This window comes from Vigna angularis, chromosome 2 (genome assembly GCF_016808095.1).
Source record: "Vigna angularis cultivar LongXiaoDou No.4 chromosome 2, ASM1680809v1, whole genome shotgun sequence".
In the NCBI taxonomy this organism is placed as follows: domain Eukaryota; kingdom Viridiplantae; phylum Streptophyta; class Magnoliopsida; order Fabales; family Fabaceae; genus Vigna; species Vigna angularis.
The window spans coordinates 38,925,674-38,997,762 of NC_068971.1; the positions used below are offsets into that span (position 1 = coordinate 38,925,674).

Here is a 72,089-nt window from a genome sequence, read left to right on the forward strand (position 1 = left end):
CTAGAGTGTGGAGCAGCGTCAGTCCGTCACTGTACCGTCCGCCACACGTATGGCCCGGCCTTCTTCAGTTCGTGGGATTCAGCAACGACCGTCTGGTTTTCGTCAGCTTCTAGTGTCCCAGGTGCCAAAGCCGCTCGATCTGCTTCAGCTGGTGAGAAAGCGTCCGCCCGGTCCATAGCAGCTTCATCGTTCGTCCGCCAGCCTTTACCGTTCGTGATCGTCCGCCCGGTCTTCGACAAACTTGTGTGTTTTAAGAGGATCCCTCCGGATCCGGTCGAAACAAATATGTATTGTTATTTTTATAGTCTGTTGATAATTTTAATATGTCACTTATATATGTTTTGGTTGATGAATTTTATACTAGTGAAATCATTACTTACAAAAACATATTATAAAAATGAACATGATTAGTCATTTGTGTTGATTAAAGAAGAAGATCAACGTCTTATTCCCAATCTTCAATACTAGTAAAATTTTAATGATATACTAGTAAAATTTTAATGATGATAATAAATGAGAAAAAGTCAAAGTTCATGATAATGATTTATGGAAAACTATTAAATAATTAAAGAATGCTTACATTCAATAGTAATTTACGAAGAATTCTTAGATACTTAAAAAATGTTTAGATTCAAGAATTATATTAAAGACTACATGTTTAGATTCAAGAGTTCCATTAAAGATTATAAATTTAGTTATTGAAATCATATAATTTTTGTATATTAAGTAAGATGAGAAAATAGAATGTCACAAGCCAAAAGCTAGAACCAAGCAACAAAAGCACTAATAACGCTCACTAAACTAATTGATTATTGCACAGAAAAAATGTTTTTGAGAAACACTGCAAGAATAGTTTATTGTTGCTTACCATGTTAGTGACAATTGTAACTTAATTTTTCATATTCTAATTCTAATTTTGAAAATGGCATCTATAAATAGATAGGAAGTTCTCATCAGTAAAAGAGGTTAAATAAGTTTCAGAACTGAAAAGCTTTTTGTGAAAAACTTTAAAAGCTTAATGTGGGTAGTATAATATTAGATGACAAGGTATTCTGTTGTTGCTAAGTAAAACTGATAATACCTTGTGTGATTCAAATAAAGTGTTTATTTTTTTGGCTTCAATAAATGTGTTTTTTAATCTCAACGTGTAACTTAAAAGAGGTATCTTTATTTAATCTCTTGTAGATTTCAGGAAAGGTGTTTCTCATCTCTTATCAAAAGAGGTGTTTTATTTTCTAAATTTTTCTTACTCATAACCTCATTTTACTTTAATGTTTAATCTTTTTTAAGAGTGATTAACAATTCAGGATCTTCTAATCTAAACTAATATAAAATAATTTGTGTAATTTTTATTTTCTTATATTTTTATTTAAATGTTATTATTATAAAAGAATATTGTAACTCTAATTTGAAATTTTTTTAAAATATATGTTTTTATTAAGAAATCAATTCACCTACTCTTAATTTTTGTATGTTCTAAATATTGTACAACGTATTTAACCATTTGCACGTTGTTTGCTTGTGAAGGTTTTAAATATGTATATGTTATTTTTATTGATAATTTTCAAATTAACTAATAAAAGTACGAGTTTGTGTGGATAAATACAGGAGAAGTGAACATGGTAGTGCAATTTCTCTTATTGTTCTCTATATATGTATGGTAGGATATCTGAGTCAATCGACTGACAACCTAGACAGTCACTAAGGATAAATAAAGTGCACAATAGCGAGCTGTCTTATAACCATTCCCGAACGATCGTCCACCCATTAGGTAGAACGATCGTTCGGGAATGTCATATGCTCGTCATCGCCGCTTTTGGCATCAATCATTCAGCGATCGCCTTTTAGCGATCGTCTGTTGATTGAGCTAAACGGTTAGCATTAGCTCGTGAAGTCACGACAATCCAGTCAAAGGTCAGAGAGAAGACGTTCGGTCAATCTTAGTCAAAATGGACATATTAATCCTAATAAACTAAAGAACAAGCGGTTAGAAATATCTGGCCATAATACCGTAAATCACGAAATCAACTAAGTATCAAGCACGACCTAACGGTTGTGTCTTCCAGATAGTCAGGTTCTCCAACCAACCGGATTTTTAGGTAAACGGTTTATTTTATTGTTAGGTTAAATATGAAAAACCAGAAGGAAAAAAGGTACGTTTTTCCCTGAGAGAAATTAAGAAAAGAGAATATTGATTTTCTTCTACGTTTTGAACTAAAAAAGGTTCTATCAATCCCTTTTTCTGACTTGAGCGTCAGAGTACCTTTGCAGGTACCCAACCCATTTTTCCCCAAAGAGTTCTACGTAAGAGGAAGACGTGAAGATAATTGCACTACTGGAAGGAGCAGAAGTGACTCATCAGACCTACATCTCGGCCTCAACTATTCTACTGAAATATTTTTGGCGCCCACCGTGGGGCCGAGGTTTGATATCCCAAAGAAGACCACAGGAGCCATGGAAGACATTAACACCCGAGATTTGATCAAGCAACTGCAAACATAGATCGAGGCGCAGGCACAAACCATACGAGAACAACAGGAAATTCAGCGCAAACAAACCGAAGAGCTTGCAGCGCTTAGGGCGTAGCGTCCTCTGCCAAAAATATCGGCCTCCAACCGACAGGACGATAATGAAGGAAGCCATCATGGAGGACCGTCCGAACCTGTCGGCGGAGGAAGGAAGGGGTCCACCTCTATGCGCCTCACCAATCTGCTTCCATTTACGGAAGCCATCATGCAAGCTCATATGCCGGAAAAACCCCCTCCAACGTTAGAGCGATATGACGGCTCAGCAGACCCCGACAATTATCTCCGCAACTTTATAGACGCCATGGCATTCTACACGGACAATGACCTCGTCATTTGTAGAGCTTTTTCACTATCTCTGAAGGATGAGGCACTCGAGTGGTATCACACTCTTCCTCAAAATTCAGTGGATTGCTTCGCCACAGTAGAAGCCCTCTTCCGAAAACAGTACGCTACCAATAGAAGACCGGAGATGACTCCTGCTGAGCTCGTGAATACTAAGTAAGAGAAAGATGAAACCCTAAAGGCTTTCATGCAAAGATACAATGAGACGACCCGACGCGTGAAGGACGTGAACCACACGTTCATAATCAGCAATCTACCCTCGTGTTTGAGGCTGGGGTATTTCGCGGAACAGTTGTATGCAGATCCTCCAAAGTCTATGGAGGAACTCCAGTCAACAATCGCGAAATTCATACACATTGAAGACCTCAAAAACCCTGAAAGAGATACAACGTCTGGTCGGCAGCCTCACAGCCTTATCCCGTTTCATTCCAAAACTAACCAAACATATCAATATACATAATTGAATTTTTCTGTGAAATCACTTTTTGATTTAATCTAACTGCAGGAATTATTTTATTTAAATTTTTTAATTGAAAAAAGGTTAGTAAATCTTGAAAAGCTACTTGGAGATAACTTAATGTGATTTATCCATACAACAACTACACAAAGTGTCTCACCAAGAATGTTTTTTTCCCTGCAGCATCGTGAAAACAAATTCTGAATGGTACACCACGTGAAAACAATAAGTTAAGAAGGGAAGTTTCGTTCACACACACACACACACACACATATATATATATATATATATATATATATATATATATATATATATATATATATATATATATATATAAAAGTATGATAAAGTTGTAAAGTTTTTATATAACTAGAATAATTTAGGTTTAATTAATAATTTGATTATTGAATCTTTGTTTTTTTTTTTTAAAAACTCAATATGATTTTATATTTAAAAAAAATATCAATTTGATTTTTTTCATTAAAAAGATATTAATACGATTTAAAATGTGTTAATTATTAAAATCTAAATTATCATCTACTTTAATATTCCTATGGTTTTATATGTGTATCTAAATTTTGACCTGTTATACATTTTAAATCATTTGACATGATATACTTTTCAAATTTTGGTATAATCTGAATAATGTTAATTTTAAAAAAATCTTTATAATAAATATTGAATTTAATTGAAAAAAAATATAGATAAAAATGAATTATAAATTTAAATATAGGAAACAAATTATTAATTAAACCAATAATTAATATTTTAAAATAATAAATTTAATTTCTTTAATTTTAAAATCAAAACAATATTTAAAATTAAAAACATATTTAACCTGTTTAATATGTTATCTAATATATTTATACACCGAAATGAACTCTATTTGTATTAGGTCAGTAATTTCCAATGTAAAGTTTATTGAAATACGAAACATGGAATCATCTTCATTGAAAAAACTAAAGAGAAATATGATGACAACAAATATTTTTTATAGTTTGATGTTTAATAATTTCAATAAGAAAAATACTGTTGTTATTGTAATTAGAAGTTGTAATAGTTAAAATATTTTTAATTATTTATAAAAATAGGATAAGAGAGCGAACATTGAAAAAATAAGGACTTTCCAGATACGGAAATTAGAAAACGAGATTTCATATTTTCATATGAAAATCTAGCTAAATTTCAGTCACTGATATATCAAAATGTTATATATTTAAAAATATTTTGATCGAATTAAGCTGGCAAATTAATGACAGATTGTAAATTGTAGCAGAATACGTGATCAGGAAACAGGCCGAAACGAAGCCATTCGATTGATTCTAAACATGAAGGTATAATGTTCGAAGAAATGACATCGTGATCTAGACATTAAATAATGACATAACTACAAGACCATTGGGAACAAATCTAGCCTCATTTTCAAATTAGTATTCACATTCTTCTGCTATAAAACAGAACAAAATGGTGATTGAATAATACGTATAAAAAGAAAATTCATTAAAAAACTTGAATTTTCTATGCTCCAGAACCACCACCATGATCTCTCTCAACATGCTCCACTAGGGATACCGGGTCAACAAACCCTCCACTACACTTGGGGCATGCCTCAATCTTCTTAACCCCTACTGGTTTCCCATTGCTTTCATGAACTTGTTGCACATGATCCACCAAAGAAATCGCAGAGGAAAACTTTACACCACATTGAGGGCAAGATTCCTCTTGAAGGTCATTTTTATTTCCACTGCCACTGTTCGGTCCCGCACTATCCCTTGCTGCCAGCCAAACTTGGTTAATTTCATTGCTCAATTTTGACATGCTCGCTTCAGCTGAGGCACGAATGTTAGAAGCCACGCTGAGAAAGCTTGAAGTCCACTTAGATGATGCTGTCGAAGTTAAATTGGGCTTTGGCTCCTCTTTTTTAATCGTATTAAATAAACTCATGAATGAAAAACTTTTCTCTAACTTTTTGGGACCAGAACATTTGTGATCAGGGCCAAACCGGTGCTTCAAGCAATGGTCTTCCAGGCAATCCCTGCACTTGATTGTGTTGGAGAATACCAATACCTCTCTGCATCCAGGGGCAGGGCATTTTCTCTTCTTTGTCACCTTTTGGTAATTTGACGGATCACAATCAATGTTAACATGATGGTCCCAAGCTATGTTGGGATCTTGATCTGGAATGAGGCGAACTCCTTTTGCGCAAAGGGGACATATGACAACTTTGACATCTTCTTTGTTGGGCTTTGTGCACTTGTGCTCAATATAACCTCGGTGCTCCAAACAATATATCTGCAAGAAATTGTGTATGTGTTAGCTCAACCAAAGAGTTCATAAATTGTTATAAGTTTTATTGCATTCTTTTCAATTTTGCATTCTTTTCAAGTAACACAAAAAAATTTATCTGACAATAAAATTTTTATATTTATAAATCTCCTAATCAATGCCTTTACTCACCAAGACCCTCAGAGCGATAGGATCAAATACACACAAAAAAGAAACAAAGAAATTCACAAAAAATTGAGGAAATTGAAGAGAAGAAGTGAAAGTGTAATTGTAAACCAGAAGAATAGAAATCCACAATTCTACCAGTTGCTTGATTTTGAGTCACGATACAAAACAAAATCATCTTTATTAATGATAAGATAAATTTCTATAGAGAATAAGCATTAGAAACACCATTACTAGATCTTCTAATTATGTTCCTTTCATTCATGCGAAAATTTGAAACTGAAATTTGACAGGTAAAAACGCGGAAATATAAATGATTCAATGCAATCATATAACTATGCAATGTAATGATGAAATAGATAGAATATAAGCATATAAATTAATAAAAAATAAAAGAGAGAGAGAGAGAGAGAAATGAAAAACCTGATCACAGCGATCGCATGTGAAGGGCAAGAAATCAAGCTGCCTGCAATCGGAAACAGAACAATGGTTGCCGAGATTTGGAAATTCCGGAGTCCCCATCCAAATTAAGCTTTACCCAACGCAGAGGAGAGAAAACGAATTCTCTCCCTCTCTCCCTCTCTCCCCCTCTCTCCTTCCCTTCACAAATTGAAAATCGAATATGAATTTTGAGAGAGAATGTTTTTTTGGGTTGAATTGAGAGGATATAGCGTGGAAAGAAAGAGATGACAGAGTTAACCAGAAATCCAGGAAAAGGAGGGAATCGTCTCCTTCAAAAGTCATCTAATCTATTATTAAAATATAATTAGCAATAATATTAACTATTTTAATTAATTCCGATAATAATATAACACACTAATTGGTTCTTGTTCGGCCGTTTCCACTCCGTCACTCTTGTCACTTCAGTGTGTCCAAATATGAACATCACAATGTTACGAAATTGAACAAAACAACCATTGTAACTGAAATATTAAATCCTTGGTACTGTAAGCTTTTCTTTAATTTTCAATTAAATGAAAACCACACACAGGATCTTGAATTTTCATGATACTCACTATTTTCTCATACACAGTAAAGAAGAACTAACCTGGGTCCATTGTGCACTTCTTCCTGTCTCTTCCTGTCAAATGTTCTCTCTCCTCTTACTCCTCCTTAATGCCTTCTTGATGATATAGAAGTTGTAGGATGGTTTTCTCTGTCAGTTTCTCTTCTTTCCTGAGAACGTTACGTTCTCTATATATCTCTTCAGAAACTTAATGTGTCACAACAGAATTAAAACTTTTTCCTCTTTTATGATATTTTAATTAACTTTAATAAAATACCAAAATGCCCTTTTAGAGTGAGAAGAGAGGGATTAATTTTAATAACTCTAAAATAATCCCAATAACTTTAATACTTTAATATTCTAATAATCATCACATTAGAATCCTTACATTAAAATTATACTTTAAATTACATGAACCAATGTAAATTATTAATATAATTTAACATTCTCCCACTTGGTTCATGTGATGACTTGAAGATCTAAAATAAACTTTAAATGCGCACCATTCATTAGAATTATCAAGTCATCATCCTTATATGAATTGAAATAATCGGATCATGGCGGGCAAAAGTCATGATCGACAAGATTCCTTCCATGTATCACATAATCAAAACAACTCAACATAACTTTAATCAATCTTATAACTTTCATGTCTCTAAAGGAGACCTATCATGTCACCACAATCAATAATACATGTATATAATTTAATGTGGATAACAATAGAATAAAGAGAAACATAACTTTAATTGAATTCACAAGTGTCATGACAGTACAAGCATATAACTATACATATCTATATAGATAGATAACAACATCATGTTAACATTGACTTATCCATAATGCCCATACTTTCAACATGGCCAATAAAAGTTTTGGGCGGTAGTCCTTTAGTTAACGGATCTGCTATCATCAAATCCGTACCAATATGCTCAATCAACACTCTATGTTTCTGCACTTCTTCTTTGACTGACAAGTACTTCAAATCCATGTGTTTAGCACCCTTTGAGTACTTATCATTTTTAGAGAAGAAGACGGCTGCGGAATTATCACAATAAATCTTTATCGGCCTAGCTATACTGTCAATAATACCAAGCCTCGATACAAAGTTCCGCAACCACAAAGCATGAACTGTGGCCTCAAAGCATGCCACGAATTCAGCCTCCATGGTGGAAGTAGCAATAACTGATTGTTTTGCACTTTTCCAAGAAATTGCTCCTCCAGCCAAAAGATAGACATACCCAAATGTGGATTTTCTTGAATCCACACATCCAGCATAGTCTGAATCCGAATAGCCAATCACTTCGAGATGATCTGACTTTCTATAAGTGAGCATGTATTCTTTGGTACCTTGTAAGTACCTAAGAACTTTCTTTGCAGCTTTCCAGTGATCCATTCCGGGATTACTTTGATATCGGCCTAACATTCCAACAGCAAAACTGATATCTGGCCGAGTACAAGTTTGAGCATACATCAAACTCCCAACCACTGACGCATAAGGAATAGACTCCATGACCTTTCGTTCCAAATCATTCTTGGGACATTGCATTTGACTAAACTTGTCTCCTTTCTGAATTGGAACTATTCCAGGAGAACATTTTTCCATTCTGAATCTCTCTAACACTTTATTAATATAGCCTTTTTGAGACAAACTTAACAATCCTTGTGATCTATCACGAAATATTTCTATTCCTATCACATAAGATGCCTCATTCATATCTTTCATTTCAAAGTTGTTAGAGAGAAACTTCTTTACATCATGTAACATACCAATATCATTAGTAGCAAGAAGAATGTCATCAACATATAGAACCAATATTACAAACTTACTCCCACTGATCTTCATATATATACACCGGTCAACGGTGTTCTCTACAAAACCATATGAAGTTATGATATCATTAAATTTTAGATACCATTGACGGGAAGCTTGTTTTAGTCCATATATTGATTTCTTTAATTTACACACTAGATTTTCTTTTCCTGTTATGGTGAAACCTTCTGGTTGGCCCATATAAACTTCCTCTTCTAAGTCACCATTCAGAAAGGCGGTCTTTACATCCATTTGGTGAAGCTCTAAATCATAATGAGCCACCAAAGCCAAAACAATTCTCAAAGAGTCCTTCTTAGAAACAGGAGAGAAGGTCTCTTTGTAGTCAATGCCTTCCTTTTGAGTGAAACCTTTGGCGACTAATCTAGCTTTATACCTTTCAATATTGCCTTTTGAGTCATGTTTAGTCTTAAAGACCCATTTACAACCGACTCTTTTTGAACCCTTAGGCAATTCAACTAGATCCCATACTTTATTGTCATCCATTGATTTCAACTCTTCTTTCATAGCATTCAACCAATTCTCTGAATTATTACTTTCCATGGCTTGTCTGAAAGAGATTGGATCCTCATCAATGCTTAAGTCACATTCATGTTCAACAGAGTAAACCACATAATCATTCGAAATAGCAGGTCTTTTCTCCCTTACAGACCTTCTTAATGTTGCTTCTTGTGGTTCCTCTATCAATTGCTCATTTATGACTTGCTCATTGTCAACTGGCTCAACATTTATATGTTCATTTTGTGGGATTGGAACATTAATTTGTTGTCTCTGCTTGTTGTGTGACTGTGATACAACAAGAGGGATAACAACTTCAGAAGAAACACTATCAGTATGCTCTTGAATGTCCACTATTCGTGATTCCTCACTCCCACTAAATTGACCATTTTCAATGAACCGAGCATTTCCAGACTCAACTATTCTTGTACTATGGTTAGGGCAATAAAATCTATATCCCTTTGACTTTTCAGGATAACCGATAAAGTAACCACTAATGGTTCTTGCATCAAGTTTCTTTTCATGTGGATTGTATAACCTTACTTCTGCTGGACAACCCCAAACATGAAGATGTCTTAAACTGGGTTTCCTTCCGGTCCATAGTTCATAAGGAGTTTTAGAAACTGCTTTGCTAGGAACCCTGTTAACCAGATATACAGTAGTCTTTAATGAATACATCCACAAAGATAAAGGGATATTACTATGACTTAACATACTCCTAACCATATCCATAAGAGTACGATTCCGCCTTTCTGCTACACCATTTTGTTGTGGTGTACCGGGCATTGTATACTGTGCACATATACCCCGACTTTCAAGAAACTTTGCAAATGGACCTGGACATTGTCCACTCTCATCAGTTTTACCATAATATTCACCACCTCTATCAGATCTCACCACTTTTACTTTTCTATCTAATTGTCTTTCCACCTCATTTATGAACACCTCAAGGGCATTCACTGATTGAGATTTTTCATGCAATAGATATATATAACAATAACGTGAGAAATCATCAATAAAGGAGATAAAATATTTTTCACCACTCCAAGATTTAATGTCAAAAGGACCACAAATATCAGTGTGTATTAACTCAAGAAGTTGACTGCTTCTTGTGGCGGGATTCTTTGATATGTGTTTTGTTTGTTTACCCTTAATACAATCAATACATACATCCCAGTCATCAAAATCCAATTGAGGTAAAATTTCATTTTTTACTAACCTCAACATCCTTTCTTTGGATATGTGACCCAATCTTTTATGCCATAAGAAAGCAGAACATTCCTTTCCTGCACTAGAATTTCTATCAACAACATGTTCAACATTAAACAGGGATTCAGAAAAATTAACATCAAGATTTAAACGGTATAAACCATCCAATAATGTACCAGAACCATAATAGTACGAAAGTTTATACAAATGAAAAATACCATTTTCAATCCTAAAGTTAAAACCTAAACAATCCAACTTTGCAACAGAAATCAAATTCCTAGCACAACCAGGAACATAGAGACACTTTTCAAGATTCAGACAATAGCCAGTGTCTAGAATCAATCTATAAGTCCCAATTCCTTCTATTTGTGCCTTCATTCTGTTCCCCATATATAAATACTTTTCAGTTCCTTTTATGGGCTGGATTGAAAGGAATCCCTGCATAATATTAGAAACATGAGTAGTAGCTCCAGTATCCAACCACCAGGTATTATTAGGCACTTCAACTATATTTGCTTCAAAACTTACAGAAACATAAAAAGTACCTTTCTTTTCGAACCAAGATTTTCTTTTCGGACAATCTTTCTTGAAGTGACCTACTTTCTTGCAAAAGAAACATTTCTGGTCCTTCTGGATACCGCCCTTATTCACTTTCATTGGGGCTTTGTCCTTCTTGTTCTTCTTTCCTGATTTACCTTTACTGAAGCTAGCACCTTCATGAGTTGTGAGATGGATAGAATGATCTCTCATTTTCTTTAATCTCCCTTCCTCTTGAACCAACATGGCTTTGATTTCTTGGAAGTTCCACTTATCCTTAATAGTGTTATAATTCACTTGGAACTGGCCAAATTCAGGAGGAAGAGAGTTCATGATGAACTGTACTAGAAAAGACTCATTCACCTCCATTCCCATTGACTTCAATCTTGCTGCTATATTAGCCATTCCAGTTACATGTTCATGTATGGGCTGTGACCAGTCAAACTTTTTGGTAGTCAGCTCACTCATAAGAGTTCCCACAATAGACTTGTCAGTTATGTCTGATTGTGAATACTCCTTGATCATTTTCATGAATTCCTTTGCGTTTTCCGTTTTGGGCATGGAAGGCTTTACGTTCTCTGCTATAGTCATGCGCATCAAGTTTAATGACAACCTGTTAGACCTATGCCAAGTCTCATAAAGAGACTTTTCATCACTTGTACTGGTCTCTGTAATGGCTGCGGGCATTTCATCCATCACAATAGCCATATCCAAGTCTAGAACACCCAGTTGGAACTGGATTTGTTCTGACCAATCGGCATAATTGAGCCCATTAAACTTGACGACATTGTTGCTCAAACCTGCTAAATTCATGTAAGCTGGAAATAATACAGAAGCTCATACATTAATGCTTTGATAAAATTAATGGATTCAAACAAATTACTACACTAGTCATACATTCAAGTTCACCTTTGGGTGACACTTAAACTGATAGGTAGTCAATAAAGTCATTCATTTAATTTCACCTTTGGGTGATTCTTAAACTGACAAATTTCATATATATACTTTAATAAACAATCAATCATACTTAAGACTATATGTATGCTATCTTTGGATATACAAACATATACTAAGTACATGAAATGTTTCACTTTAATGTCATCAATTATAAACCATGGTTCACCTTTGGGTAATCCATAACATCCTTATATCAATGACTTTCAAATAATTATATTCATAATTTAACATCATCCTTTATATTATGAATAATTCATAAAACAAAACATTATATATGTCATGCACATTATGTCATGGACGTCATGCACTTTTCCAATTAAAAGCATAACCTTCAAACTTTTAATTCACATCTGCATTCCAATTACCTTACCTAACATTCACTTTCAATTCACAAAATAATTTCCATTTAATGCATAACAATGTTTAGTATTTAACATAAGCGCAACAGTAAAATATAAACTATGAGAACACTGTCGCAAGTAAAATATTTACTGCCGCAACAATAAAGTTGCTTCCAAATTTGAATTCCACTGCAACAATAAAGTTGCTTTACTGGATCCATGAATAAAAATTGCAATGAATAAAAAATTGCTTTTAAACTTTCCACTGGGTAAAATTCACATTAAAATTGAATTGAAGTTTCTTTCATGAATAAAAAAAAATTATATATCATAAAACCTTACGGCTTGGCTTTCATGCCAATAAAATTAATTAAACATATTCAAATTTAAAATCCCCAAATTTTACAATTCAAAAATTAGGGTTTCACAAAATTAGGGGTTTCAAAAATTGAGAAAATTATCATTCATGGAGAATCATAAAATTCAGAACCGTGCTCTGATACCACTTGTAAGCTTTTCTTTAATTTTCAATTAAATGAAAACCACACACAGGATCTTGAATTTTCATGATACTCACTATTTTCTCATACACAGTAAAGAAGAACTAACCTGGGTCCATTGTGCACTTCTTCCTGTCTCTTCCTGTCAAATGTTCTCTCTCCTCTTACTCCTCCTTAATGCCTTCTTGATGATATAGAAGTCGTAGGATGGTTTTCTCTGTCAATTTCTCTTCTTTCCTGAGAACGTTACGTTCTCTATATATCTCTTCAGAAAACTTAATGTGACACAACAGAATTAAAACTTTTTCCTCTTTTATGATATTTTAATTAACTTTAATAAAATACCAAAATGCCCTTTTAGAGTGAGAAGAGAGGGATTAATTTTAATAACTCTAAAATAATCCCAATAACTTTAATACTTTAATATTCTAATAATCATCACATTAGAATCCTTACATTAAAATTATACTTTAAATTACATGAACCAATGTAAATTATTAATATAATTTAACAGGTACATCAGGTAACTCTTAAAAGATTAAAATGATAATTTCCGTTATTACTGAATATTCAATTTAGCATAGTTGTCAACAAAATGACTCGAATCCTTTTAAAACAGTGGACATACTACGTTCCTTATTTCATGAGTAGTAGAGAAATATATATATATATATATATATATATATATATATATATATATATATATATATATATATATATATATATATATATGTGTGTGTGTTATGCACATGTTTTTACCCTTTTTTTTATGAAAATAAAAAATAATAAAATTATTATTATTGTGATAATTATAAAAAATATATAAATAATTGTTATAATTTATTATAGATAAATTTTATTTATTTTGTAGATAATTTTTATTATATATAGTTATTTCAGTTTAAAAAATGGTTAAATTTTTAAAAAACAATAAATTAAAAAAAATATGAAATTTAGAAAAATGTCCATTTAAAGAGTGAAATAGGTAAAATAAATATTTTAATTTAAAAGGATAATTAATTAAAGAATATAATTAGAAACAAAATTGTGGTTGAAAGTCGTGCCCGACCTTGTCGATCTAGGCAAAGCCTAAGTTAAGTTGGTTCAAGTTAAAGTTCAAGACAAGCTGAAGTTCAAGACAAGTTGACTTGGGTCAAAAGTAAGATGTGTTTGTCAAATCGAAAGTCGAGACAAATGAGTTTGAACTGAAGATTAAGTCGGGTCAACTCGGACCAAGGTCGGGATGAGTTTGTCAGACTAAATGTTAAGAATAGTTGTTCAAGATTAAAAGGTAGAATTAAGTTATTTAAGTATTTTTAAAATAGAAGTTTTCTTTAAAATAAAAATCAAATTGCTTTATCCAAATAAAAAACAAAGGAATATAAGATATTTTAATTACTCAATCCAAATAAAATATTTAAGAAATGAAGATAATTAAAAATTTTAAATAATTTAAATACCATGTATTTCAATTTCTTTTAATTGCTAAATTTTCTCATCCAAACACAATGTAGATGAATTGTATATGTTTTGATCCCAAGTCTACCGAGTGATATCATTAAAGTAAATTATTGTCTTTCCAAGATATTGTCTGGTTTGGAGATTAAAATTATGTCACGATTTTGTCCTTAAAAGACATCTCAGAGGATGAAAGGATGAATAAACACTAGTACAAAAACAACTTATAACGTCACACGTTCAGCGTCGAACCACTGGATAACTAACGTTAAAAATGAGTGGTGACACTTTTGTAAATAAATGCAATTATTAAACGTCGTTTAAAATTATAATTCGACGTAAAAGGATATAAAACGTCGAATGAGTTTTAAATTCGACGTCAAAAGGTTAGCGAATTCAATAAAAATTTGAGCCGGAGATTGAAAATTCATTCACTTTATCTTAGCGCGCGATACTCTCTTCTCTTCTCAAACTTTTCTCTGGGCACCACACGTAATCTTTCTTTCATTTGATACAAATGCATGTTAATTAATTACTTTATGTATGATTTTTGTTTGTTTTAACCGATTATTTTCGTGCTCTTATCCTTCATAGGCGCATTCTGCTTTCTCTCTCACTGTGACGAAACTTTATTTCGACAAACCAACCTTTTGAAGGTTAGTTTTCGTTTTCGTTTTCGTTTTGAAGAACTTATTTGTTGAACTTGTTTGTTGTTTTTTGTTGAACTTGTTTGTTGTTGTTGTTTAGTTGAACTTGTTTATTGTTGTTGTTTGATTCAACTTGTTTGTTTGTTGGTTATTATTGTTTGTTGTTGATACTACACTATGTAAAAAAGGATCACAATTAATTAAAAAAAACAAAAAAAATTTGATTAACGTGACAAAATTAGACGTTAAGTTAACGTCATATAATAACAAAATTCGACATATAATAACAAAATTCGACATTAATTTAACGTCGAATTTTTTAAACTCGACGTAAATTTAACGTCTCCTGATATGACATCGTTCGCGAATTCATCGTAAAAAACCCAAAATATTCGAAGTTGTACGCTATTTTTGTACTAGTGAAATATTTAAACTACCTTTGGTATCGACTCCTAAGCAATGTAAGACTATTGGACATAGTAGAACAATACCATATTGTATAAAACATTATTCAAGAACAATTTGTTTTATGATAAAACAAATAATCTACTTTAGATGAATGAACTCAGAGTATGTCACATTTCCTTTCATTTACATGTCATCTATCATTAGCAACATTTGGATTTATAAACGGATGTTTAAGCCTTGGAATGATTAGAAAATATCACATAACATTCATAGGAGGGTTATCATGTCATTATTATGATTTTCATTTTTGTTTTTCAATTTGTAATGTAAACATTTTTCAACCATTCAAAATTATTTCTTATATAATATACAATCATTAAAATATGTATGTGTCTTTTTATACTCTATACTCATAAGACAATATTTTTGTTTCTCATGAATAAAATTAGATAATATATTTCCTTTAACAAAAAAAAAAATATGAAACTTTTATCGATCAATTTGTCTTCAAATTTATCACTCTTAACATTACTGACAATTCTATAAATTATGAACTTAGTTGATTGAATATACAAGAGACTTTCCACGTTCCTAAACATAGTTTCATAATGAAAAGATTTTGCTCCAACAATACAAATCAAATCTTTCAATCAATTTCCCTCCACATAGTCATTCAAAGTGGAATCAACATAGAATTGAATGTAACACACCCTTGACAAATTGAATAATTTACCATGTCACGTTGAAGTTGTATAATTTCATAAAAAGCCTTCAAACAAAAAGAAATCTCTAATTTTTGTATCATAAAATCTTCTACTTAAACAATTAACCTAAACTTCACTCCACCAATACTATTGTACAAATTGTATAAATTCTTTTTTCTTATTTTTTATACATTTGTGTTATAAATTTTGAATCCATATGTTTTTAACCATCATTAGAAATATATGTTGTTTAAATTAATGTAAGTCCAACTTTTTTAAATGAATTTATGGTTGGTTTTGAATCATCTCCATATAATTTCAAAGATTTAAAAAATATCCCAGATTTCAAAGATGGATGATTTTAGAGGAATCGTCCTCATATGGGTCATAATTTTTAATTTGCACTACTGAATCAACATGCAAATACTAATGCCTGAAACAGTGACAGGTAAACTAACACCCACAAGTGTCATCTACCATATACCCCTTAGAGAAACATAACCAAATTTACCCAAAAAGAATGAAAATGAATATGGAAATTACAGAAAGCAAAATAGACTCTATTTTGTTTTTTGAAGAAAAAAATGGTGGTTTTTCTTATCTTGATAATAGAACAAATATATCTGAGTCAAGCAAATAACGATGGTCCATGCATGTAGAGGTGGCAGATGTGTCTGATGAGTCACATTGAAGGATGTCCCTTCTCTTCAATGCTCAGGTGATCGTACTCATTAAAGTTTCTACAACTTGACAAACCACCCAATTTGAGTCACAGAGGGGAATGCAGAGCTCATAACTCTCAAATTGCTAAAGACATATAAAAGACAAGGTTAGTAGCGAGGAAAAGCCTAGGGAAAATTTCAAGAGGAAAAACAAACAAAATCACTAGGTTCTTTGGGGGGTCACAGACTAAAAGATTGAACATTAACATGTGACATCACAAAGGACAAACTAGGGAAGAGAAATCAAATAATTTGAGGTTGAGGTTGCAAATTGCAATGCAATCCATTGAATCCAAGACCCCCACCCTCCTCTGACAAGCTATAAGTCCCATTTCAAACCATATATTATTAACGAGTTAATGTGGAGTCAGAAGCTTTTGGCCTTCATCTATGTTTTGCACCTCAAAAGTCACACCTTCTTTTATTTTACAAGGAAACCAGTCAAATAAAGCAGACCAACAAAAAAGAAATGCAACATAATAACATAAAAAGACCAAAGACAAAAAATGACATGTATTCATAACCACTGGAATCCTATTTTATAGCTACAACACATTTTCTCACTTATCAGTAGTAGTTAATGATACCCCACTCACTTTGACACCATTACTGTGTACTCTATGCTTGACATTCAGAAACCAGAATCCAACTTTGTGCTGTCTCATTTCCCCATTTTTCTCTTATTGCTTAACTTGCAATAAATATATGTCATTATAGGGTCACCATTTTCAACTGGGCCAATCAAGATTTCATCTTTATATTCAGGGCTGTGTTGGATTGAGCATTATCATTTTGTTCAAGATGGGGAGTGAAATGCAGCCCTTTGTTGAGACACCACCCAAAGTGGTGGAACCAAACCGTTATTCACATAGGTCAATTGAGACACTTGTGGTGGTCATAGCAGTGATCACAATAGTGGGTGTCATTGCAGGAATGATTGCTAGACTGTGTGGTGGAAGGCACTTTGGGGGCAATGGGGAGAACGACATTGAAGGATGGGTTGAAAAGAAGTGTAGAAGTTGCATTGATGGAGGACTTCCACCTCCATCTCCTCCACCAGAAGAACCAAAACCAGCACCAGCAGGGGATGCAAGTAAATGAATCAGACAGGCTCTTATCAGATGCATTCTATTCTAACACAAACATTGTAAGTCAGTATAGAAGTTGATAAATGCTTTGCTTTGGCTAGCCAAGTGATACAAATGTTGGGGAAAAGTTACATAGCTTTAACTGATGTATAGAGTAGCATTGTGTCAGTTGCAGAACCTATATTCATGTTAGATTCACCTAGTTGTGCTATTGGACTTTCTGTTTTGGTTTTATATTGTTGCTCATTCATTTCTTCTTCTTTAAACACCATCGTCCCAGTAAAAGAGAATATTTCAGTTTCTTCAAACAAAACATCTTCCAACATTTGCAGAGATGTATTATCCTAGTAATGCTACTTGAAGATTCACAGAGAACAGAAGGGGAAAATAAAGGATGCATGTATTTCAGTTTTTAATCAACCAAATTAAATCTGAAAATTTGTCTTTGTGCATTAAAGCCATTTTTTATTTGTCTGTAGCTTATCTTAGTTGAAAAACGGTTGATGGGATTGTTTTAAGAAAGGGAAACTACAGTTTTTCAGCATTACAAGAGATTTATTTTTCAAACATGACACTGTTGTTTATGAGAAGGTTAGTGGAAGCAGTCATGATGAGAAGGTTTAATTTGTGTCCCAGAAATTTTCAGGTGATTGCAACTTTGGCCCCTTAGATTTTACTTTTTTCATAGAATCTGAAATGTGTGTTTAAAGATGCCACCAGCATGATGGCAAGAAGTTGCTATTCAATAGTACAAAGCAAAAGTTCTCCATGCCGTTACACGATGCCATTAAAAAGCCAAACAGAGTTTCCAAGCTTTCTTTCATTCCCCTATTGGAATCTTACCGTTGCTTCAACAACTAGTTAAAAGGGAGAGTTTTGCATTTTATTCTGAGAACTAAACTTTTCTATTGGTAAAAAAAAATTAACACTTTCTCAACTTCTTAACCTATTTTGCACAAATATTGACAACAACAATGAAGCTTTATGATAGTAAGTTAGATGATTAAAAGTTAAAGTTTCCAAAATATTATTTCTAGAAGCTTTATGAAGTATAACTTCCATTTAACAAGTCATGCACTTTGATCCTTAAACCGAAAGAAAAAAAAAGTAGCGTGGTTTCTAAACTTTACAACGCGTGTTTTCTATTTTTCTTTTTAAACTCAAACAAAAATTGTGGCACTCAACTCAATGCATTGATTAGTTCTTTTTATCAAATCTTTGTTAGAAAAAATTCACTATGTCCTTTTCAGTTTAAAATTTGGATTTGAAACTAATCATGATTTTTATACAGAATTTTGGTCGCAGGATGATGAAAAAATAATATAAAAAACCTGTACGTTATCCTAGAGAAAATAATTTATTAGATTGGGCGAGGCTTTCGTCGCTCACTCCTTTGATTTAAAAAATAATTTTTATATTTTTTAATTATAAAACGTACTTTCCCTTTTATTTTTAAATATTCGGGTAGCAAAAACATTGTTTTTACTATACAAACTTTTAACAGTAAGAAACAAATTAAAAATATTTTTTTTTATAAATTACATGTATTATTCAACAGAGACAACCATATTCGAGTTGTCTAGAATTAGTGAGTGATACAATATTCTTTCCAAATACTTAACTGTCTATTAAAAAAATTCAATCTCAAATTACTGATTAAATTAAAGTAATTTCATTCTTTCTTTTTTCGCAAATCTCTCCAAATTCATAAAATAACTATTCTCGTTTAAGCCTCTTCAAACTTCTCTCAAAAGTTCATATGAATAAATTTAATGTTATTTAAAATTTTCACGATAAATAAAGGTTGACTAACAAATAAAAGTAATCTTTAATGAATCCATAGAGAATAAAGAATAAAAAATGAGAGAACAATTGTTTCTCTAAAATCTGACATGAATAGTAGGGCAAGACAATTTTTTACTAATCAGAGATGAAGCCATAAGCAATTTGGGTTTGATATTGTCAATCTGGATTTTACAATGGGCCTAAGAGAGCTTCTTTATGCACCTCTGTAATTGTTTTCCTCTACCTATATAAAATAATGTCTATTTTTTTAATTATCTAATTCAAAAGCCAATTTTTATTCTTAAAAATGAATTTTCAGATTGCAGAATTCAGAAGTTAAAAATAACTTCCAAATTGTGTCATCCAAAAATTAAATGACTTATATTTATTTATTTATGTACGTGTTGTATTATTCATATATACGAGAAGTATGTAAAAATTTCATTCTTTACTGCAACGAGGCTTAACGTGTCCTATATAAGATAACTTATCAACATTGTTACACAGAGCCTCAGCATCATCTCCTCCTTCACATGCAAGGTCTATGTTCTGCAATTTTATCTTCTGGCACGGAAATTTCTCACTGCAGTCAAACTTCACAGCTACTTCAGAAGCACTTGTACCACTGATGTTCTCGTACACCACATTCTTGATTTCTACAGCGGATTTCTCCGAGCCCTATGTATAATCATTCGTGAATAATAATGATATATGTCAATTTGTTTCAACATTAGCAAAAGTGTTGTTTATGTTTACCGCTTTTTGGCATGGCCTTTTTTTCTTGTCACAGTAATTCTGATTTATTATTATGGGGTTGGTCACATTGTTCATCTCAATGTTCTGAAACTTGATGTCACTAGCACTTCCTGAACCTCCCTGCATATAGGGTTGACCCAAAAGATTGTGATGACTTTCTTTTTTAGCACATATATACAAGTTCAAATTATTTTTTACCTGCCATGTCTTGATTCTAACTCCATTTTTGGTTCCAAAAATCTTGGCTCCGTTCACTTTTATTCCTGAAACAACGTCCTTGGATTTTCCTGCACCTAAGCTTCCGATACTGAAACAGCCCACCATTGCAAATAAAATAATTAATACAGAATAACATATGGAAAGTTTGTAATAGTATTTTAAGAGATACTTGTTGATGTGATGCTAATTACCTGATACCATGCCCCGGTCCACATGTAATGTTTGTAGCTTCTACATTTTTAGATCCATGTACAATAGATATACAATCATCACCTGAAATAATAATGATAATGATATCTATGAAAAAAGATATATACAAAATTTTACAGTCAACATTTAATGTGAAATGATTTATTCTGGTTTTACATTTGAGATTTTAATTGCCACCATTTGGTTTGAGAATGATAAGCATTTGTCGTTTATTTTATTTGTAATTATAAATATGTTATTTTATTTCTTACTTATATATTTTTGAGAAAAATTATAAAAGATCAGATATTGCTTTTTATATGAAAATAAAAAAGAAAACGTTTGCTCAAATGAAATATTTGTATCATCTGGGATACCAGTTCCAATGACAGAATCTGAGATTTGGATGTTTTTTGTTTTCGTGACATGAATCCCATCGGTGTTGGGGCTGTCCTCTGGTGCATTCACGTTAAGGCCAGAAACCTTAACATTCTCGGAGTCTTGGAATGAAACGTGGATTTGTTGAGCATTTTCTATGTTCAAGTTCTCAACTGTCAAGTCCTCACAACTATCGAAAGTCAGAGCCTACAAAAACAAAAATAATTAAATCATCGTTAATTTAGCTAACATAGTATATTATATGCTTTATATTAATTTCAATCCAATTTCCTTGATAGTCTTTGACAAAGCTACACATACTGTTGGAGCATCCTTGCAAGGCTGCAAAAGAAAGCAGAAAAATATATAAATCAATATTCTTTTGAATATAATATTAACACAACACATAGATAGTATTGTTATATAATAACTGAATAAAATAATATTGGACTTATCGTAATATCTTACTTGCTTTTTGTTCTTTTTGCATGAGTTTTCCCACCATACTTTGCCATTTCCATCGAGGGTTCCACCACCATAAACATACAGGTTCTTAATTTTGTCAAACACAAGCCAATGTCTGCTGTCTTCGTCGTAATCTGATGGATCATCTGCTGCTTCAAGTGTTCCAGAAATCTGAAAATTTACATCAGTAGTTCATTTTTGTTAAGAGAAGTCACTGATATAGATACTGACTAACTAATAAATTTTTTGGGTTTTTTCACGTGGACAAATTTGAAAAACATTTTACATAGGCAAAATTTTTAAAAGTTAAGTTTTTAGGCCGGTCGTAGAGTGTCCATATTCAAATGAAGAAATTGTGCTCCTTTCATGACTTCATCCTAAGATATGAGTCAAAGGTGAAATTGTACATCCTAAAATAATTTGAAGTCCTGGTAATCGATTACCAAGCCTTGTAATCAATTATAAAAGACTGAACTGGTGCAGAAAAGACACGAGTTTACCTATAATTGACAAAAAAATATCTGGTAATGTTACTAGAGGATTTTAGTGTTAAAACAAAGTTTTATTTATTTATTTTGTGGGTTATGTTTGTTAATTTGTATATAACTAATAATTATTACAATTTTCATTTAAATATAATAATAGAAATATTAATTTGTATATAATTAGTAATTATTACCATTTCGATTTAAATGTAATAATAGAAATGTTAATTTGTATATAATTAATAATTATTACAGTTTCCATTTAGATTTATATAAACTATTATATCGATAGAAATTTTATATTTTATATCATATTTGATTTTATTTCAAACATAACAATTTAACATAAGATAGTAAAAAGTAACTTTACAACAATTAGAGAGTCTTACACATTCTTAATATGAAACATTACGAATAATATAAAAATTAAAATATATATCTATTTCTTATTTTTTTTTTTTCGTCTATGTAACTTGAGGATTTGATATCTTGTATTGTTTAATAGAGATATTCGTCTCCCAACTCTTACTAAACAATACGAGGGTATCAAATCATGGAGTTACATAATCAAACAAAGAAAAATAAAAAATAGATGTATATTTAAATTTTTAAGTCATTTATAATGTTCCATGTTAAAAATGTTTAAGACTTCTCTAATTGTTGTAATGATACTTTTTTATCTTATGTTAAATTGTTATGTTTGAAATAAAATCAAATATTATATAAATATAAAATTTCTATTAATAATTGTTTATAGAAATTTAAATGAAAACTGTAATAATTACTAATTATATAAAAATTAACATTTCTATTATTACATTTAAATGAAAATTGTAATAATTACTAATTATATACAAATTAACATTTCTTTTATATTTAAATAAAAATTGTAATAATTACTAATTACATGCAATTTAACAACATAGCCCACATAACAAAAAAACTCCTTGTAATAACACTAAAACTCTTTGATAATCAATTATTAGAAAGCTTTGTCTATTTCAGATGAAGTCATGTCTTCTCTGTACGAGTTTAGCTTTCTGTAATCGATTACAAAACAAATCCTGAAATCGTTTTAGGGATGCGCGACTTCACTTCTCACTCATGTGTCAGAGTGAATTCATTTATAAATTTTTCCTATATCTGTAAAATTCTTTTCAAATTTGTCTACAATACAATTCTTTTTTTGCATTATAAACGAAGCATAAATGAGGAGAAAGCGTAATTTCAGTGTAAGTAACCTGGACTTCAATGTTAGGTTTGCAAGGGCCAGAGAATCTTATTGGTTTGAGAAGATAATTGTCCTTAGGCACCACAAGAATTGCTTCCCCAGAATCACATACCTCATCCCAAGCCTTTTTGAAAGCCTGAAATATCCCACATCCAATTATGAATAATAGACACTGTGCAAGCTAAAAGGAAGAAGAAGAAGAAGAAAAACTTTGTTTTGTTGAAGTACCTCTGAGTCATCAGTATCACCATTCCTCTTAGCTCCATAATCATTGACATTAACCTTTTTAAGGGAGCCACGCTTCTCAAACCTGTTTAAGCTCAAAACATTTGCGCTTTGCTTGTTGAAGTTCTTGAATAATGTCCCACCATCATCAACGGAAGGTGAATGATGAACATATATACTGGTGAGTGGGTCCTCTTGCAAGCTGCCATAACAAAAAACAAAAGAAATGATGAAAATGGTGAAGGAGAAGAGGAGGTGTTTGAGGAGGGCCATTATTGTCTATTATTATATCAGAAAAATAGAAGACAATAGATATATTGTTCTTTCAAAGGTTTTGAGACTGTTGTTTTGATGAGAATGGTTTTGGTAGCTTGGTGTGTGGAAGTACGAGTTAAGGGAGCTTGTGTATTTATAGACAAAAGAAATTAAAGAAATAAAATTAAGGAAAAAAAAGATGTTGATATGTTATGCATATATACCAGATTCATACGAAAGGATCAGTCCCTAACCTTTCACTTTTTCTCCATACTTGTATCGAAATGTTCACGTACGACTTTCACATTAATATACTATACACATGCCTTTATGCCCTAAAAATATAAATATTTCGTAAATATTACCGTATTCATACCAAAGGATTATCCGTAATCTTTGACTTTTTTCTCATACTCATAAAAAATGTTCATCTACGAGTTTCTCATTAATATATTATGCACATGTAATGTATATCATGTGTTTCTTTCTTTTTTTTTAGTCCTTCTTATTCTAATTTTAATGTAAATTTAAGAATTCTTTATAATGTGTTTAGAGAAAAAAGATTAATTAATCACTATAATCAGTTTAGATATTAATTTATAAATAAAAAATTATTGATATATAAATTGAGTTGTTGATTGATCACTAAATTGGTATTAATCAAAGAAATTAATGTCTACAAACATGTATATGAAGTACATAATTTAATAAAATAAGATTGAATGAAGTAAATAAATTGAAATAATTATAAAAAAAAAAGTTTCAAATTAATAATGCAACAGCTTCATATAATACATGTAGAGGTTTATTAGATTAGATAGTTACAGCATGGTGGTCATACGTAATGTTTGTTAGCTTATATAGTTACAACAAGATAACTTCTCTTTATATAAGACTTTGAATTTGATTTTTTTTTATATTGAGAAAAAGGTTCTAAAATAGTTTAAGCTAATCAAGTTAAACAATTATATATTTCGATTTGTGCTTGGCTATTTAATTTTGAAAAATTATACTTTCACACCACATAAAACAACATACATTCACTTTATAACCTATTCTAATGATAAAATAATTTATATTAAAATGTAAAAAGATATAATTAAAATATTAATATGAAGTTGTCGTTGTCAAGTGATTACATTCTTTTTGAGTGTCAACATATTATCTCTCTATAATTAGAGCATGTTTCAAGACAACACAAATTCAAAGTTTTTTCCCTCTCTATAATTCCTGTCATCCTTCCTTTAGCAGATCAACGTCTTTAACAAAATTCTATATATTTTGGAAAATTCCTAAGAATTACGAAAAACCTAGTAATTCATCATTCATATGAAAATATCCAACACCCCACACATTGCGTATTAAAAGAAAACATAATGAGTGCTGGCATTGAAATGCTTAAATATTCCAGTGTATTTTCTCCTAGTAATCATTTTCGGTTTTAAACTATTAACATGGTTGCGTGAGCTTGAATCTTTTATGCATGATTATTCTTTTAATTCTGAAGTAGATAACATTGTACACCATTGACATTGAATATTTAGGTACACGATCGTGACATTAATTACAGTTAATACTTGAATGATTGTATTTCTGGAAATTTTCTTTGTTTGATGATCATATGAAAGTAGCATATATGGTGATGATTGTGAAGTATACAGCCCAACACACAAACGCTTGTCACAACGAGGAATATGGGTTTTTGAGACACGCATGTACCTCAAACGTGTAATCTATGGTTTCCTTCTAGCAATGGTATATTTGTTAGCATTGTTATCACAAGACAGCTTTAGTTGTCGTAAAATGCTTAAGATGGTTTTGGAGTAGAAGACATTTCATTTTGAAACTTAGCATTAACTTATTGTGGCTAAAGGTTTCCTTAGCTTTTGTCACTATATTCATGTCATGATGAAATGCTAGACCTCCCTGAAACTCCATCTCTCTTGTATTCAACGGATAAATATATAAGCAAAAATGGTTAATTTTCATTATGGTAAAACCGCCTTAACAACTATATGCATGTGCATGATAGGGTTTGTAATTAGTAAGAATTATTCAACAAGTAACCCATCTATCAGAAGGGATTAAGCATGTTAACTAAATCTGGTCATCTAAATAGATTTTTATGATTTTTATTCAACTTCAATATTTTCTAATCTTAATTTTACTTTCATTTAGAAGGGAGTTGGCTTCAGTTTGAGAACGACCTTCGTTTATCTCTATTCTTGAATTTACCTCGCACCATTTATATATACGATTTTACATCATTATTAGAAATATAAATTAATCAATTAATTTTATAATAACTGAATAATTAAAATTATAATGATATTTGAAGTTTCTAGGTATACAGGATTATTATCTTTTAATTTTTTATACGCAAACTATTATCTACTAAATTATTATAATCTTTTGTTTGGCGTTTTTTCTTAATCGACTACAGTCTCATAAGAATCAATAATAAAGTCAAGTAAATTTAATATAATTTTTGTACATAAATTACTAGTTATATGTGAGATTTTGTGATTATTTTATAATGAGATGAATTTTAGAAAAGAGTCAAACGTTCATATAATGTGCTAATATATATCTTTTTCACAAATCAATGATAAACAATGCAACTGGTTCTAAAAAAGAGAATCGTATTAAGAAAAGAGACCTGCGGTTTGATTAAAAAAAACTTTTGCTTTTAATATTATCTATCGACAAACAATAATTAATATATTTATTATTTGCAATTTGATTTATATAAAAGCCTAAATTAAGGAGTGTTACCTCTACCAAAGAGATAATGATTTATTTGGACAATAGGGCTTCATAATGTAGATGGAGGAATTTTGTTGGTTGCATGAGATGGTAATCATGATTTTGTTTTTTGATAGAAAACCTCTAAGTATGGAGCACACGATAAGATGTTATCGTAACGTACATCACCAGCTTATTTACCATATCTTTGGCAGCATAACTGAGTAAGAACTTGAAGTTGATCGTTCACAAAGTTCGGTTAGATATCTTTTCAATTACATGCTTTCTAATTATTGTATATATGTGTTATTTTCGTAAATTAATTCTAAATTGTTCGTTACAAATGGTGTGTTTATCATCCTAAGTTTGCAAACAAACTAAAAGATGGGTTTTAAAGACGTCTTTTTCTTCACAATAAGATAGTCATCGAATAAAGTTATTGATGAAATTCAAAGTGCATTTTTAGAAGTCAGAAATGTTTTAGAAAGTGCTTTATTATTAGAATGAGGTATTAGATGAGGCCAAGAACGAAGAGTTGAATTTTTAAAGTGGACAACAAAAGTATGTTATTGTATATAATGGAACTTGTTTTATATGAAAAAGAAATGTTTGAGATTTTGTAAAAAGGAAGTCCCAATAAGAAATTTAGTGTGAAGAGAAGTTTGAGACAAGATGACAAGAAGATCATTTAGCTCTTCTTTTATTCATAATAATAGGAATTGAGTGAATTGATGATGGAAATAATAAAGTATGGACTTTAAGTAAGTAGATGTAAAAAAGTTAGTAGCATATTAAAAATCTTAAGGTTTTATATTAAAGATGATGTTAATTCTTTATGTGAATTTGACTTGTGTTATGTCTATTTAATGAATTTTTTAGAAAAATTTATTATAAATAAATATGTATTTTTCAAAGCATTGAGAATAAAAATGAGAATATGAATATCTTACAAAATCTTCGTTTTGCGGTGATGTTAACAAAGATAATGTAACAATTTATAAAGAGCATTATGAGAAGCTTCAAATTATGCGAAGACTAACAATTAAACACTAAAAAACAACTTTGGCGCATATGGTTTGGAGGTTATTAATATAATATGTCCATCTTCATAATTATTAAGGCACCTCTAGAAACTTGTAAACTCCACCTTCATCTTGATATGCTCAACAAAGTTTAAAATGCTTAATGAAATTAAACTTTTGCAAAACTCAAGAACATATCTCACATCAATTTAGTTATGACATCTATTGTTCTTATTTTTGTTACATAATTTAGACCATCTTCTTTGAAAACTTCTCTTTGTTTCTTTTATTATTTCAAGATAGTTTCTTTATATGAATTGGTAATTTTTTTTTTTCAATCCTCAAGATTGTAAAGTCATTTTCACTTCCTTCATGGATAATGAACTTTTAACAAAAATTTGTGTCTAGAAATTTATCATAAACTTTTGACAAACAATTTCAAAGAAGAACAACTTGATCATTGCCACTGTAACACATATATTTTTTAAAGTAAAAACATTTTAATTAGAATTATTAATATGTTTGCAATAACCTTCTTACATGTTGATGACTTGGATTCCAAGACCAATCATGGACCCATCACTCGAAGCATGACTAGAAAGCACCAACATGATTTGGAAGAGTTAAACTTAGAAGGACAAGTCCTATTCATCCGTTTTGAGTGGAAGTCAGGAGCCCAATTAGATGATCCAGAATGGGCCAAACCAGCACAAGGGAAAGGATAGAAGAGATCAAGAGAAGATGAAATAAATCATGGCAACATGGCAGATTTGATTTAGCACATGTATTTCGTGTTGCTTCTAGATTTCAGCATTTCTTCTTTGCTTTGCCACGTGGATTGTGATCCACAATATTTTGATTTCATCAGCACCGTACAAAGCTAGGTGAATATCCTATAAATTCACCTTAGGTCACTTGTAAAAATCACTTTTGATGATTAATGAGTTTTACTTTGCTGAAGCATTTTCCAGCACCCGAAACTCTGCCAAAAGTCACCCAAATGATCTTTCCCTCTCCATCTAGCTTCCTTCCAGTGGAAGGCCGTCTGAGCTAGTTCTTCCCCTTCACCTAGAGCTCTTCAAACATCACCGTCACCATTAATTTCACCCCTACACCACTGCTGCTAAATCACTAGCACCTGCCTCCGCTGCCTCTGGTTTGGATTCTCGCATGGAGCGACTCATCACATGTGGTGTATAATTATTTCTTCAAATGAGAGTATTGTGCAAAGACTTTGTCATTTATACGCTACAAGAAAGTCATTAATTATTGACAAAATTTGTCGGTAGTAGACAAAATTTGTCAATAATAACAAAAATATGTCACTAATTCTAGTTTACCGATAGACTATCGATGATAAAAAAAATTCGTTGGTAAAATATTCATTGATAAATTTAACTAACAAATCAAAAAGTGTGTCAGAAATTATTAAATGCCAAAAATCCATCAGTATATATTATATAGATTAAGTTGAGTGGATGCTATGACTAGATATCATCTCATCCTCTTCCCATTGTGCCGCTACTGATCTATGTACTTCATTCATTGTCTTGAAAGTGCTCTTTAAATGTAATTCTAGGTCTATTCCTAGCACTTAAAGCCTAAGATCATGAAATTTCAATATGATCTCTTAGTGATTGTGATACGATCCTATATAAAAAAAAACAATCTCTTCTAAATTTGAATCCTCAATTAGTACAAACAAAAATAAATTAGGAAAGAATGCAAAATTAAGATAGAGATGAGGACACTACAATCTAGCATATTGATGAGTCAATAAAGATTCATCACAAATATTTCCATCTTTGATAAGAACCAAAGTAAGAGGATGCCATAATTTAGTAGATTGATGAGTCAATGAAGATTCGCCACAAAGAAGTCCATCTTTGATAAAAATCAGAGTTCTATGACAAGAATAAAGAGAATCCTCTCTTACTGAATTCAAAATTCATATATTGACCAACTAAGGTGCCTACATGTGTATTTGGTATTCCTATATATAAGCACAAATGTTTAAGCTACTTAAAAAACCCTAAAAAAAAGCCCAAAACATTAGGCCCAAAAATAACTTAAAAATTTAAAGAAAACTACAAATACTTTTAATTGCCTTAACTATTCTATAAATGTGCTTTAAGCTATAATTTTCATGTCTTTTGAATTCTAATATTCATGGGGCATTGTGTTTGCTCTTTGATATTGTCATATGTTCTTTGAATTGCAATTACTTTTCCTCAATCTCTTCTTCTATAGGATCAAAGGATAACACCATATCAAATTGCTTAAATGAATTATTTACATTAAGATCAGGACTTCATAACCACCTAGAGCCTTAGATCGTATCTAAAAGTAGAATGATAATTAGTTGGACTACAACTTGGAACGACTTCCTACACAATCCCAAGTTAGTGAAATTAAACGAGTGATCAATTCATCCAACAACAAGCATAAACTAATTCACAAGTAGATTAAATGAAAATATAGATAAATATCCAAGAAGTAAAAGTATAAAGAGTTATAATTGATTACATCCAACTTCAACATGATAGAGTTCAACTACTCATAGAATATTGCAATGCAATCCCAACATCATCTAGACATAATATTTATAATGAAAACATTTCTCTCAAGCCTCCAACATTGTATGTCTACACTACTACTACATATTTAGTTCTCCACTCAATACCTAAAATGAGAACATGATGTTTGTATTTATAAATTGTCAATGGTGGTGTTCAACACTAGCTTTGACACTTAGCCACAAAGGTTTCATTCCATATCTTTCCAAATTGTTTCTTAAGACTTAAGCGATAAGTTACATTTTAGATCTTTCTAAAGGTGGGTGTTTTGAGATTTTCTCTTTAGAAGGGTTTCCTTAACTGCCTTTTTGGTGCTTAACACCATTTCTACCACTTAGCTGCATCAATCAAAATTTACCTCATTTTTATCACTCAACTGCAACAATCACAATTTACCCAGAATTGCATGATTCTAATCCAATTTCTTTGTTTTTTCACTTTAACTCTATTATGATCCTTAAATTTGAAAAACAAGGTGAATTAAACAAAATTTTAAAAAAAAATAAAAACAAGATAAATGCTAAAATTATTTTAAAATTTACTTAATTTAGACACTTATCAAAAGTTCAACTTATTATGACAATTACCTATATTACTTGATATAAAAAAATGTAATTAAACTTTATAATTGTCATAATAAATGAATATTTTTAATTTTTTTTTTAGTTTTTTCTCCATTTATAGCAGTATTGTTACCTATATATAACAACAAATACAATTCAAATACAAAATAATTTCATTGACTTACTTTATAAAAAAATATTATCCAAAAAAAAGACTAAATCTATCAAATTATATATATATATAAAATAATTCTACAACTTAAGAATTTATCTATGCATTCTAAAAAAACTAAAATGTATACATAAATAAGTCCATTATGTTCTAATATATAGAAGATATCACTATCATCATTATTGTCACTTTCAACATTATCGTTACTTTCAACATTATCGTTGTTCAAAAGAAAGATAGATGAAAAAAAACTCATTCAAAAATACATTTTATATCTTGTGAAAAATTCTTTCCATGAAACATATTTCATCAAAATATATTTTTAGAAAATGGTTTAATATATGCATTTAGAAAAGTTTATTTTGAAAATTTTATTCTAAAAAATTTGTTCCATAATGCATTTTATGCATTTTGAAAAATTTATTTTAGAAATTCTGTTCTGAAAACCTTAGTTCGAAAATTTGATTTTGAAAATTTTAAAAACTTGTTCTAAATTTTTTTCTAAAATATATAATCTAGAAATCACTTTTAGGATGGGTAAAATAGTTATTTTGAAAATTTGGAGGTTCAAGAATAAATTGTGAGGTTGCAGGAAATAAAAGCCCATATCTATCGATATATTGGGCCTCGTGTTCGTGGAGGAACTATATAACTTCTTTTGGCATTATAGAAATTTCTTATCGGTAAAATGAATAATTATATAATTAAAAATAAAAAGTTGAATAACCAGATGGGAGAGTTTTTACAAAGTCAGATTTCTTTTTTACCCTTTTCTAAAGTTTTATAAAAATAACTTTCCAAACATTTTTATAATCACTTGTGATATTAGAGAGATGCATAATATTGTAGTTATCCAAAATCTGATAATTTATTGTATGTTTACACATGTAACTTTTCGAAGGATAATTTAATTTTATAGAGAATTTAAAGTTGATATAATATTTTATCTGGATATAAAATTTTGAAAGAAATTAACATTATAAATATTTATGATATAATTTAATTTTTTAAAATTAAATACTTTAAATATAATTTAAAAAGTAAGTTTACGAGGTTTTTCATATTTTTTTCATCTTTCAAATTTATCTATTTTTCTTCACATTTTTTTAATGGAGATAGTGTTGATTCAAGTTCAAATATTCCCGATTCGACGGTTTTTTTATTAATATTAACGGAATTTTTCCATGTAAAAGTGAACCATAATTATATTTTGTTAATGATAGTTAAATTTATTATTTTATTAAGATATGTCAATGTTACCTATAAATTAATATTATATTGATTCTTCATCAACCTTATGGTATTTTCTCTTAACTTAAATTTGGATAATTTGTAATTGGTGTTAATTAGAATTGTTTTTCTTCCAAAACATTGATCATAATTTAAGTTAAGTGTAGATAAAATGTATCTTTTTTTTTCTTAGACAAATTCCAAATTTCATTGTCTCCTCACTTATTCTCGTCTCAAATTTCGAGAATAGTAAATTCTCATTGTCAAACGAACCCTCTGCATTTTTTCACAATTTATCTCCCAATATTTACTAAATCAGGATGTTATTAAAAAACAAGAAAACCATGTATTGATATTTGTCTACTTTTTGTGGCTGTGTTCATAAATTTTAATAATATAATTTTCAGAAAATAGAATTGGTTAAACAAAAGTTTTTTTTATAAATGATAAAAATTATTAATATGTGAAATATTTTGAGATGATAGGAATGGAGAAAGTTGTCCAAAGCAATTAAATAAATGGTTTTAGTCTTATCTAGTTGTAATTTAAACCAAAAAAAATGATACCGTAATTAAAATAGTTGTAATATATAGAAACTTCTGTCAAATAAATTTATCTAAAAACATTTAATCACGTTGGTAGTTGGTAGGATACCTAAAAGACTTTAACTAACTATAGATGAAAGCCACGAAGACCGACATTTTTTTGGCAGGAAAAAATCTCACGAATCCACGAAAAATTTATAAAGATATTGGGCTAACCTTTCCTTTGTCAGCTACGGCGAATAGAAAGAACTTTAAATGAAAACTGAAATTCCAAGGAAAGAATGAAGAATTTGTAAAAGATATTGGGAAAGAAAGGATGGAATTATAGGAGAAACCACTGTTGTAGTTAGTATCTCTCGTGAGTTTCACTGCACTGATGAAATAAAGTAAAATATATAATTATTAAAATAATAACAAAATTGAATTTATACATTTATTTCAAACTATAAAATAGGTTAAAAAATATACATTTAAGTCCAGCAGTTAATATTTTAAAAAAAATTATATTAATGATGCATAGAATAAATTTTGGAAGATATTACTTTGGAATGTGAGATGTTAAATAATATCTACTCTATGTCTTATTTAGTTCTTTTCAAGCAAATTAATTTTGTACAAAATATTCACATAATGTAGTTTCAGAACCATAATAGGTTGGTTTACTTTTAAAATAATAAAAAAAAAAGCGAAGGAATATATTTTTCAGCTTTAGATAGATATAACTTCCATAAATTTATATAATTTTTTATTTATACCAAATATTTTATGTATTGTGGAGAAATTCTTTAAACATAATTAATTTTAAAATTTATATATATGTTTTTCTACCTTCCCTAAAGGGGAAGTCTTTTTTTACTCGTTTGAGCCCAGTCACCAAATATTTATACCAAATATTTTATGTATTGTGGAGAAATTCTTTAAACATAATTAATTTTAAAATTTATATATATGTTTTTCTACCTCCCCTAAAGGGGAAGTCTTTTTTTACTCGTTTGAGCCCAGTCACCAGACCTGAACCATTGGCTCCGATACAATTTGTTGGGAGGTTCAACATACACACCAAAAGGCCTCATGGAGTTGCTTTTGGTATCACTCCGAAAAGCCTCTAATGGAAGTATCTTATGTGTATATAAACTCATGTCCATCTCTTGTTTTATCTGATGTGAGACTTTGTTTGTACCAAACATGTTCTACCATTTTTAAATATGTTTTATGACTCTACCCCACGCATTTTTTGCTCGAAATTGGTAAAAAGATTTGACAATATTCTAAGAGTAGAGATGTGAGCATAAGATTGATGACAATGAGATGAAGGGTAAGTATAAAAAATATTAGGGAAATGCTAATAGAATTAATATCTCATTATTGATTATTGTTGTGCTTGACCCTAAGAGTAAATTGGATTTTGTTAATTACTTCATTGACTACCTATTCCGATTGTAAATCACTGACTAGGGTCATTAAAGTTTTTGAATACTTTGATGGAAGAAATATTTTTTCTATAGTAGTCACTATTTTTATAGTAGTCATATCAAAAATTCTGAGACAATCTGCTTGGTTTACAAATACATGGTGTGGAGTCACTCAATAATGTGTGTTTGTGTAGTTCATGAGCATGAGGAGGGAGAATGGGAGGCTTGTGATTGCAGATTTTTCTTCGAAGATGTCAAGGTTGAAGGTGGTAGGAGAGAATCTGAGTGAAGAAGAGTAAGCTTCTTGTGTGAAGGATTTGTATCAAAACATTGAGGATGAACTTGATTTTGAATTGTTTCTTAAGGTGAGTTTTATTTTGTCATTTTCATTTGCTAATCATCTTTTCAGGGTTATGGATCTTGTGGCTTCTTTTTGAATTCTGTATCTGCACTTTGCATCGCCTTATTCCCTTTTGTTTTTTTTATCTGGATCCATCTGTTTTCATGGTTTCGAATCTTAAATCTATTCAATATCACTGAAATAGTAAAAAAAAGAAAGAAAATTTACTTTGAACTAACGTTTTCTGTTGCGTCAAATTCTGATCCAACTGGAATAATGATGCAAATGATGACAGTTCTACTTGAAATTCCAAACTTTTTCAAATTCTAGACCTGGAAGTAATCCAAAGATTGCCCCAACTTTCCTCAAGGCAGCTACAACCACATTGCTTCACACAATTAGTGAATCTGAGAAAGCATCATATATAACACATAAATCACTATCTTGCAAAGGATGAGTTCCTTAAGAAATGTCTTCCTATTGACCGTTCAACCAGTGAGCTCTTTGAAATTGCAAAAGATGGTGTTCTTCTTTTTGGTACTGCACATATTCCCACTTGCTTTACCAGTTTAATTGTCCATGGAAATTTTGTTTTTACAGTCAATTTCAATGATGCTAAACATAGACAATTTCAATTTATGATATGCTACACTATTTTACAGTCTAGCCCTCTATTTTTTGCAGTGTTACATAGAAAAAGGAACATTATGATGATTCATTATTAAATCTATTTTATTACATTGGATTCAGAAATTTTCTTCATAATTAGATTTAATCTCATTTGACATAATTCTGGTTTACTAGCTAGCATAATCTATGTTCACTTTATATTCATGTTCTCCGGGTCTATATGAAATGAAGTTTTCTTGAATTAAAGAGCTTAGAAATTCTTTTAAGAGAACCCGTAGATAATAATGACAAGTTGTGTGTGATGTTTGCCAACTGAAAAGCAAGATGCATGTGAAAAAAATAGGGTCAAGATTTATCTGTTTGATAAGTGAGTTGATCAAGATTTTTGGATATAACAGCTACTTCAAGGAATAAGACTAGATTGCTATCATAAGTCAGAAAAATAGTGTAACTGAATTTGCTTTGCATCAAACTGCACTGTAGTTTACTGTATTACAGTGAACTAAAATATAGTTCATTGAACTACCTTGCATTATAAGTTAACTAATAGTTCAATTCAATTATTTAATATATTTATTTTGAAAACAGAACTGTTTTATAGTTAATTATAAACTTTTATAGTATAATGTAATATAGTACACTTTGTCCATTCCTAATTCTTATATTTATTGTTGATAAAAGTGATTTTCCTATTAATATTTTTATGATTATTTATTTATTAATGTAGGCTAAAACTATTTTTAAATCATTTTGCTTGAGAATCCTATTAATTAAAATTAACGAGATACTTTTTTAAAGAACATCAGCTATTTTATCAATATCTATAGAAATTATTTTTCATAGACATCATAAATGTTGTGTGGACATATTTTTGTAATCAAAATATTATATCCAAATAAAAAATTCAAAACTTAATAAATTTGAATTGTGTTATTTCAATAAAATATTTAAATTTCTTGAAAATTAAAAAAAATCTATTGAAATAAAAATTTAAAAAATAAAAAAATAAAATATTTAAACGCCTTGAAATGTAAAAGCAAATTATCTAAAAAGTTGAAATGGAAGTATTTGCTACACAACCTTCCATCTTAGCATTTTTCTGGGCAAGGTAAGAACTAGTTGAAGTTGATGGTACACTCACAAAGTTTGATTAGATTTACCTTTTCAATTCGCGTACTTCTTCATCATTATTGCGTATTGTTTTAGCGCATTGAATTCTAGATTACTGCTTATATTATTATTGTGCACGCAAACACAAATCATTGAGATATCATCCAAATTCACCTTTTAAATCTGTTACTGACATCCTTAACTGACATAAAACTCGAACAGATGTGAACTTTTTATTCAGAGGAAAAAAACATGGGACATCCTTGATGGAATCATTATGTGTTCCTCTCTCCCACTGATGAAATGCTACTCTCAACTACATGCATTAAATTACAACAAAAGCACTTCCCTACTACAACATAGCTACTCTACAACTCAGTTCTTATGATCAACTTATTTTTTGGTATTTCACCACCCCCATGTCTCCAACAATTCCCTCAATGAGTCAATGCTAACTACAGCAACACCCTTTTCCTGACACGGCATTTCATCAAACATCAGGTCTTCAAAAAAGACTCAAACTTGGATCTCTATTGCCCATCTATACATCTCCTCTTGAGGAACTGGGATGGAGAAGGTTGCCAACCCACTCTCTGACTCATAGTTGAAGTCTGTTTCAGAGCCATCTACTACACACTTCACTGGGCGTTGAGAGGAGTAAACTCCAAACCTGCCTCTTCCCCTGACTCTAAGAGAAACAGTTGCTGCTGCTGCTCGGTTAGGACTCAGAGAACAGGTTAATTCTGATAACACCTCACCATCAAACAGTTCTGGTTTGTTGTTAGAGGCTCTGTGAATTTCAACCAGCTCCACAGCTCCTCCAGTGTTGAACATATCAAGTAGCCCTATCGCTGCAAATGAAATACCTGGTGCTATTTCCTGTTCAATAAAACAATAGTAGTTAAGTTAAGCATCCGTCAAAGTCAGACAGAAAATCTAAAGCTAATAGTGGATCCTCACATGGATTGGACAGAAATGGAAAAGTTCAAACTCAAGAACTTTCAGTGTCACCGGAACAGAAACCCCCTTTGATAGCCGAATCACCTCACCTGAAATTTGGAAATAGTTATTTCATCTTGTTTTACACGTACTTTGTATATATTAAAACTGATGGTAAGGGAATGACAGAGTAAATTAATAGTACCTGATCTGTAAGCATAAACAATAGTCTCTCCAAGCCATTCAGGACCTGCTACTTGGGTGATAAGGTCAACATCAGAGGCACAGACAGAGCCAGTTAGTGTACCGGGAGATGTATCATGGATGCGAGTTTTCTTCTCTAACTTGCACCACCCAGCACCTTGGCAGTTAAATACACCAACAACTCCAGAACATTTGTTCATGTTCCAGATTTTGAGCAAGCTGAAAATTGTAGTTTATTAAATGAGTCACCAATTCATGTCTATGGAACATAGCCTTATAAAGAAGGAAGATTTAAATAAACAAACCTAGTCCCATCTCTGGCTGGATCAACAAACAGAGAATCACGAGTTGGCCTCCCTGGTAATTGTGCTCGGAGAACCGAACCATCAGGAAGAACCAGCTTCTTAAGAAGATCAAAATTGTGGTTGCCTGGCTTGTCACTGGAAAAGCATCATAAAAAAATTAAAAAAACGCATAACAATGGTGCCAATTTCATGTAATGAAAAGATGTGCAAGTGCAATGAATGAACATCACTATACCTCACATAAATTGGACATCCACCAATTGCACGAGCTGCAGCATGATATTCTGCTGCAGGATGTAAACTCTGAAATCACAAAGATCTTTTTGTTAACAAGAATATTTATAGCTCGTGAAAATTTCCCAAGGAAAAAAGAGGGCAGAGGGTAAAATATCAATTAAGATAAATGCACATTTCTACTCACATGAAACATGTCCCAATCTGGTTGCATGAATTCTCCAAGGAAAAGTGAGTTGTATGCAACAGAAGAAATATGGATGGTGTGGGAAGCAGGATCACGAGGGTAGAAATCATCAGAGGCTCTCACAACAGCAGTCTGCTTGGAACTGTAAAGGCCGTCAGTGTTGTGACACATGCAAGCAATGCATCCATTCTCAGTGAAGTTACGACTAATGGAAGCCTCAAGGGCGTGATGATAGCTTCGTGTAAGAGAGACTCTTCCACCATGTCCAGCACCAAGGGTCTCAATAATGTTCTGCACATCAACCTTCACTCCATCCACTCCACAAGAAGCCAAGTAAGCATGAAGCTCATTGTAGAAGTTGAAAACCTTCTTTGGGTGCACTAGGCCTAGGCCATGTACGGCCAAGCTGTCCATGACAATGTCTGGTTGGTTTCCAAGCACACCTGGTGACTGCACTGGATATGCCAAGGCAGTGTCATAATGCTCCATGCCAGTTGCTGCTGGTTTCACTCCACCCCAATAACCAGCTAGTGCATGCCATACATAAACATTTCTGTTCATGAACAGAGGAACCAATCAATAATTCAGAAACTTGATTAGGCAAGCTACTTAAACAATATTGAAAAGGATTAAAAGATCCATGATCATACTTCACGTTGTGATGCTGCTTTACTCCTTCTACTAAATGCTTCAGACCTGATGTCTGCTCATTGTTGTGTGTTTTCTTGTGAAATTTAGTATTCTCTCTAATACCAGTCAGCCTAGTAGCAAACCTGCAATCATCATGGTTTTTAGTGATTTAATCAGATAAATTACAAAAATAACAATTGGTCTTCTCTTGAACATTAGATTAGGACTTTATAATTGAGATAGGTATTGAATTAAGAAAAATGTCACTAATTAGTAATTAATTACAGAAACAGAGAAATCTTACTGTGCCCCTTCTTGTACAACACAGTCAACCTCATTTTGTTTACTTTCAATCTCTTGCCAGCCATCATCTATGATTAGGAACCGTGGTGGTGTAGCTCCCGCAGATAGACTGTAATCATATTGAACAAATTTCAGTGTTCTATAAACATCATCTTCAAAATTCATCTTTTCTTCAGTTAATGAGAAACATGTACTCAATTTCTCTTACTAATTACCTTTTCAGGCCTTCCTCAACACCCTCAGCTGTGACATCAGTATAGAAAGCATCCCATGTGCACCAACCAAACCAGTCAAGAAAAGACGGCAACTGCATAAAACCAACAATAAAAGGTTAAAAAGATTCGTTATGTATTAGCTTGGCATAATAGCTAGAGCCATGAGAAAAGGGTCTTACCTTTTTCTTCTCACGGTGAAGAAAAGTTTGCATGTGTTTTTCCACAGCCCTAGAAAGAACAAGAGAAGGAATCAGTAAATATAATTGTCAGCATACACTTATTTTTTTTGTAATCAATTTAGATGGAAAACACAAACGGGGGTGCCTTACTTCACTGCTTGATTGATGACTTCAAAGGGGTTGGTCCCAGCATGCATGTAAACTAGGTGAAGGCCTTGATCAGTCTCAACAGCGTTATCCCCTGCAAAACCATACCACATACCAAAAAGAAAAGGGTCGTTTCGGTTCTTTGGGACGCCATGCTATATATACATATTCTCCAAAGGACCAAAGCTATAAACTCCATTTGTTTGATTCAATTGATTGACTCATCGAGAGAAGTTTATGCAGCTCAATTCAATCCACAAATGACAGCTCCACCCCTTAAAAGTATGGCTGAAGGGAAGGGAAGGAACTGAATTAACAGCAGCTATGGCACTAAACTATGTTATGACACGACGGAAGACTTCCATGTAGCCTTTCACCACCAAACCATTTTGCATGGCCAAGAGTTTACTCACCACTCTCGAGGCAAATCTCTATCTCGTTCTTGTCATTGCCTTGAAGAACAGCTCGGAATGGACCTTCGAGAAGAGGAAGAAAGACAGTGTAGATGATTGGAGAATTCTCTCCATCCACTTCACTCTCTTTGCTCTCAATCAGCATGAACTGTGTCTCCAGTGGAACATCCCTCCCACATGTTCCCATTCTCTGAGTCATCCACCATAACTTGAACCGGAAGCAACACATGAACCGGAGCTCCCTATTCCAAGATTATATCAGAAATGAGAAATTAGAAATCACCAATTCATGTAATGTCAAAGCCTACACTTATGGTTACAGATCCAAACACACATCCAGTTTAACTTGCTACTGTCAAATTTTCTACGCTTATATATACTTGAGCAAATTATAACAATTTCGTTACTTTCTCTGACAACTGAAAATAGAACATGTTGGATGTGATATAGACTACATGTGAAGTGAGGAAAAAACAAGAACTTACTCCAAGACACCCATCGGAAAGACATGGAGACTTTTGCTGTGAGAAGCAGTAGCACCAACAAAAGCACCAGTCACTAGGCCACTTCCAGATCCTGGAGTCAGCACAATGTTGTCCGGTACTCCGGTTAATATGGTCTTGCCATGAACAACCAATTTCTTATCGTTGACGGAGATCTTAGGAGTGACAGTCATTTTCGAACACTTCACAACTGTATGACCAAATCGAAACAACACACAGATTATTATATTATCAAAATTAAAATTCACTGCATCTCAACAAAATTTACAAATATTCAATTATTAAGACTCCAAAAACTACAAAATACCACATAAGCTGATTTTTTATGTACATTATCATGATACTTAACTCAGTCTAAAATTGTTAAGGAGTTTCGTATTATAGACCTAGGGGCTTATGACGATGGTGATGGATGCTAAAGGTTAAGCACATGTTAGATAGACAGCGACGTGGTTCACGGAATGGAGGAATCCACATAGGGAACTGCGTTGGTGTTGTCTTTAGTACCGTCATCTTTTTAACCTATACCCCAAAAGTTGGAAGAAAATTAACAAGCAAACTCTAAAATGAACCTACAAAAATATGGTCCTTCCTTTTTTTTATCTTTGTCGTTTAGTGCAATCATGCTTTGTTGCTATACTTCTCCCTAACTCTGGTCTCACTATTGGTTAATGAAAATCGACGACATATTAAAAAACCAGGAGAAGTTAGAACATAGCAAAAGCTAAAACCAAACTTCATCTGAAATAGAATTTTATAATTAATCGGTGCAGTTTCTTTTTCTTCCTTTTAGGAAAGCTGAGTTGCAACAAAAGAAAATAGCATCAGAAATCATCTGGGAGTACTGCCTAACAGTGTAGTTTCCGCAAGACACGAGGGCAGTTTTGTCAACGAAAAAAAAGACAACTTTAACAGAATCTAGAGAGATCTAGCGTGACCCCGACGTTGTACTTGGTCTCCTCCGAAATAGTAAAAGAAAATCTTAATTTCCAACGCGCGATCCAAAGCAAGATTTTATAAATCTCCTCCAAGTAAAATTACAGTTACTGCTACGCAACGAAAAACTGAACTCACCAAAGTTACCGTCAGGAGAAGGTGATAATGAAGGAAGAGTTAACTTAAGAATTTGGAGAAGAGAAAAAGTGTTATTCTATTCCTGGAGGAGAATGTCCTCCAATGGAAGAAGGTGGAGGAACGAAGAAACACACTCAGCACAGGGCTGAAGATTGATCACTAGCTTCTCAAATTTTGGTGCGAGATATTGGATGAACACAGAGGAAGGTGGCTTTTATAGCGTGGCGGAGGCTTGGTGTGCATTCCGATTCCGACACGTGGAGTGTTGTGAGACGTTGGATCAAGACGTGGTGACGTGATTGTGACTTGATGTAGAAAGAAGGAAGATCATTGTGATGATAATGGCGGCCGAAAAAGACGTCGATGATTACGTGGACACATGTGATTGTGAAGTGTTGAATGAAGCTGGATTCTTGGAACATTGAATTGATCTAGATAATTCTGAGATAAATACGCTAATTCTTTGAGGAAAATCAGAATAGTTTTTTTGTCGAAAATATCAATTGCATGTAATGTTCTGGCAAAATACAATAGTTTTTTTTTGCAAGAGCAAACTATTAAACATGTTTTAAATTATTGTTCTACCTCCCAATGGCCAAATAACTATTCCTTTTTGCATATTATGGAGTGCGTCAAGAAGGTGATAAATTTTAGTTTAAATTATTATAAACCAAATTAAACTTTTTTTTTTCAAAAAAGAGAGTTTAATATAAAATAAATTTGAACAAGTGAGATTTTATACCGATTATTGGTAAGAGCTAATTTGGTTAGCGAGAGGGAAAGGAAATTGCACGCAAAACTATGGGGTAAGTTTAAATAGGTGGGAAGTAGTGTTATAATTGAGTGAAATTATAAACATGTTGGAAATTGAACTGCTACCAAGCAGCCCAAACAGGATCTCAGAACTCTGCTTCTTCACCACCAATTATCAAAAAGAATATTGGGTATGAAAATTTTAAAATAAATATTATTATATTGTTTATTAATAATTCAGGGAAAAAAAATTAATTAAACATTTGAAATATTATTTTATTGTAAACAACATTTATTATTATTATTATTATTATTATTATTATATAATATTATATTTATTGTTTACTTTTTATCAAAATTGGATTTATATATTTATCATGAATATATAAAATAGGTCATTCCAATCTGGTAGACCAATACATTGTATTATTCTTATTCGTGATTCGTGATTGAAGCCCCCCAAATATTCGCATATCTTGTTCATCCTTTATGAGGCCAAAAGTAACGTCATTATTGTAATAATAGTGTTCTGTATCTAAACATCTAGTATTAAAAAATGTGTAATTTTATTAGAAATGAAATATCTGCTATAATACGAATAAGATAATTTAAAATATTACTTTTATTTTCGCTGAATTATTTTATAGCATATTTTTATAGACAGTAAAATCGATTTTTCATAGTGTTATTTCTCATTGTTTTTATCAATCATCAGTCCCCACGGATCCATCCCCAACAAGCACACCACAATTAAAAGCCAGACACTTTGGTGCACTGAAAAGGCTAAAATCACAACTTGCCCAACATCCCAACATCTACCTTGCATCGTCAAAAAGTGCAATGTCAACTTGTAGCACTTGCCATTTTCTTATTATGTGTGTTACTTACGTACATAAATTGGAGATCTAGTGGAACACATGGCCAACATCACAAGAGCATGAAAAGTTCAATTACATTCCCGAATCCATTTTGCATCAATTAGAGTAACATGTTAGCTTGTAACACTTGCCATCTTTGTTATACCACTCTTTATAACGGAGATGTCCAAACACCAACACACATCATAAATTATGAGTTTTTAGTTCAAATTCTATGAGTTAAATCTTAAATAGCATGCTTAATATAGGTTTCATGTTATGGTTTTTCTTTCCATTTCTATGTTTCTATTACTTTCATTTTCAAAATTTACATGACATCTTATAAATATAGAACTATAAAACAAAAAAATGTACTTGACATTTCATTCTTCTCCTAAAATTTCTACACATCAAAATACCCAACGTTTTGTTTGTTTTTCTATCCCGTAAAAATCGTTTATTATCTTCAAAAACACAAACAAGTTCCACATATGCTTTGGTTGTCCACTAATTAACTTCCGTGACGTTAACATATTCCATAATTGATTTAACATCAGTTGCAAACTTGCAATTATTGATGGTTTGTTTAAGTATGGACAAAAGGGAATCCAAATCACAATCTATATTGTAGATTATTTTATTTCCTCAATACCACACATTAGGGTTAATTGGTATACGTGGCACAAAACTTTAATTTCTTGGGTTGACATGTTTAGCTTGGTCCTTACCCTTGGCTATTTTGACTTGTTTTTGCGTAGCAAAGTGATGATAAAGCCTTAATTTAATTAATAACGTGTATAACCTTTTCTTCTTCAATTTTCGATCGTGAGGCTGATTAAAAGATTAAAAAAAATGGTGGAAGATATGCTTTAGAAGGGTGTTATGTGCTGACTGTTTTATGGGTAATGTATCTAACAGTTGTACAATCGACAATGACTCTCAATAAAATTTGTAAATTAATTATTCAATAATTCATTCAAGAAATTGAAAATATTCATCGGCTAGAAATAAGTCACTACAATCAATTGTTTGTGACATTAATTTTTGTTTTTTTTTTCTTTCAATTATTTGAGTTCAAATGATCATTGATATGAAGTTGCAATCCCTGGCATATAATATAAATATATATGGTCATTCATGAAAGATAGAAATAAGGTACAGTACATTGCATAAGACGTAAAGGACAAAATAACAAGTGGCATACCAACTTCAACTTTTGACGATTGAATGCATACAACAGTCCAACAAAAATTCTTGTTTATGTTTGTAAGATTGAAATTTTCCGCGTTGTACCTTTGTAAGATTGAACACAATAATTATTAATATCCACACCTGTTTATTGCTGGTATATCTTTTGATAACTTTTAATTATTTTTTCAGTTTAATTCATTTGATATACATCACAATTACACTAGTTCATTTGTTAGTTCATTCTGGGTCTGATTTATTTTCTTCCTATAATTTATAACTTTAGACTTTGAGGTTTTAGTTTATGAATATATGTCAAATATAACACTAATGTTTTGTTCACATAAGCTGATTTGTAGGACATTATTTGCGGGAGAGTAATTGAATGGATTTGAGAGGATTTGAGGGTAATTTTTTTGTTGTTTTTTTAGTAAATTTGTGGGTAATTTAGAGTGAATTTGGAAGTAAAGTGTGTAAGAATCAGTGTAGGATTTGATTAATGTGATAGATTTAAAAAATTTGTTTTCTTGGTAGAAATTAAAGATTACTAAAATGTCCCTAGGTATTAAAGTAATATAAAATGTTATTTGTTAATGTTATATGTAATTGTAAAAATGTATATAAAAAGACAAAAATTATAAATAATAATTATAATTAATTTTTAAAAATTAAAAAAATTATAATGTAGTAAAATGAATTTATTTTTAAATGTAATATTTGTTTGTAATATAATTTACTACCAAGTATTTTCAACTACGGTTAAGGTTTTTTTTTGTTTTTAATTAATTAATCATAATAATAATAATAAACAATTAATTAATTTAATATTTTTTATAAAATTAATATATATTAATTTTTTAATTTATAAAATATTAATTATTAAGAAAATAAATAATATTATAAAATTTAAATAAAATATGTTAACCTTTGGAAATACGTTTATCATTGTCAACTCCATCACCACCGAACTCCAAACCAGGCTTCTTCTAATTCTCTCCAAAGCCTTCCAGACAAAATTTGCAGAACCTCCTCAAGCGCTTCTCTTTCGACAACATCTGCAAGCTAGCCTTCAATGTCGACCCCGCTTGTCTCGGCGGGGACTGCACTGCTGGCACCGATTTCATGAGCACGTTCGAGGATGTAATAAGGCTGATTTCAGAGAGGTTCCTGAGCTTGACATGTTTCACGTGTAAAACAAAGAAGTTGTTCAACTTTAGATCAGAAAGGAGGCTTCGAGAATCAATCACCACCGTCCACAAGTTTGTTGACTCCATCATACGGTCCAAATTGGAAGCCAAGGAATACACCGACGACGACGAAGATTTACTTTCGCGTTTATTTGACGTTGAAGATGAAGGGAGGGTTCCCAATGAGGGTAAGACCTAAGGGCAAACATGACATTTGCTTTACAATCAACGCAAATCATCTCAGATATGCGAGTGATACTAAAATCACGTATCTTGCAAATTCACTCAATTCCATCGTGTCAAATCCGCATAAACGAACACAACGTCACACTTAATTCCGTCTTTGGTAATCGCTGTCTACAGTAACATCCACAGAAGCGAACTAAAAGATTATTTTTCTCGTAAATCTCTTACCTTTATATTTAATTTGTCGCATTATTCGGTAACTTAGGCTTTGTTCTTTTGGTGGTATTTGAGGGAGATGATTTGGAGGAGATGATTTGAATGGATTTGAGTGGATTTGAGGGTAATTTTTTTGTTGTTTTTTTTAGTAGATTTGTGGGTAATTGAGAGTGAATTTGAAAGTAAAGTTTATGAGAATTAGTGTAGGATTTGATTGATGTGACAGATAAAATAAAATTGTTTAATTGATAGAAATTGAAGATTACCAAAATATCCCTAATTATTAAAATGATATAAAATGATAATTTTTAATGTTATATTTAATTGTAAAAATGTTTGTAAGAAAAAAAAATAAAATTAATTATTAAAATGTAAAAAAATATTAATTTAGTAAATTGAAATAATAATAATAATAATAATAATTATTAATTATTATTATTATTATTATTATCATTATTATTATTATTAACTATGTATAATATAAAAATAAAGATGTTAAAAAAATATTATATAAAATATTTTGTCAAGAGAGACAAAACAGCGTTCCCTTCACATCATATAAAATACTATGTTTGTTATAAAGTTGGGCAGGAGGAGTAACTGTGCTTCATGTGGTCTGTGCTTGTTCACAGAGGTAGAAAAGATTTTTCAGCATAATCACCTCCAAATCTCGTTGCATCCCTGTGGATGAAAAAAGGACCTCATCCCGCAAATTAGCGAGAATCAATCGTTGCAAATCCCTTAATGTGAACACAATTGTTTTCTAAATCCATCTTCTCAATAATATAATGTGAATTACATTTTATCATTCACTCTCTCAAAAAATAAGTGATGTTTTACTTGTATAACTTTTTCTTGTTTTCTGTTTTCTCATTTTTTACTTCTGGTTATTTTTTAAATATAACAGTTAGGTTGAATTTATGTGTTCAAACAATTTAATCTTTACGCTGTTTGTGTTGTAGAAATTTCTAACATAAAAATTGTGTTTCTTGATGCATTAGATTTATTGTTCGTAAAGACTTATCTATAAGAGTTAAAAATAAAAAAAAGAAAAGAACAAATAAATTAAAAGAGTGTTAGAAAATTGAAAAATGTTTTTTTCTTTCTTTTTGAAAGGAAAGAGGTGTTCTATTTATAGAACTAGGAAAAAATTAACAAAATAACCATGACTAACATAAATTTAACGTTGCATTATACTTATGAAAGTTAATGAAAAAATAAAATTCTGCACTTATAAACATTAATAAAAAAAAATTATGGGCCAATATTTAAAAACTGACGTTTTTATTTTAGAACCGTGTGTTCATTGTTTGAATCATACATGGTTATGTTGATTCCGTGCAAATTGATTGAGAAGAGAGCCATGTTTTAATATATGATTGAATTGGATGTATTTTTAATTTAATTGTCTCAAGGATAGAAAGATCAACAAAGGATTTGATTGAATGAAATGATTTTCTGAATTTAATAGACTGGTGGATAAACAGATCAAGATGATTAATTGCGTTGGATTATGACCACTTTTAACTATTATATATGTTGGATTCTTTTAAAGTTGATACTAACTCTTAGTATGGAAACTACAATTTCTCTAAAGAATATATGTTATTCATGTTTATATCTCTAGCTCCATAGTTATATATATTTTTATAATATAAAACCTTAACTACAAAAACAAAAATTTATACCGCCTTTAAAAAATTTATGTAAAAAGCTATTATATATAGATTAGTAATTTTGGTCTCTTCACTAATTTTTTCCTAATTTATTAAAATATATTAAAATAAATAATCTATTAATATTTATTAGTGTTACAAAAGATTTATATATAGTCACATTTTTATGATGTTACCTTTATTAAAGTAAAAAAAATTAAAAATATCTCTATTTAAAGAAAATTGTTACTAAAAATTTGTAGTTGTATTTCTATAATGATATATTTTTATGAAAAAAATGTTAGTAAAAAGATTTGCAAACATTTTTAAAAATTTTATTTTGTTTTTACTAAAAATATTTAATAATACACTAAAAAATAGGTTTTAGCGACGGACATAATCTGTTGGAAATAATCAAATTCTGTCAATAATATACTTTTTTCATTGGTTCACTAGTGTAATCGGAGGAAACGACAGCAGTTATTTTCGCTAATAGGCACCGGTTTTTAAACCGAGACATATTCAGGCGAGGTAAAAAGTGATAGACTTTATGTCTTAGTTCAGAACCGAGTCATAAAATGGTAGGATTATGCCTCGGTTCAAAATTAACCGAAGCAGTAAAAATTTTTATTTTTTTAAATATATTTTTGCTGGCCTTTATGCCTCGGTTCATCCGGAACCGAGGTCGTTTCTCTCCCTCTCCTGAACCCCCATTTCCTCTCCTACCTTTCCTTCGTCGACAACCAATTTTCCGGCCCAATCCCTGCCTCCTTCTCTGCACTGTCCGCCCTCCGCCATCTCAACCTCTCTAACAATTCCTTCAACGCCACCTTCCCCTCCAACCTCACCCGCCTTGCCAATCTCCAAGTCCTTGATCTCTACAACAACAACATGATCGGACCGGTCCCTTCCCCCTCGCCATCGCCGCCATGCCCCTCCTCCTTCATCTCCACCTCGACAACAACTTTTTCTCCGGCCAGATCCCTCCCAAGTATGGCACCTGGCAACACCTAACGAACTCATGGGAAACATCTCCCGGAGCTTGGAAACCTCACCGCGCTTCACGAGCTCTACATTGGCTACTACAACGCTTACTCCGACGGCATCCCGCCGGAGATTGGAAACCTGTCCCAGCTTGTCCGTTTCGACGCCGCGTATTGCAGACTCTCCGGCGATATTCTGGCTGACCTCGGAAGGCTTCAGAATATGGACACACTCTTTCTTCAGGTGAATGCGCTCTCCGGCTTGCTCACTCCTAAGTTGGAGAACCTGGAGAGTCTCAAGTCGATGGATTTGTGCAACAAAGTTCTCTCCGGCGAGGTTCTGACGAGCTTTGTGGAGCTCATGAATCTAACTCTACTCCTGCTCCAGCTCTAGCTCCAGCTCCTCCTTCTTCGTTTGTGATGTGTGTAGTCACTTTCAGGAATATTTGTAATCCACCATTGATGAAACTGAAGTATATTTGTAAATGAGTGAAGCACGTGCTTGGTGGAGGTGCAATTAATAAAAGAGGAAGTAGTCTTATTATTTTTTAGGATTAGGAGTGGATGAAGGAAAAGTAAGGAAAAGTTGCAGGCGGTGGAATATGGGATGGGATGGGATGTGACAGTGTTAGTGATTCATCATGTTGGAGAGCAATTGCGTGCACGCGGATTCATGCCATTAATATATTCCCACCGGCCCTCCTTTCTGCTTCCTCTTTTGTACTCTTCTCATCTTTTTTCATCCATTCTTTCCTACCTAACTGCTCCATCTTAGGCCTCGGTTCTGTACTGACCGAGGCATAAACCTCTTTCGACACCGGTTCTGTATAGAACCGAAGCACTAGATCACGTGTCAGGCCAAAACTCAATTTTGCAGAGGCGCAGGTAACTTTTTCAGAAAGTATTAGGCACCGGTTATGATTTGAACCGAAATAAAATGCTCTATATGCTTCGAATATAAGTTGGTGAAAACTACAAGATTGCCACCGCTTTCGAATAGGCTTCGATTTTTCTTTGACCGAAGCCTATTAGGCGAGTTCAAAAGCATATTTTTTACTAGTGGTTATTAATTCGTTGGTAATTCTGTTATTGGTAATCATTATTGATGGATATTGATATTTGGTAATTATCAAAGGAAAAGACCGTCCATAATTATCGAAGGAATAGACCATCAGTAAGTCTGTCGAAAATGACATGGCAAATTCAAATACAATTTGTATTAATTAATTATCCAACTACGTAATCAAACCTGTATATATTTATATTTAAACAACAATGACACAATCAAAGTTGTGATAAATATGCAACTCACAATTATTCTATTAGTGATGCAATAAACAATATCTAATTACACAATATATGTTGATGTTGGAGTTTAACAACTTATATTTCCAATCAAACAGGTTCATGTAGACAAAGAAATTATATGTTTGTAAAACATGAGAATTATGTAAAAGCATTATCATAGTTATACAAGAAGTATGTTCATTAATAAAATAACTAATAATCTATATAGTTGTTATCAAAATGGTCTTATTGTTATTCACCATCTTGCTGCTGTGAAGGTGGTTGGACTAGTATGGACTGGATGGTTGGACTGGTGTGGATTGGACTGATCTAAATTGGATTGATATGAACTAGACTGATGTGGAGTGTTCTTGTTGGGTGCTTTGCTTTTAGAAACACCAAAACGAATGAGTTCTTTCGCAAATACAAGCAAGGTTACTCTTAATTGAGAAGATTAATTATGTTTGATAATTTGAAGAACTCTTAGGATTAGGTAATGAACACTGAATGTTGATGGTGGTACAGAGTGGAACTGGGTCATTTTGTGTTTTCTTAATTATTGGATTTTTTTTTATTCAAGAGAAAGAAACACATCCTTCAAATGTATGAATTTTTTATATTTGCTTTAATGTTAAATTTGAGAAGACTTTTGTTTTTCTACTATTGAGTGTGTTGAAGAAACTATAATGGAGATACTATCAAAAATAGAACCTAAGCAAAATATGACCTTGAATGGAGGGAAGGGGTGAGCCGGGTTCCTGCAAGTCCTCCGATATTAATTCAAATTAATGAGTATACCAAACTACAGTACTACAAGGAAATAAGGAGTTTGGTGAACAAAAACAGGCCTTGTATTTTCCTAAACGATGAAAAAGAAATGGTTTTGTAGTAAGAAAATATATCAATTTCAGATATTGAAAAATCAATTTGATTTTTTAAATACTTAATATTTCATTTTGACCAGCTGGTACTTAAAATTATTTGTAAATAAGTGAATAAATATTAACAACTAATTTCTTTGTCACAACTATATTAATGAAAAAAAAAATCATGAATAGAAGCAGTTATATTAAGTAATTTATTAAAATAAATTTTCTTTATTGAGTTTTCTTTATATATTAGACAAGTTATGTGGAGAATAGCTATAAATTAGATAACCACACATTATAGTAAGATTAGACTTCGTCAATGTTATGCCTACCTTTTCAAATCAATTGATTTTGCTCTCTATGTACCTCTAATGTTATCTTCCCACGGTGACCTAATGAACCACAGATGTAGAGACATTATCCTATAAAACCTTAAAAACTAATTATATCAACATAATCACTTTTTCTTTCCTCGCTAATCAACCTTGATCGATTACTCTTCTTGAAGAACTCTTCATTAATTGTGTGCCCTTTCTTTTAATGTTCTTAACTAGTTGTACAAATGCATCAAGGAAATCTAGTAAATATGAACAAATATAAAGTTGAAGCAACAAAGGGGTTTTCAATTGTTGGGTCCCGTGGGGAATGGCTACACCAGCAGCTCTAAACGTTATGGTACATGTTTGTCCATGTAGGACTGATTTCTTGGTAAATGAAAATTCCATGTGGCTTGTAAAACTGATTATTATATTGTTTTATTATAAAATGTGCACCAAGTATTGTTTGATGCCAATAGGGTGGAACCATTCCTCAATGAGAATGCCCAGTCACCAGCTGCTTAAATAAGCATTGTCAATGCAAAAGCTCTGGGTAATGAAATCTTGTTCACTTTATTACTTCAAGTTATAACTAGTTTTATGAAAACTTACATATAAAAAAGACTCTTTAGTTTGATAGTAACATATTCTACATTTTGTATTTTGTTTCCACTATTCTCCCCTCATCAACTTCACCATCTACACACCTTCTCTTTTGACTCCATCATCTCCAACAATGGATTATAGTAACCCATCTGACAATAACCATTGATGGTATTTTTCCAATCAAACTAGATATCTTTCATTACTTCATGGTTTCTTTATCTTAGTTTTGGTTCTCCTGCAAATTTAATCGGAGGATTACTTTTGTCAACAAAAAAATTACAAAGTTATTGCTAATGATTTGAGACTGAATACAGCTTGCAATGACAGTAAAGTCTTAACAAGATATCATGGACATTTTGTCGGACTAGACATCACCGTCAATCTACTCTAGCACGATAATGTCCTGTTTTATCTACTTTTATAGAATATAAAAAAATGATAATATATTTAGAAAAAGGTTATACCGATGGTTTTTTTCTTGTAGAATTTGTATTTAGGTATCACATTACTGTTTTTATTACTGTAAAGTAGACTCTGTGACTTCCAATTATTTAATTATTTACCTTAACTACTAATGTATTTGGAAAGGAGAGGAAACATTTTTGCGTTAGCAAGTTAAAGACATGGATCAAAAAGAAAATTCCAAAAACAATCTTCTCGTACCCCGAATGGTGTATATATTTAAGATCAAGGATTCCATTTTTATTAAATAGAAAATTTGGTACAACAATAATGAGTGACTTTCACTTGATCATTGCTTTTGAATGATTTTTTCCAGAATTATATAATAGATATTGTCTCTTGTCTCCAAAATAAAATATTTTAATAATATTCATTTTGATCAATAATTCCCATTTTTATTATTACATTTCTATTATTATAGATTGTTTTTTTTTATATATCTATATAATTATAATTGAGTTGAAATTCTCATTCTATCAACTATTTTTATTTACTTTTTTAAGAAAAAAAGTAAGTTCCTATTAATATTTAAAAAAAAAGTAAGTTCCTATTAATAAATAATAAAAATTTATATTTATCCAGATAGAGATACAGATAGATATTCTATATTTACATGCGAATTTTTATTAGTATGTAATCTGTAGATAATATTATATTATATACGGATTTTTGACTTTCCATATGAATTTTTTTCGTAGATAATAGCGTTTTTTTTAGTAACCTAAGTTTCCAATTATTTGAACACTGGTCTCCAACTAATACTGCAAGTTTATTTTTGAAATTTTAATTTAATTTTGTGACTTAGGGTCTATGTTTTATTCATGAGACACCAACAAATATTGCAGATTTATTTTTTAATTTAATTTTGTGATATAGTGTGTATGTTTTGTTCATGTTATAGATTAACATTATAATCAGCATTACCGATTAACATTATACTTAGCATTATAATTAACATTTTTAGATTAACATTTTATTTAATATTATAAATAACATTATAATTAAAATTTTTAGATCAACATTATAATGAACATTATAATTTAGATTTTTCGTTTAATATTATAATTAACATTGTAGATTATAATGTGCTTTTAAAATCGCAACATTTTTCTAGTTAGGGTCTATTAATATTACCATTAACATTAAAAGAAATATTTTTGAAGATAGGAATGTGAGACAAAAAAGTCATAAAATAATTTTTATTAAAATCTAATGATTTAAGGACATTAACATAAATTGATGAAGAAGTCTCTAGTTCACACTCATATTGTCTCTATAACATTAGAAGCATATCAATTAATGTGTACTTCAACTATAATATCAGTTTCATGATTCTCGACCTCGAATACAAGCACATCTTCTTCCTTCAACTCATATTTGGTACAAAATTTCTTCCATCATTTTCCAAACTTTGTTGAATTACAGGATTGTGAAACCATAACTTTGCACATTATGTTATACTTATAGTCAAGGATCATAACCTTTGCCAATTTTTTGTTCCTGATTAAGGTCGTGAATCTACTTTACAAGTCCTGCTCAATAATAAAATTGAAGACAATCAGATTGTGATTTTCAGTACCAAAATTTTTTTAAAAAATCAACCATGAAAAAGAAAGTAACAAATTTTCAATACAACATATTTACTTATATTATCTTAACCTTGTTGTCCAATAGAATCCATTATTGTCAAAGAAAACATTATCCAAAAGATATGTTAAAATGACCAAACAACAACCCCAAACCTCATGCGTGTAAAAAAAATTAAAACTTTACCCCAAAAACCTGAACTGCCCCAAAATGATAAAAAAAATATAAAAAAATTAAAATAAATGAAAATAACTGAACAAAAACAACAAAGGAAAACCAAAAAAGAATACATAACTAAACGCACGTCAATGGTAGTTTTGGTCTTCAACGGTGTTTCGAAACGACGATTGCAACTAAACAAACAGCGAGAGACTACGTAACCCACGTTAATAGTGGTTTCGGCATTCGACAAAGCTTCCAAAAGGCGGTAGGTTCGGCGCAAACGGTGGATTTCGGTCAACTGCGGCGGATGCAGTTTCCGTGAACGACAATTTCTTATTTCAGTGAACAGCATCCCAAAGCTCTCTCTCACGTAGCCTAGGATGTAATTTTTGAATACAAAAATATGAAACGGAAGAAGAAAAAAACCCCTGAAACCCTAATTCTTCTCTTTCCACATCATTTTCTTTTTTTCTAAGTTGACTATCTAGATTAATCACAAACTGACAGAGTTAAAAAAATTTCAAAATTTGGAGTGAAAATATCATTATCCTATTTAATATACTCATAACTGGACCATTAGATTCAATCCATGTCTCCTCTTACTTACTACTTCCTACACCTTTTTTTTATCCTGTATCCCAAGAATTATAATATTCTCATTTTAGCTTTTATTAAAAATATTAAAAACCCTGAATTTCTAATTTAATGTTTCCTTTCCTTCCTTAATTATCTATGAAGTGTCTTACACCTTCCTTTCTCTTGCTTCATTTTTTTCTTTTACACAAAATTATGCAGGATTGAAAGAGAAATCATCATGCTACATATGATTGGAAGTGAAAGATTGCCGGAGAAAGGAATTTTAGAGAAAATTAACCATGAGAAGAGATTTCTTAAACTATTTATATAAAAAAAAATTCTAAAATAACTGTTTCATAAGGTATTTTTGAATTTAGAATATAAAAAATTTCAAAAATAATGTTCTCAATAATATTTTCAAATTTAAAAAATACTTTCTGAAAAACTTGTTTCAATTTTTTCTTTTTATATTTCAAAATGATTATTCTAGAAAGTATTTCAAGCCTATATAATATGGATTTCCTAATTAACAAATAGACCAATCGATTTTATGATGGGCCGTATGAACAGTTGGATTAAATGGATCGACCAGCACAATTAGCAATTTAAAGAGCATAAATTAAGCATAGAATGAAGACTATAATATTATAATCATGAATTTGATTCCCAACTTAGTCAAGAAAATATTGTTTTGTTCATCAAAATATTACTCACATTCAAAGACTTTCGCACTAATGACAATTAGTCCGACAAAAAATTCGGTTCATTTTGTGACTTTTTCCGTTGTAGACCTAATCTGCAATAGAATTATATGGCTCAAAATTAATATGGTTTGAAGGTACAATTTGTCTTTTTGTTTTTTTCTTTTTTTTTTTCGTTTTGAGTTGGATTAGAAAATACGTTCAGAGCTGGAATCCATTCATCAACGAAGTTGACTTAGAAACACTGTTTTCCCTACCCATCTCATCTCTGCCGTTTGTACTTCAAACCACCATGGCCGAATCATTTCTCTTCAGCATAGCACAGTCACTCATAGCAAAGCTTGCTTCTCATGCTTTTCAAGAAGCTTCTCGAGTCGTGGGTTTATACGACGATCTTCGAGACCTTACAAAGACTCTCTCTTCGGTCAAGGTTGTGCTGTTAGATGCTGACCAAAAGCAAGATCACAACCATCAACTCCGCGAATGGCTCATTCAACTTAAAACTGTCTTCTCGGAAGCTGAAGATGTTTTGGATGAATTTGAGTGCCAAACACTGCGAAACAAAGTGGTCAAAGCTCATGGTAGCAGCAAAGACAAGGTAAGTCATTTCCTCTCAACCTATAATCCACTTGTTTTTCGTTTCAAGATGGCACAACAAATTAAAAATATCAACAACAGACTAGACAAGGTTGCAGCGGATAGGCATAAGTTTAGTCTTCAAATAATTGATGTTGACACACGTGTTGTTCATTGGAGAGATATGACACACTCCCGTGTGAGTGATTCAGATGTGATAGGAAGGAAACACGATAAAGAAAAGATAATAGAACTTTTGATGCAGCAGAATCCTAATGATGATGATACGAGTCTATCAGTTATTCCAATTGTGGGGATTGGAGGCTTGGGAAAGACTACACTTGCAAAGTTTGTGTTCAATGACAACAGGATCCAGGAGTGCTTCCCATTGAAGATGTGGGTGTGTGTTTCTGATGACTTTGACATTAAGCAATTGATTATCAAAATCATCAATTCTGCCAATGATGTAGATGTTCCCCCTCACCAACAGAATTTGAACATGTTGGATTTGGAGCAACTGCAAAACCAATTGAAAAGAAAACTTTCCGGTAAAAAATTTCTTGTTGTTTTGGATGACGTATGGAACGAAGAGCGTGTTAAATGGATTGAGTTGAGGAATTTAATCCAAGTAAGTGGAGCAGGAAGTAAAGTTGTAGTGACCACACGTAGTCATTCGATTGCTTCCATGATGGGTACAGTTCCCTCTCACATTTTAGAAGGTCTTTCTGAAGAGGAGTCATTCTCTCTGTTTGTGAAGTGGGCATTTAAAGAAGGAGAGGAGGAAATGCATCCTCATTTAGTAAATATTGGCAGAGAAATTGTGAAAAAATGCAGAGGGGTCCCATTGGCAGTGAGAACATTAGGTAGTTTACTATTCTCAAAATTTGAGGACAGTGAATGGGAATATGTGAGTGACAATGAAATCTGGAATTTGCCTCAGAAAAAAGATGACATTTTACCTGCCCTTAAACTGAGTTATGATCTCTTGCCATCTTACTTGAAACAATGTTTTGCATTGTTTTCCCTTTACCCAAAGGATTATTTATTCCCTAGTTATGAAATGGCTGCGATTTGGGGATCACTTGGACTCATTGCACTACCAAAAACGAGTAGGACACTTGAAGATGTGGCAAATCAATATTTGCATGAACTCTTGTCAAGATCCTTTCTCCAAGATTTTGAAACCTTTGGCACTATGTTTAGGTTTAGAATACATGATTTGGTGCATGATCTTGCCCTATTTGTTGCGACGGATGAGTGTCTACATGTGAATTTCAAAATTCAAAATATTCCAGATAATGTTCGACATCTGTCTTTTGCCGAGAGCAGTTTGTTCGGAAATTTAGTCACCAAAAAATCAGCAGTTGTGAGATCCGTACTGTTTTCAAATGGTGCAGCAGCTGCCAAGGATGAAGCTTTACTAAATACGTGTCTGTCAAAGTACAAATGCTTGCGAGTTTTGGATTTACGTAGTTCGACATGCAAGACTTTGCCCCGTGCCATTGCTAAGATGAAACATTTGAGATATTTGGACATTAGCGAAAATCTCAACATTAAGAGACTCCCGGACTCTATTTGCAAGCTCCAAAGTTTGCAAGTGTTGTCAATTAATAGATGCTTGAAACTGGAAATATTGCCCAAAGGATTAAGAAAACTAATCAGTATCCGTTCTTTGGACTTTAGCACAAAGCAAACTATTTTGCCTGTGAATGAGATCGCCCAATTGAGGTCGCTTGAATACTTGTACATTGAATCATGCCATAATGTGGAGTCCATATTTGGTGGGGTGAAATTCTCTGCTCTTAAAACATTGGTCGTTCGGAACTGTCAGAGTGTAAAGTCAATGTCGCTGGATGGTAAAAATTTTCCTGAATTAGAAACATTGATTGTTGCGGACTGCGGTAATTTGGACTTGGAACTGTGGAAGGGCGATCATGAAAAAGAAAGCCCGAAGCTGAAGTTAAAATTTATTGGATTTAACAGTTTATCACAGCTGGTGGCCCTGCCTAAATGGCTTCCGGAAGCTGCCAAATTCTTACAGTGCTTGTATGTTTTAAATTGTGACAATATTGAAACACTTCCAGATTGGTTAACAACTCTGACTGATCTCAAAACTCTTGCTTTAATAAATTGTCCAAATTTGGTATCTCTCCCAAATAACATCCATCACCTCGCTGCACTCGGAAGTTTGACAATTAAAGATTGTCCTGACTTATATACAAAATATGAACCCAATGTTGGAGAGTTTTGGCCCAAAATATCACACATCAAAAACATTGTGATTGATGAACCAGAAGAACCTAAGAAGAATCAGAGGAAGAGCCCGACTTAATCGGAAGCCCCTTATTTTCTCTATTTATTATTTTCATAATGTTGATTTTTATTTCTTTTTTGTGGTTTTCCACTTTTTCTCTCTTGAAAATTAGTTAGAGCTATTAGTCAAGGCATTTCAATTTAGAGAGACCTCCATGATATAGTTGTGCAATAGTGCTATATTTGCGCTTTTTAACTGCTTTGTTTTGTCGATTATTAATATTGATATACACAACTTCAGTATTTCATTTATACTTGTACATTTCAGTTAGTTAGATATTGTCTTGTGAAACGTAAAAGTAGAAGACATATATAGAAGTCTGAATATTAGACTACTTTTGCACTATACCTTATGGCTTTTTTATGTTAGAGTTTGCATTACTACAACTTTTAATATAATTTTTACAAAAGTTTTGTTATTCAGATATTTTACATTTTATTTCCATTAGTTAGTGTAATTTCAAAAAGATATAATATTCTTACACTTTTTAATTTCAAATAGTGTAATTTTAAAAAATATATATTATTTGTAAACTGTTTAATTTATTTATATAATTTTTAATTAAATGTAATAATCGAATTAATTAAAATAAATAATTCATATATAAATAAAATAACGGTTAATAATATTATATATTTTAAGAATAATTAGTAAATATTTTATTTTAGTACATGAAACTTTTTTTTTTACAAATTTAATATGTATATTTCAGATGAACCTTGAAAATAAAGTTCAATTTTAAAAAATAATTGTCTTTGATTGTTATTTATTCATTTCAAATCTCCGAATGCTTAATATCTTTCAAAAGTTTTAATGTTAATTATTCACCTTGAATTTTATAGTCAAAATATACATGAACTTAAATAATTTCTTCTTCACCAACTATTAAAGATAAAACAAAACAATTCACTTCTTTTACTGATTAAATTATAAGACGAAGTATTGTTTTATCATCGAAAAAATCAGGACACATCATACTAAAAAAAAAACAAGACAAATTCAACCAACCAAAGAAAAGTAAATATGATATATTGTTTTCAATTAAACTATGTTGTGGGATGTAAATATTGTTTTGACATTTTATTTAAATTCATATCTCTAAAAAGGAAACAATGTCCACCATTGGGAATTTAAAAAAAAAACAAACATAAACACAAAATACGGACTTTTTTTTAAAAAATAAACATAAAGACAAAATACAATATCTCTACTCATTTACAAAAATTTCAATCTCCTGGATTTGTTATCATTTTTTAAGACAGCATTTTTCATTTCTTACAAACTATTGTCAAAACATAACGTTAAGAAATAGAATTTAAGTCTAACTCAATCTCACAAAACCTACTTATAAGGTAAGGTTTACACTTATTTGTATGCTCTAAATTGGTCTTATTTCTAGTCGATGTGAGACTTTCAACACACTCCCTCACGTCGAGGTATATACATCGAACGTGAGACCAGACATTAATGGGTGATTTGATAGTGGCCCGATAATGGGTAGAACAATATGTCCAACAAACAACAAATATCGCTAGGATAGACTCTAACCTGGCTCTGATACCATGTTAAGAAGTAGACTTTAAACCTAACTCAACCCCACAAAACTGACTTTTTAAAAAAGGTTACCCTCAGGTTTATGGTTTTGATTATTGTGACACTTTCTCTCCTGTAGCGAAGATGACTATTATTTGCCTCTTCCTTGTCATGGATGTCATTCGTCATTGCTTCATCAATTAGATATCAAGAATGCCTTCCGTGATTTTGAGGAAGAAGTTTATATGGAGCAACCTCCTGAGTTTGTTTCTTAGGGAGAGTCTGGTACAGTATGCAAATTGCATCAATCTCTATATGGCCTCAAGCAATCACCACGTTCTTGGTTTTGAAATTTTAACTCCATTGTTCAAAAATTTGGACTAAAACGCATTGAAGTAGACCATTTGTTTTTTACTGTCATTCTTCTCTTGGGAAATGTTTTTACTTAATAGTATATGTTGATGATATTGTCATTACAGGAAATGATGTTGTTGGAATATCTCAACTAAAAGAGTACTTGTGTAGACATTTTCAAACCAAAGATCTTCGAAGCCTCAAATACTTCTTAGGCATTGAAGTAGCACAATCAAAAGATGGAGTTGTAATCTCTCAAAGGAAGTATGCTCTTGATATATTACAAGAAACAAGGATGATTGATTGCAGACTGGTATACAATATCATGGACCCAAACCAGAAATTAAAGACATAAGAAGGTGAATTATTCTTCAATCCAAAGAGGTATAGGAGGTTGCTTGAAAAACTTATTTATCTCACTATTACAAGGCCAGATCTATCTTTTGCAGTTGGAGTGGTTAGTCAGTTCATGCAGGCTCCATGTGTTGACCATTAGAATGCTTTCATTCGCATTCTAAGGTATGTCAAAAAGGCTCACAGATAAGGATTGTTATATGAAGATAAAGGAAGCATTCAGGTCTCTGGGTACTGTGATGCAGATTGAGCAAGGTTCGCCTATTGATAGACAATCTACTACCAGATATTGTGTTTTCCTGGAAGGAAACATTATTTCATAAAAAAGTAAGAAACATAATGTAATAGCTCGATCAAGAGCTGAAGCCGAGTATAGGACAATGACGTCACTAACATGTGAACTTATATGGGTGAAACAATTCCTTCAAGAGCTTAACTTCTGTGACATCCATACTATGAAGATGTATTGCGATAATCAAGTTGCTCTCCACATTGCATCAAATCTAGTGTTTCACAAGAGGACTAAACATATAGAAATTGATTGTCATTTTGTTTGTGAAAAGTTGTTGACTAAAAAATATGTACTGAGTTTATTGGGTCAAATGATCAACTCGCAGTTGTGTTTACCAAGTCATTAAGGTGTCTTTGGATTGAATTTATTTGTTCCAAGCTTGATACATACAATTGTATGCTCCAACTTTAGGGGAAGTGTTAGAATATTTACCATTTTTGTCATGATTATATTGTGTATATGGTTATCCTATTTATCATCATTATATTGTGTTTAGGGTTATTTTATTTATCATGTACTTTGTATCAAAACTTTCTTATATATAAAATGAGAGTGAGAGAGATCTTTCAACACATAACTCTATCACAAAAATTAGTATAAAAAAATAAAGCAAATACAAATAAAAAAAACATAAAGAAAAATAATTTCTAAAAATAGAGGGAAAAATAAGATATAACATATGTGTAGAACATTAAAAAATAAGAAAAGTTATTAAATGAGTAATAGTAGTGTGAAATACATATATATTTATTTGATACATATTATATTTTTCTAAAAAAGAAAAAATAAAAAGTAAAAAAGAATATTGTCAAATTAATGTTAAAAAGAATAAGATATAATATTGAAATAAAAAAATTGCAAATAGAAAAAAATCATAAAGAAAATAATTTCTGAAATAAGATATAACATGTAGAACATTAAAAAAAATAAGAAAAGACAACATTACAGTTTTTTTATAAAAGTAATTTAAATGGAAAACCTTTAACTAGTTTAATGTGAAAGACTTATGGACTTCAAAAATATGTGATAATATCTTTGTAAGGTAAAATATAAAAAATGTAAAACATAGAAAAATAGAAAAATGAAATAGTTCAATATTCTTTATAATTTTTATTTAAATATTTAAAAATCAATAATAAGTGAATGAATTTTGATAATTATTAAAGCATTAAAACTATTAAAGTTAAAATAAAAATGACCTATGTAAGTTATTTCGATAAAAATCGTATATATTGTCAAAAAGATATATAATTGGGTCTTTCTAAGTTCACTACTCCAATTTCTTTATGCAGTACGTTATTACTTAACCCTTATCTTCCTAATGCATTCTCTTCCATTAACATGTTTATTTGATATAAACTATATTCCAAATATGAAATTTCGAATTCTGCATGGAAAACCAAGACTTCAAATATAATAATCCTTCCAAATTATCATGCTAATAGAAAACAAAGAAATATGGTTATTTCTTCTTGCACTTCTGTTTTTATTTCGTGCACCCCTGTAAAACATATAAATCTTAAATTATCTTTCATTAAAATTATAATACAAAGGTACAGCTCTCCCATTTTAATGAATTTTGGAAAAAACAATTGATAGTTTTCTTTTTCAGAAAACATATTTTAGAATATGTATTTCATAATATATTTTCAGATCAAAATTATCGGACAATCCAAAGTGTATTTAAAAAATTAAATTCCAAAATGTATTCCATTAAGTATTTCCCAACTGAGAAATACATTCCCAAATACACAATATGGAATGTTTCTTTAAAAAAAAAGAAAAAAAAAACATCTAAATTTTAATGAAGGATAATTGCATGTCCCCCATGCTTTTTCTTCTCCTTCCTTCCCTAGTCCCATGCCTCTTTCTCTCCTATCCCCATGTTCTTTTTTCTCCTTCATCCCCATGGATGGCTCTTATGGTAGTGGATCTCACACTAGCAATGGAAATGAAAAGGTGCACCGTCGAAAACAGGGCTCAACGGAAAAAAAGAAAGAAACGGTAAAAATGTCATTTCATCATGTCTATGGGTCTCAGGGAGAAAAAAAAGGAGGGGTGTAGGAAGAAACAACCAAGAACTACCTATAACTTTGGTAAAGTTACCTTCATTTTTTTTCCTAAGGGCTTTTTAAGGTTATTACCTATAAATTAAAATTTGGAATTTCCTAATAAAATTGGTATATGATTTCATTTTAATTTTTAACTTATTTTAATTATTAACATCTCTGTTGATTTTATTCTTCATTTTCTTTACTATCATGGTAAGTGTATGGAACAGGTAAAATTATTTAAATTAAGGGTATAATTAACAATAATATTTGGTATATTTTTAATTTTGAAAATGGTAAAAAAAATTTCTAGAAATAAATTCTAAAAAAGAAACGAAGTAGTAGTTAACTAGGATTTTAGGCGCTCATGCAATTGCACTACTCCTTGTCCACGAAATAAGATAATAAATACAGGTATTTTTAGCGCAAAAAACAAAAACTTCTAAGTATTTTTCCTGATAATGCTGAAATCATAAACAGATTTCTTCATTGTTAAATAATTTTTATTTTATTTTGAACCAATATATTAAACAAACAAAATTCGAGACAGATATATCTTATACCAAATTCATTTCCTTTTATTTAAGTTGTTCCAACTGTTAAAATCAGATTAACATTTTATTTTAATAAAGAGTTTTGATGATGATAATTTATGGAGAAGTATTCAAGAATTAAGGAAATGTTTGGATTCAAGAGATGCATTGAAGACTTAATAATTAAGTTGTTGAAATGAAATTTTGTAATTTGTATATTTTATTTAAATTAGTAGATCAAGAGTTAATAGGCAGACTCGAAATAGTAGAGCACTCAAAAAAAGTCTTATTTTTAGAAAAACCTCTATGATAATCGATTATCCGGTGACAGTTGTGAAAAAGACTCTTCAGTTTTCTAACCAAAATTTCAAAATAAGAGTCTACAAATATTTAACTTAATCCTAATTCGAAAAGAATTTTTCACTAAGAGTATTTGAGTTATATGCCTAAGGGAAAATCTTTGTGTTTGTGAAAAGGGGTTTTGAAAAACCTAGTGTGGCTAGAGCGAGAACTTTCGCTAAGTGTGTCTTATGATTGAGTGTTATTGTTGTTGCTAGAAAAGTTATTCATATTTTGTGTGTGGAGTTGTTCATCCTTTGTGTGTTAAAGGAGGTGTTGTTCATCTCTTTTCTTTTCTATTAAGAGATGTGTTTTTTGAACTTTCACTTCACTTCATTATTGTAACTTGTTTATTTATTTTAGTTGATATGTTAATCCTTCTTTTTAGAGAGATTAACAACTGGACGTAGGATCTTTTGATCCAAACTAGTATAAAATACTTGTGCAATCTTTCTCTTTCCCTATACTCTTATTTCTATTGTTCTTATCGATTTTTATTTGTAAAAACAATTTATAAAAAGGGAAGATTTTTAAAAGGCGCAATTTTTCTAAGTATCCCAATTCACCCCTCTTTGTTGTTGTCCATCCTCTTAAACATTCCATTGCACGTTTTTTTTTCCAACAATTGGTATGCTTTCATAGTTTTTCAAATATTTCAAAAATGGTGGGACAAAACCAAATTTTTGCTGAAGATGCTTCAATTGACAAACCTCCTTTGTTTACAGCACAAAATTATGTTTTTTTGAAAAGTAAGAATGCAAATATTCGTAGAGTATGTTGATATAGGTATTTCGGATGTTATACCTATTATCATTATTAATAACATGCAGGAACCTAAGTCCTTTTTTCAATGAACTGCGAATGAAAACATAAGGGCTCAATCTAGGGCCAGAAATATCATTTTATCTGCTTTAACCTTAATGAGTTCTATAGGATTTTTTAATGTAGAAGCACTCAGGAAATGTAGAAAATTTTAAATGTCACTCATGATGAAGGCACATATGCTGTTTAAGTTGACATTTTGTGATTCAAACTCTTCATCAAGCTCCTCATAAAGCTCTAGTGATTTGAATGAAGAAGCTAACATTTGCTTGATAGTAGAAATTTAATCAAGTTGCAGCAAGGTTAGTAAATCTAGCATTCGTAATGAGTCCAATAATTATGATGAATTACATTCTGCATTTCGAGAATTATATGCTGAATTTGAGAAATTAAATTATGCACATAGAAAATTGAAATTAAAATATAAGTCTTTCAAAAGAACTTTGAAAAATCTATGGAAGAATTGAAAATTTTGAATAGCAAAGTCTCAATTTTAGAAGATGATAAAAATGTATCTATTGAATGTGAGTCGTGTAAGAGTCACTTGCTTGATATTGATATTCTTGAAATTTGGCTTAAAGTGACAACTAAAAATAAAATTTTTGAAAAGTTAAATATTGAGAAAAAGGACTTTCATAAAAACAAGCAAGCTCTTAAGAATGAGAATGAAAGACCACATATGATATGGGTAGAAAAAGGTAAGCCTTATTCTAAGGATATAAATTGTGTAACATGTTTTTATTGTATGAAAAGAGGACATACTTCAAATAAATGTAAAGTAAAACATTATGGTGTTCCTAATGGAAGATATGTTTAGTTTTAGGAACCTTAGATATGTTTTAAAGGATTAAAATTTCTCAAAATTTGACTTTTCCAAAAATTTATGTGTAATAATCAATTATCAAGAGTAATCAATTTTCAATGTCTAAAAATATTCATTTTGGCTAAAAAGTACAAATTTGACTCTAGAATAATTGATTATCAATGATAATAATCGATTACCTTTAAGTTATAGAGTAAAAAAAATGTATTTTTTTTTTAATTTTAAGAATTAATTTTAGATTTTAAGGGGAATACTACATTTAGGGGAGTAAAATTTTCGTGATTGAGGAAAATTCTAATTGAATTAACAAATTTAGGGAGAGAATTAAGAGTAGATACTTTTTTATTATGATAAAGGGGGGGGGGGGGGCGGCGGCGGGGGGGAGAATAATTGGGTTGACATATTGTGATAACTAATACCTATTACACATCACAAGCCTTCAACAATTTTTTATCATAAAAAAGGAAAAGATTGTTAGCAAAAAAAAAAAGATGAACATTTTGATTCAATAAAGAGTTTTGATGATGATGACTCATGGAGAACGGTTGAAGAATTAAATAAATGCTTGGATTCAAGACATACATTGAAAACTTAATAATTTAGTTGTTGAAATCTTGTAATCTTTGTATTTTATTTAAAGTAATAGATCAAGAGTTAATAAGTAGAAACCAAGAAAATAAACACTCACGAAAAATCTTATTTTTCATAAAGCTTCTGTGATAATCAATTATTAATAATGAATTGATTATCATAATTATTTTCAGATTACTAATAATAATTGATTACCACAGTTAATTTCAAATTTTTAGAAAAACTTCCGTAATAATCGATTATCAGTGACATTTGTGAAAAACCCTCTTCAGTTTTCTGACCTAATTTTTAATATAAAAGTTTATAATTATTTAACTTAATCCTAATTTGAAAGGAGCTCTGAAAAACCTAGTTTAAGTAAAACAAGAACTTTCACTAAATGTATCTTTTTATTAAATGTTTGAAACGTTGTTATAAAAATTGTTCATCTTTTGAGTGAGAGGAATTTTCATTCCTTATGTGTCAAAAAAGTATGGTTAATCTCTTATATGCTAAGAGAGATGTTTTCTAAACTTTCACTTTTGCTCCATTATTGTAACTTATTTATTTATTTTAATTGATAAGTTAATATTTTTTTTCTTAGAAATATTAACAACTAAATATAAGATCGGTTAATCCAAACCATAATAAAATATTCATGCAATGTTTCTCTTTTCATATACTTTCTATTTCTATTGTTATCAAATTAATTTGTAAAATCAATTTATAAAAAGAGAAAACTTTTAAAAAACACAATTTTTCTAAATATATCAATTCACTCTCCTCTTGGTTGATGTCTATTCTCTTAAGCATTCTGCTGTGCATTTTTTTTTCAACCAAATCAACTGACTAAACTAAGCCTTAGCAAAAGTACAATAAAACACGTGTTTGTTTACTAGATATCATTTGCCTGAATATCTATGAATAATCGATTTTGGTGATGATTTTGTGGGTTTGAGTAAAAATAGGCAAATGAAATACAAAGCATGATAATTTTAAAATATTTACAGCCACAAATGAAAAATTGTCCAATGTTGTCCACCACTCCCCTCTTCTATCTCCTACCACAACAACCTCAACAAACCAAAGAGGCACAATTCAAATCAGAAACACTATTGGATCCAATATCCTAACTTTTTTTCACCCATTTTTTAAAGAATGGGGTATAGAGAAAAGAATTACAATCAAGAGAAGTTAAAATTAAAAAATAAAATAAAAGACTTCTTTATCATTTTTCCTTTTCCAAAGTAAAATTGGCATTTCTAAAGTGGTCATCTACCCTCCGTTTTTTCATTGTTTAAATGCAATGACCCGTCTCTCATCAAAGTCAGACTCAGACTCGCAAACCTCTCTCGCGAGTACTGTCTTGATGCTTTTCTCCAATCTGTCCCAGCCTTCATCATTGTAGCAAATTCATCGTAACTTATTCTTCCATCCTGCAATTTCATCACCAAAACATCAATTATAACACTTTTTATTCAGCACCGTGTGGGTGAAGATAAATAGAATCGACCTTTTCATTTTAACCAGACAAAAATCAATCAAAAAGAAATTTATCCACTATGTGAAAATGTACTGACCTTGTCTGTGTCCACATCATGCATAATTGCATTGATAACTTCTTCACTGTTTGTTTCAACATCATCAGATAACGCGTCACGCAGTTCTTCAATCTCAATATACCCACTTTGGTTTTCATCAAAAAATTGGAAGGCTTTTCGAAGATGCTCATCATTTCCCATCTTTCTCAGATGAACAGAGATAGCTACAAACTCTCCATAATCTAGGTGTCCATCCCTGTCTACATCACCCTGTAAAAACAGTCCCATAGGTTAGGAGTGAACAAGACAACCTTCTAAGTTCGTGTTCTATAATATGATTTAACAAAATCCAAACAACAATGTAGCATTTTTAATTATGAAGTTTCTTTCAAGCACACCTGCTTGTGACTGAATTATTATAAAGCATAGCATGCTAAAGAATCAGTAACCTTGTGATGTTTGCAGTTTAGTTTGGCATATTAAAAAGAAAGTACGCAAAAAAAGACCCCAATCTTTTATAAAAGGTACGTACTTCTTAAAATATTAGTTGTGGAGAAAAAATTCCAGATATAGGGTGATATAGGAATTATTACTCACAGCTTCCATAAGAATTTGGACATCTGAATCAGGAACTTGATGGCCTAATTTATGCAACCCTACTCGTAGTTCATCAATGTTAATTTTGCCTCTGTTGTTTATATCCATTCGCTGGAATCCCTCTTTTAGCCCAGCAGCTTCTTCTACTGTCAAATGCTCTGCGATCACCTGTTAGCAAGAAATATCAACCATTAAGAAAAAAAATGAGTAATCCTGAATTAGAAAGTCTTAGATATTCGATTCAAAGATAAGTATTGAAATATTGTTGCGAACATTACCCTTAAAGCCCTTTTCTTAAGCTTGTTCATTACAGAAAATTGCTTGAGCCTTGCCCTGACTGTTTCGCCTAAAGAAACATTAGGAGCTTTCTTCGCATTTTGTAACCACGGATGATCTGCATTTAGTTAACAAGAAATGTTATTCTCCCGGTATTTCAATTTTGAAAAATTTAAAGGGAAAAAGTAATCCATTATGCTGAGCAGAAAATTTTATGAACAATCTACACTTTTCTTCATCTCTCAAGATTTTATCTAAATTGCATGTTACCTAACACTTCCTGTGCAGTTAGCCGCCGCCTTGGATCAGGATCTAGCATCTTCTTCACAAGGTCTTTCGCATTATCAGAAACTTTAGGCCATGGGTCCCTTTTGAAATCAACAACAGATCGTATGATTGCTTGTGCAACTCCTTGCTCAGTTTCTTCATTTTACAAAAACAGGAAGAGAGACGATTTAGAAAATCAAACTAATCAGACACAAAAGGCAACAAATAATAATAAAAGGAAATAGCACTGAAGTGTTGGGGAAATGAATGAGCAATTAAGTTTCTTAAATCTTTCCTCTTCTAATGCCACGCATAAAAAGAAAATACAGAGTAAGAAAATTTCAAAACGTAAGAATGACACTGTATATACAAATGAAACATCTTTATTCACACCAGAAAAGAGAAAGTTGCCCATGAATTACTGGGAATAATACCCCTTCCATCAATGCAATTAGCCATCTATGCATCTCAATCATACTTGTATGACAAATCATGCAAATGAATCAATAATAATGCTTAATCACCCATTTATTTTTCTTCCACCAATTTCTCTTAATTATAAAGTATGATCATATCACAGTACACGATAAAAATTGGTTGCATCAACTCCTTAGTAACTTAAAAGTGCGGTCTCTGAAAAGCTGAAAAACATCATGAGGAAGACAAAGCTAACCTGCCCAAAATGGTGGAACACCACAAAGTAAGATGTATAGAATTACTCCAGCACTCCAGATATCTACTTCTGGTCCGTAATTCCGCTTCAATACCTCAGGAGCCATGTAATATGGACTTCCAACTATCTCATTAAACCTTTCCCCTGGAAAAATAACGCCACAGTTTCAGCCATCGTTATACGCACCATTGCAACAATACAAATAAAATAAAGCAACATCATTAAGCAATTCATCCACCAGCTAAAAGCATTACCTGGTTTAAAGAACACTGACAACCCAAAATCTATAGTCTTCAGAGCTGCGGTTTCCTTCTTATTTGCAAATAGAAAGTTTTCCGGCTTAAGATCCCGATGCATCACGCCATGCTTGTGGCACATCTGAAACGTAACATCAAACAAACCTCCACATCAGCACAAAAATCAGAGTAAAGGCTCCCCACAGCACACAAACTGAAAAACAAACAACGCTCAATGAAACAAATTACTTCAAATACCAGGTTCCCGATTCGCAGCTCATAACAACCATTTATTGCAAAAAAAAAATAAAAACCACACAACCTTCATAAAATAGCTCACAAACCCAAACACGACCAAGCAAACCCCATTTATGAAATTCCATTTTAAAATTTTGGTAAAAGGCCTCAAGTATCCTCCGTGAGAGATAACCTTGCTCAATTTCTTTTCCAATACCACACATATCTTCAAGAACATTTACAAGTAACAAAGTTCATGTTCCGAGTAGTAAATCCAGAACTCGAACTCAAAACACCAACTTAACCAGGACAAATTCCAACTTGTTTTCTATAATCATCATTTCTATTTCCAAAATATCCATTGTTTAAAATAAAACGTTATTCGAACTCCCCCTCGGATGTAGATTAACCAGTATCCAAACTCAATCTCGAGACCCCCGTTAAACCCAGAGTTCTCCAACTTTTTTTAGTCGTGGTCAGGTTTCAATTCCCGCACATCAATTCTCCGTTTCATAGGGCAAAACACAAAACCCAAACCTACCAACAAAAAGGCAAAACCGAGAGGAAAAAAACAGATCAAGGCACCAGATCGAACCTGAACGACTTCGACGATGGTTTTGGTGACAGCGGCGGCGGCGCGTTCGGTGTAGTGGCCACGCGCAACGATGCGATCGAAGAGCTCTCCGCCTTCGCAAAGCTCCATAACGAGATGAACGGCATTGTCGTCCTCATAGGTGTCCTTCAAGGTGACGATATTGGGATGCTGCGGCAAGTGGCGCATGATCTCAACCTCCCTCCTCACATCCTCGATGTCGATGGCGGTCCTCAACTTCTTCTTCGAAATGGACTTGCAGGCAAGCTCCTCGCCGCTCTCCTTGTCCGTGCAGAGGTACGTGACGCCGAACTCGCCCCGGCCCAGCTCGCGGCCCAGCAAGTAGCGGGCCTCGATCTCGCGGCCCGTGGGAGACTTCAAAACGGTGAGCTTAGAGCCGTTGGCGTTGGCGCTGTTGTTAAACCCGTAATCGATAGCGAAGGGGTTCTCTTTTTTCCCCTTTTTGCCCTTCTTGTTCCCCGCTTCCTCCGCCGTGGACAGCTTCGCGCAGCAGATACCCATCTTCGGTGGCGACGAGGTTCCTCAGATCTGAGGATCAAACCTTTCTCCCAAAGAAGGAAAAAAAAAACGAAGGCTAGAAAAAGGAGAGTTAACAAAAAAAATGAAAAAAGCAGGTGGAGTGAAAAGGAATTAGGGTGAGAAGGTGATTTATGAGAAGGGTTTTGCGAATTTGATGAATAAAGAATCGAAGAACGACGATGATTATGAATTTTGCGCGTGTTTGAGGAGGAAAGAGGATGGAACTTAACTTGGAGAAGGTCAAACTTGTTTCGCAGCGACTTCGTCTTCCTTTTCATTTTCATTTTCTTTTATTTATTATTATTTTCTTATTTTATTTTTTATCTTTGTCCCTCCCTCTACTTGGGGAAGGTGACTCCAGTTGATATTATTTTTATTTTAATATTAATATTTTTTTTATTGGAGGAGTGAGTGGTAATTATGAGTGAGAGTTGCTTTGACTGCCCTCTTCAATTTGGTGAAATAACGAGAGTGCCATTCGGTGAACATAGTGCAAAGATTCATCCATCACTCACTGCTCTTACCTAAAAAGTTTAAATTTATTTCTATTCTTCAAACAAAATATAATACCCTTAACCTGTTATATCCTGCCACGTTGCAGGTCATTCAATTCTGGCGGAACCAAAACATGACTCTTTTCAATGCCGCCGCCATATCCACTATAAATATATATTTTTATCTTTTTCGTCTTTATTTATTTAGTTTTATTAAAATTACTTTAGCATTTTTAACATTTTTTAGTCAAACTTGTGAATAGATTCTTATTCAATCCGTGTATACTTTAAGTCATCCAAGTCTTAGAAAATTTGAAGTATAATTGGAAAATCAAATAATTGTTGAAACATTTAAGTTACTTTAATTATATATAATATAATATGATAAAAGAAACGTTTTAAATAAGAATAGCTTTTAAAATAGAAATAATATGTATATATATATGATGTGTATTATTGTATACATACACACGTTAAGGTATGTAACTTTCTTTACGTGAATATGTGCACACAAGTGAGATATTACATGAGGGATTTTGATTAAAGAAACATTTTAATTTTAATTTTTGTATATAGATTGTTTTAAATCATTGAATAAATAACTTAATTAGAGAATTTGTACTTTAACTTTTTAAAAAACCAAAGAAATCTGCACCATTATTTTATTTTTAAAACATTAAAATTTTGTACCCGGAATACCCACTGTTCTTTTTGTGTATATTATATGTTGCATTCGCCAAAAAAAAAATGTATTAATGTAGTTGGTTTATATACCACTTTTTTAAGCAGTATGTTTATATACCCTTTTCTAAGTTTATTTCAAAACAAAACAAATAAAAAGAAAAAAAATTATATATTCTAACACGACTTTTTCGTATAAATAGAAATTGTGTTTGAAAGTAATGAAAGAAAATTAGGTTGTGTAAATGTTCCGAGTAGTCAACCTAGTATTAAAATTAAGACAGATAAGTTAGTGTCTGTCAAGTGATGCAAAAGTTAACTACTTTAATATTAGTATTCAAGCATAAAAAAAAAGGAAAATAATGTTAATAGCATGTTGAATACATTAAGTATTAATTTATTTATTTTTCTATAACAATAGTGCATATAAGTTTATAACGGCATGCCTTTTATTT

At 31.4% G+C, this 72,089-nt stretch overlaps 5 protein-coding genes across 5 annotated transcripts; 1 reads left to right on the forward strand and 4 right to left on the reverse strand.

Moving 5' to 3' along the window:
• Positions 1–4,630: 4,630 nt before the first annotated feature.
• On the reverse strand, positions 4,631–6,491 carry LOC108328629 (zinc finger AN1 and C2H2 domain-containing stress-associated protein 16). The gene is made up of 2 exons (XM_017562515.2): positions 6,202–6,491; positions 4,631–5,619 (listed from the first exon to the last, which is right to left on the reverse strand). Exons 1-2 carry the CDS (start codon positions 6,298–6,300, stop codon positions 4,846–4,848), a joined length of 873 nt encoding a protein of 290 aa, XP_017418004.1. The 5' UTR covers positions 6,301–6,491; the 3' UTR covers positions 4,631–4,845.
• Positions 6,492–19,535: 13,044 nt separating this feature from the next.
• Positions 19,536–23,774, reverse strand: LOC108328679 (polygalacturonase). Its single transcript, XM_017562571.2, has 9 exons — positions 23,418–23,774; positions 23,200–23,325; positions 21,477–21,644; positions 21,330–21,350; positions 21,008–21,215; positions 20,633–20,714; positions 20,421–20,529; positions 20,223–20,342; positions 19,536–20,144 (listed from the first exon to the last, which is right to left on the reverse strand). Exons 1-9 carry the CDS (start codon positions 23,685–23,687, stop codon positions 19,908–19,910), a joined length of 1,341 nt encoding a protein of 446 aa, XP_017418060.1. The 5' UTR covers positions 23,688–23,774; the 3' UTR covers positions 19,536–19,907.
• Positions 23,775–36,217: 12,443 nt separating this feature from the next.
• LOC108329570 (probable galactinol--sucrose galactosyltransferase 2) lies at positions 36,218–41,539 on the reverse strand. The gene is made up of 14 exons (XM_017563831.2): positions 41,348–41,539; positions 40,256–40,463; positions 39,771–40,012; positions 39,361–39,451; positions 39,211–39,259; positions 39,032–39,123; positions 38,818–38,925; positions 38,534–38,656; positions 37,884–38,436; positions 37,698–37,765; positions 37,463–37,597; positions 37,159–37,376; positions 36,975–37,063; positions 36,218–36,893 (listed from the first exon to the last, which is right to left on the reverse strand). Exons 2-14 carry the CDS (start codon positions 40,444–40,446, stop codon positions 36,531–36,533), a joined length of 2,322 nt encoding a protein of 773 aa, XP_017419320.1. The 5' UTR covers positions 40,447–40,463; positions 41,348–41,539; the 3' UTR covers positions 36,218–36,530.
• A 13,588-nt stretch (positions 41,540–55,127) lies between these two features.
• On the forward strand, positions 55,128–58,117 carry LOC108328309 (putative disease resistance protein RGA3). The gene has a single exon (XM_017562161.2). The coding sequence runs from the start codon at positions 55,232–55,234 to the stop codon at positions 57,845–57,847; it is 2,616 nt and encodes an 871-aa protein (XP_017417650.1). The 5' UTR covers positions 55,128–55,231; the 3' UTR covers positions 57,848–58,117.
• An 8,356-nt stretch (positions 58,118–66,473) lies between these two features.
• LOC108329375 (calcium-dependent protein kinase 32-like) lies at positions 66,474–70,728 on the reverse strand. The gene is made up of 8 exons (XM_017563547.2): positions 69,923–70,728; positions 69,109–69,232; positions 68,855–68,998; positions 68,185–68,337; positions 67,917–68,032; positions 67,639–67,806; positions 67,081–67,311; positions 66,474–66,936 (listed from the first exon to the last, which is right to left on the reverse strand). Exons 1-8 carry the CDS (start codon positions 70,439–70,441, stop codon positions 66,772–66,774), a joined length of 1,620 nt encoding a protein of 539 aa, XP_017419036.1. The 5' UTR covers positions 70,442–70,728; the 3' UTR covers positions 66,474–66,771.
• Between the last annotated feature and the right edge of the window lie 1,361 nt (positions 70,729–72,089).

Excerpts from the sequence above, each read along its gene's own strand:
- LOC108328629 (XM_017562515.2), bottom strand. The coding sequence starts at position 6,300 with ATGGGGACTCCGGAATTTCCAAATCTCGGCAACCATTGTTCTGTTTCC. Across the intron at positions 5,620-6,201 it reads CATGCGATCGCTGTGATCAG|ATATATTGTTTGGAGCACCG; the intron begins GTTTTTCATTTC and ends AATTTCTTGCAG.
- LOC108328679 (XM_017562571.2), bottom strand. The coding sequence starts at position 23,687 with ATGGCCCTCCTCAAACACCTCCTCTTCTCCTTCACCATTTTCATCATT. Across the intron at positions 21,645-23,199 it reads AACCTAACATTGAAGTCCAG|ATTTCTGGAACACTTGAAGC; the intron begins GTTACTTACACT and ends GTAAATTTTCAG. Across the intron at positions 20,530-20,632 it reads GGACCGGGGCATGGTATCAG|TATCGGAAGCTTAGGTGCAG; the intron begins GTAATTAGCATC and ends GGGCTGTTTCAG.
- LOC108329570 (XM_017563831.2), bottom strand. The coding sequence starts at position 40,446 with ATGACTGTCACTCCTAAGATCTCCGTCAACGATAAGAAATTGGTTGTT. Across the intron at positions 40,013-40,255 it reads TTTCCGATGGGTGTCTTGGA|GGAGCTCCGGTTCATGTGTT; the intron begins GTAAGTTCTTGT and ends ATCTTGGAATAG. Across the intron at positions 36,894-36,974 it reads TCCATTTCTGTCCAATCCAT|GAAATAGCACCAGGTATTTC; the intron begins GTGAGGATCCAC and ends TTTATTGAACAG.
- LOC108328309 (XM_017562161.2), top strand. The coding sequence starts at position 55,232 with ATGGCCGAATCATTTCTCTTCAGCATAGCACAGTCACTCATAGCAAAG.
- LOC108329375 (XM_017563547.2), bottom strand. The coding sequence starts at position 70,441 with ATGGGTATCTGCTGCGCGAAGCTGTCCACGGCGGAGGAAGCGGGGAAC. Across the intron at positions 68,999-69,108 it reads GTCAGTGTTCTTTAAACCAG|GGGAAAGGTTTAATGAGATA; the intron begins GTAATGCTTTTA and ends TTATTTTTCCAG. Across the intron at positions 68,033-68,184 it reads AACTGCACAGGAAGTGTTAG|ATCATCCGTGGTTACAAAAT; the intron begins GTAACATGCAAT and ends AACTAAATGCAG.